This window comes from Muscardinus avellanarius (assembly GCF_963383645.1).
Source record: "Muscardinus avellanarius genome assembly, chromosome: 10".
Classification (NCBI taxonomy): domain Eukaryota; kingdom Metazoa; phylum Chordata; class Mammalia; order Rodentia; family Gliridae; genus Muscardinus; species Muscardinus avellanarius.
In genome coordinates, this window is record NC_137796.1 from 61,179,406 (window position 1) to 61,249,125 (window position 69,720).

The 69,720-nt window shown below is 49.4% G+C and overlaps 5 protein-coding genes across 9 annotated transcripts in view; 4 read left to right on the top strand and 1 right to left on the bottom strand.

The window, feature by feature from the left end:
• Positions 1-14,730: 14,730 nt before the first annotated feature.
• CD37 (CD37 molecule) lies at positions 14,731-21,383 on the top strand (the record flags this gene model as incomplete). Its single annotated transcript, XM_080703676.1, has 9 exons — positions 14,731-14,793; positions 15,042-15,116; positions 15,224-15,296; positions 16,484-16,608; positions 16,713-16,787; positions 17,898-18,002; positions 18,900-19,130; positions 20,399-20,482; positions 21,306-21,383. The coding sequence occupies 9 exons, from the start codon at positions 14,731-14,733 to the stop codon at positions 21,381-21,383; spliced, it is 909 nt and encodes a 302-aa protein (XP_080559802.1).
• A 1,448-nt stretch (positions 21,384-22,831) lies between these two features.
• TEAD2 (TEA domain transcription factor 2) lies at positions 22,832-43,233 on the bottom strand (the record flags this gene model as incomplete). Of its 4 annotated transcripts, XM_080702469.1 has the most annotated exons (12): positions 22,832-22,945; positions 24,019-24,171; positions 25,901-26,068; positions 28,928-29,101; positions 35,896-36,038; positions 37,240-37,304; positions 38,490-38,548; positions 38,645-38,752; positions 38,977-38,988; positions 40,193-40,255; positions 42,130-42,194; positions 43,002-43,233. In XM_080702469.1, 12 exons carry the CDS (start codon positions 43,231-43,233, stop codon positions 22,832-22,834), a joined length of 1,356 nt encoding a protein of 451 aa, XP_080558595.1. The 4 variants fall into 4 exon arrangements, with proteins under 4 accessions (XP_080558595.1, XP_080558598.1, XP_080558597.1 ...); XM_080702472.1 differs by lacking the exon at positions 38,977-38,988 and having other exon boundaries at positions 43,107-43,233; XM_080702471.1 differs by lacking the exon at positions 38,977-38,988.
• On the top strand, positions 30,842-31,096 carry LOC308267632 (NADH dehydrogenase [ubiquinone] 1 alpha subcomplex subunit 3-like; the record flags this gene model as incomplete). The annotated part of the gene is made up of 1 exon (XM_080702473.1): positions 30,842-31,096. One exon carries the CDS (start codon positions 30,842-30,844, stop codon positions 31,094-31,096), a length of 255 nt encoding a protein of 84 aa, XP_080558599.1.
• Positions 43,234-49,655: 6,422 nt separating the features above from the next.
• On the top strand, positions 49,656-54,714 carry DKKL1 (dickkopf like acrosomal protein 1; the record flags this gene model as incomplete). Of its 2 annotated transcripts, XM_080704064.1 has the most annotated exons (4): positions 49,656-49,808; positions 50,242-50,382; positions 50,508-50,597; positions 54,403-54,714. In XM_080704064.1, the coding sequence occupies 4 exons, from the start codon at positions 49,656-49,658 to the stop codon at positions 54,712-54,714; spliced, it is 696 nt and encodes a 231-aa protein (XP_080560190.1). The 2 variants fall into 2 exon arrangements, with proteins under 2 accessions (XP_080560190.1, XP_080560191.1); XM_080704065.1 differs by lacking the exon at positions 50,508-50,597.
• An 8,127-nt stretch (positions 54,715-62,841) lies between these two features.
• Positions 62,842-69,720, top strand: part of KASH5 (KASH domain containing 5) — a gene marked incomplete at its 3' end in the record, with an annotated part of 28,781 nt that continues 21,902 nt past the window's right edge. Inside the window, exons 1-5 of the mRNA XM_080703332.1 lie at positions 62,842-62,914; positions 66,443-66,544; positions 67,140-67,326; positions 67,781-67,845; positions 69,579-69,645. Of these exons, the coding sequence (XP_080559458.1) occupies positions 62,872-62,914; positions 66,443-66,544; positions 67,140-67,326; positions 67,781-67,845; positions 69,579-69,645 (464 nt within the window). The 5' untranslated portion in view covers positions 62,842-62,871. The remainder of the gene's footprint in view (positions 62,915-66,442; positions 66,545-67,139; positions 67,327-67,780; positions 67,846-69,578; positions 69,646-69,720) is intronic.

Consider the following 69,720-nt stretch of genomic DNA (forward strand, 5'->3'; position numbering starts at 1 on the left):
TCTGCAACTTAGTGAGACCCTGTTTCAAAAGAAAAAAAACAAAAAGGGCTGGAGGTATAGTTCAGAGGTAGAATGCCCCTGGGTTCAACCTCCAGTACCACAAAAGATAAATAAATAAAGGTGTACAGCTTTTTACACATCAATCATACATGTAGAATACTCTTTCTAAATACATCGTTTGGAAACAGTGTAATAACACATTTGAGCAAGAAACATCAGTGATTTTAAAACACAGGATGGTAAAAGTTTGATGGATATAATTACACAGTATTATTTTATCACCCTATAGTAACTCCCCCCATAAAATAGAAAAATAATAGCTTTATAGTGTTAAGCACTACCTTAACCAAGAGATGAAAGTCATGAACTGATTTTATGAGCCTCCTGATATTATGCATTAAGAACATAACACCATTTCTTTGGTATTTTTTGCCAAAAATGTATAAGAATGTAATCATGAGGAAATATCAAATAAACCCAAATTTAGGGACATTTTATAGAATAATGGAGCTGGGCATGATGGTGCATGCCTGCAATACTGAGACAGAAGGACTGCAAATTCATGGCCAGCCTCAGCTATTTAATGAGGCCTTCTGCCACTGAGACTCTTTTATTTTTATTTTTTATTTATTTTATTTTATTTTATTTTTTTGCAGCTCTGGAGATGGAACCCAGGGGCATTAGACCTCTGAGCTACAGCTCCTGCCCTATTTTTCATTATTTATTTTGAAACCGGGTCTCACTGAGTTGCAGAGGGCCTCACTAAGTAGCTGAGGCTGTCCGCGAACCGCGATCCTCTGGTCTCAGCCTCCCAAATGCTGGGATTACAGGCATGTGCCACCATGCCCGGCTGAGACTCTGTTTTAAAATAAAAAATATAAGCTGGGTGTGGTGTCACACACGCTTGTAATCCCAGCATTCGGGAAGCTGAGACCAGAGGATCGCGGTTCCTGGACAGCCTCACCTACTTAGGCTCTCTACAACATAGTGAGACCCTGTTTCAAAATGCAGAATAAAAATAGGGCAGGGGTATAGCTTGGAGGTAGAATGCCCCTAAGTTCCATCCCCAGACCCACAAAATAAGAAAGAAAAAAGAAAGAAAGAAAAAAAGAAAAGAAAGGAAGGAAAGAAGGATAAAACATAGGGCAGGGGGGGTAGCTCAGAGGTAGAATGCCCCTGGGTTCCATCTCCAGTACTGCAAACAAATAAATATATAAATAATAATAAGGACTGTGGGGAGTTGCAGTGCAGAGGTAGAACAACTCTCGGTTCAACCCCTAGTACCCTCTCCCAAAGGGGAAAAAAAAAGGCCTGTATTCACTAAAAATGTTAAAATCAAGCTGCATATATTGACACACACCTGTTAATTCCAGTACTTGGAAATCTGAGACAGGAAGATGGCAAATTCAAGGCCAATCTCAGCAACTTAGGCCCTCAGCAACTCAGTGAGACCCTGTTTCAAAATAAATAATAAAAAATAGGGGAGGGGGTGTAGCTCAGAGGTCGAATGCCCCTGGGTTCCATCCCCAGTACCACACACAAAAAAAATAATTAAAAATAGGGCTGAGGGTGTCACTTGGAGGTAGAATGCCCCTGGATTCCATCCCTAGTACCACACACACACAAAAAAAAAGACAAATATACTATGTTAATGTATCATAACATTAAGGGAAAGAAACTGCGTAAGGCCAGGCATGGTGGCACACGCTTGTAATCCCTGCGCTTGGGAGGCTGAGACAGGAGGATCGCGCAGATTTGAAGCCAGCCTCCACTACTTAGTGAGGCTCTCAGCAACTTAGTGAGACCCTGTGTCCAAATAAAGTATAAAATAAGTCTGGGAGTATAGCCCGGAGGTAGAAAGCCTCTGGGTTCCACCCCCAGGACCACCAAAATAAATGAATAAATAAAATAAAAAATAAAAAGACTAGCTGGGCATGGTGGCGCACACTTGTAATCCCGTGCTTTGGAGGCGGAGACAGGAGGATCGCACAGGGTCGAAGCCAGCCGCGCTGGCTTAAGAGACCCTGTTTCCAAATAAAAATATAAAAAAATAGGTCTGGGAGTGTAGCCCGGAAGTAGAAGGGTTTCAAGGAACCCCAGTACCACCAAAAAAAAATAATAATAAAAATAAAATAAAATAAAATAAAAATAAAAAGACTAAAAAATAGGGCTGGGGGTATAGCTTGGAGGTAGAATATTCCCAGATTCAATCCCCAGTACCACACACACACACACACACACAAAAAAAAAAAAAACTCTAAGCCAGCCAGGCATGGTGGTACATGCTTGTAATCCAACATTTGGGATGCTGAGACAGGAGACTCGCAGGTTCGAAGCCAGGCTCAACTACTTAGTGAAGCCCTCTACAACTATAGAAACCCTGTTTCAAAAATAAAGGATTAAAAAAGGGGGGACTGGAGGTGTAGGTTGGAGGCAAAATACAGCTGGGTTCCATCCTTAATAGTACAAAAAAAAAAAAGAAAAAGCTCTAAACTAGGCATGGTGGCACATACTTGTAATCCCAGTATTTGGGAGGCTGAGAAAGGAGGATCACAGGTTTGAGGACAGTCTCAGAAAGTTGTGAGACTCTCATTAACCTAGTGAGACCCTGTTTCAAATAAAAATAAAATGGGGCTTGGAGGCAGAAAGCCCCTGGGCTCAATTCCCAGTACCACAAAAAACAAACTCTGTTTCTCTGGGAGTGGTGGTTTGCTTGTAATCCCAATACTTTGGGAGGCTGAAAAGGAGAATTAAAGGTTTGAGGTCAGTCTCAGCAATTTAGCAAGACCCTCAGCAACTTAGTCAGATTCTGTCTCAAAGTTAAAAATTAAAAAGATTAAGTCGGGTATGGTGGTGCACGCTTATAATCCCAGCATTTGGGAGGCTGAAACAGGAGGATCAGGGTTCGCAGCCAGCCTACTTAGTGAGGTTCTCAGCAACTTACTGAGACCCTGTTTCCAAATAAAGTATAAAATAGGTCTGGGAGTATAGCCCAGAGGTAGAAAAGACCCTGGGTTCCACCCCCAATATCACAAAAAAAAATTAAAAAGATTAAACCGGGCTTAGTGGTGCATGCTTGTAATCCCAGTATTTGGGAGGCTGGGAGAGGAGGATCCGGGTTCGCAGCTAGCCTCAGCTACTTAGTGACTCTCTTTACAACTCAGTGAGACCCTGTTTTAAAATAAAGAATAAGCCAGGCGAGATGGCGCACGCTTGTAATCCCCACACTTGGGAGGCGGAGACAGGAGGATCTCGCAGGTTCGAAGCCAGCCTCGCTGGCTTAAGAGACCCTGTTTCCAAAAATAAAAATAAAAATAAATAGGTCTGGGAGTGTAGCCCAGAGGTAGAAGGGTTTCCAGGAACCCCAGTACCACCAGAAAACAATAAATAAATAAATAAATAAATAAATAAATAAATAAATAAAAATAGGGCTGGGGGTATAGCTCAGAGGTAGAATGCTCCTGGGTTCCATCCCTAGTATAAATAAATAAATAAATAAATAAATAAATAAATAAATAAATAAATAAATAAAATATTTAAAAGGCTGCGGGGTGTAACTTGATGGTAATATGCCCCTGAGTTCAATCCATAAACAAAAAAAACAAACTCTGTCCCATCACTCTTGGATACATACTGTTTCACAAGTTTAAATGTTAAAAATATCCAGTGCGGTGGCTCATGTTTGTAATCCCAGTACTTGAGAAGCTGAGACAGGAGGATCACAGTTCGAAGCCAGCCTTAGAAACTTAGCAAGGCCCTCCACAACTAAGTGAGACCCTGTTTCTAAATAAGAAATAACATCAGGGTAGGGGTATAATTTGAAGGTAGAATGCCTCTGGGTTAAATCCCAAGTACCAAATAAATAAATAAAGCTAAACATAAAATAGGATAAAACCACCAGAGAATTAGTAAAAATGTCTAGAAGAAAATGGCATCACAAGCTGGGTATGGCGCATGCCTATAATCCATGCCTATAATGCCTAAGGGTAGCCTTAGCCGGGCAGGTGCTCGCTTGTAATCCCAGCGCTTGGGAGGCTGAGACAGGAGGGTCACACAGGTTCGAAGCCAGCCTCAGCTACTTAGTGAGGCTCTCAAGTACTATAATCCCAGTACTTGAGAGGCTGAGAAAGGGGCATCACAGGTTTGAAGCCAGCCCCAGCAATGTAGGAAGACCCTCAACAACTTAGCAAGACCCTGTTTCAAAATAAAATAAAAAGGACTAGGAGCATAGCTTGAATTTAGAATGCTTCCAAATTCAATTCCCAGTACCCTCCCCCCAAAAAAATAAATGGTTTCACAAAGATTAAAAGCAGAGAAAATAACCAAGAATCTCAGAATCTCATATATCGTGTGTGTGTGTGTGTGTGTGTGTGTGTGTGTAGAGGGAGGGTTAACTAGGGATTGAACCTGATTCTACCTCTGAGCTATACCCGCAGCCCTATTTTATTTTTTTATTTTGAAACAGGGTTTCAATAAATTGCAGAGAGCTTCACAAGTTGCTGAGGCTGGCCCTGAACCTGTAATCCTCCTGTCTCAGCCTCCCAAGTACTGGGATTACAAGTGTGCATCACCATACCCAGCACCATTAGTTCTTTCATTTAGATTTTGTTTCTTTTTCTTTTCTTTTCTTTTTCTGTGTGTGTGTGTGTGTGTGTGTGTGTGTGTGTGTGTGAGAGAGAGAGAGAGACAGACAGACAGACAGACAGACAGACAGACCGACAGACACTAGGGGTTTTTCTACCTCCAGGCTACTCCCAGACCTATTTTATACTTTATTTGGAAACGGAGTCTCACTAAGTTGCTTGCTGAGAGCCTCACTAAGTTGTTGAGAGCCTCACTAAGTAGCTGAGGCTGGCTTTGAACCTGTGTGATCCTCCTGTCTCAGCCTCCCAAGCGTTGGGATTTACAAGCATGCTCCACCATGCCCGGATTTTCTTTTTCTTTTGAAGTAGAAAGTGAAGAGAAAAACAAAAACCTTCATTCAATTTGTACAAAAGTGAACCAAGTTGAGGATGCTGAAGTGTTAGTTATCAGCTTACCTAAGAAACACAAATCTTCACTGCTCCTGGATAATCTGCCAGTAGATGAAATGTAACAGACTTCGAAATAGAAAGGCGTACTTCTGATTCTTTGAATTAGTATTAACACTGACGCTGATTCTGTGTTCCACTAAAATAGGAAAGTTGTACAAGTGAAAAACAGATTCTCCTTTCTTGAACACATTCAAGAAGGGTAGCCTTAGCCGGGCAGGTGCACGCTTGTAATCCCAGAGCTTGGGAGGCTGAGACAGGAGGATCACACAGGATCGAAGCCAGCCTCAGCTACTTAGTGAGGCTCTCAGCAACTTACTGAGACCCTGTTTCCAAATAAAGTATAAAATAGATTTGGGAGTATTAGCCTGGAGTTCGAAAAGCCCCTGGGTTCCAGCCTCAGTAACACACACACACACATACACACACACAGAGTAGCCCTTAAAACCAGTTTTCTGGTAAATTCGCCAATTTGATTCTTCGGTGACAAAGTTTTGGTCAACTAGCCACTTTGGATGCCTTCGGACCCTGTCAAGTCTTTCTCCCACGCAGACTGGCCCTGGCAGTGGCCCTACGCCATCATCTCCAGCAACTCCTCTCACGGACGCATGTCCCCAAGAAAGTCCTCAGGGTCTTCCAGAAGCGCCCGCTCCCCTCAATTTACCTTCCCTAGAACTAAGACCTCCGAAAAGGCCAAGAGGGAGCTGCTGTTCAGGTTCCTCAACGAGCAGGAAACAATTCTTTGTCCCCAACAGGCCGATGATGGGACTGGACCGGGGTTTTAGACCATCTGGGCGCTTGTCCCCGAAGGTTGATGGCGGGTTCTGTGAAGAAGGGCCAAGGGGTTGGCTCAGACACAGATTATAAGAGCAAAAGGGGCTGCAGACAGCTTTCTGGGTCCAAAGGGGGATGGGAGAGAGGGCCCCTTGGACCCCCCGGCTCCACAGTCCTGCAGGCTCCCGCCTCACCGCCTGTTACCAATCCTCGAGAATGGCGCCCAGCCTCACACCCGCCCGAGAGCTCCGCAGGCCAAGACACCCTCGCCGTGACCTCGAGATCCCTGCCGGGCTCTTAAGTGGGGTCAGTAAGGTGAAAATACAGGACAAAAAGATTCAGCTTAGAGGCCTAGCAACCTCCTCTGCCCTTTGAGGCCTCAGATACGCTGGGGCGACGCCCCTCCCTGCCCACGCGCGGCCTTTCCCGCCTTTCTCTGCGCATGCGCCGCCGCTCCCCCTCGCGCGCCCCCTAGTGGCGGAGCGAACGACTTCGCCCGCTCGCGCTCCCAGGCCCCTCCCCCACGCGCAGGCGCACACGCCCTCTGGCCGCGCTTGCGCCACTGCTCCCTTCGCAGCCGCCCTCGAACGCTGTTCTGGACCCTGGTTATAGGTGAAGTAACTTGTGTGATACAGTGCTCTGCTTCCACTCTCTCTCAAGCAAGGTAGATATGGGAGCAAAGTGTGAGGCTTGGTCTTCCCACTGATGCTTTCTGGCCTTTAAGCTTTTGATACTTAGGCAAAGATCCCCTTCCTTAAATACCTGCCCAAGGCAGACAGGGACCTTGCACTGGAAGAGCACAGGAATCTGTTGGGGTCCCAGACAAAAATAAAAATCCCCAACATTTAGCCGGGCGTGATGATGCACGCTTGTAATCTCAATACTTGGAAGGCTGAGGCAGGAGGCTTACAGTTCAAAACCAGCCTCGGCCACTTTGCAAGGCTCTCAGCAACCTAGTGAGACCCTGTTTCCAAATAAGAGATGAAAAAGAAATTGATCTGGGGTGTGGCTTAGAGGTGGAATGTCTAGGTTCAATCACCAGAAAAAAAAAAAAAAAAAAAAAAAACCTTCAACATTTTTTTTTGGGGGGTGGTAATGGGATTGGAACCCCTCTAACTCCGGGCTTTGTATTTTTATTTGGAAACAGGGTCTCTTAAGCCATCAAGTCTGGCTTCAAATCTGCACGATCCTCCTGTCTTGGCCTCCCAAGCGCGGGAATTACAAGCGTGCGCCACCACACCCAGAAAACTCCCAACATTTAAATTGGATGGACTATTCTCAAATTATTTGGCCTCAATACCCCCTTTTGCACTCTTAAAATCTTGGGACCCGTATAATTTGTGTGGGTTATGTATATGGGTGGAGTTTATGTGCATTCTTATTATTAATCTGAGAAATTTCCGCTAGGTGTGGTGGCACACGCTTGTAATCCCAGTATTTAGCAGACTGAGCAGGAGGATCGCACAGGTTCGGAGCCAGCCTCAGCTACTTAGTGAGGCTCTCAGCAACTTAGTGAGACCCTGTTTCTAATAAAATATAAAAGAGGACTAGGAGTATAGCCTGGAGGTAGAAAGCCTCTGGGTTCCACCCCCAGTGCCACCAAAAAAAAAAAAAAATAGAGGCAGTTAATATAGCTCAGAGGTTTGAGACAGGAGGATTGAAGGTTTTGGGACAGACTCAGCAACGAAGACTCTCATGCACCTACTGAAATCCTGTCTCAAAATTTATTTATTTATTTATTTATTTATTTATTTATTTATTTTTGGGTGGTATTGGGGGTGAAACCCAGGGACTTTTCTACCTCCGGGCTATACTCCTAGACCTATTTTTATATCTTATTTGGAAACAGGGTCTCACTAAGTTGCTGAGAGCCTAAGTAGCTGAGGCTGGCTTCGAACCTGTGTGATCCTCCTGTCTCAGCCTTCCAAGTGCAGGGATTACAAGCATGTGCCACCATGCCTGGCTCTGTCTCAAAATTAAAAAAAAAAAAATAAGTCAAGCGTGGTGGTGCATGCTTGTACTTGGGAGGTTGAGATAGGAGGATGGAGGTTCACAGCCAGCCTCAGCAACTTAATGAGGCCCTCTGCAATTTAGTAATACCCTGTTTCAAATTAAAGAATAAAAATAGGACTTAAGGTGTAGCTTTGAGGTAAAATGCCTTTGGGTTTAATTCCCAGTACCATAAATAAGTAAACAAACAAACAAACAAACAAACAAATAGGTTTGGGGTATAGCTTAGAGGTAGAATGCCCCTAAATTCAGTCCCCAGTGCCACAAAGAATAACAATAAATAAATAAATATAAAAAATACTTATGTGTCAACATAAATAATTTTTTTTTTTTTTTGGTGGTACTGGGGTTCCTGGAAGCCCTTCTACCTCCGGGCTACGCTCCCAGACCTATTTTATTTTTGGAAACAGGGTCTCTTATGCGGCTGACTTTGCACCAGCATGATCCTCCTGTCTCCGCCTCCCAAGCGCGGGGATGACAAGCATGCGCCACCATGCCCGGCAAACATAAATAACATTTTTAAGAAAAATAATTATAATTGCCACACCAGAAGTAAATTTAGTGAGACCAATGGCTTTGTTTTATAATTTTGCAAATCTTTTTTTTTTTTTTCAGGTCTGGGGATGGAACCCAGAGGCATTTGACCTTCGAGCTACACCCCCTGCCCAATTTTTTATTCTTTATTTTGAAACAAGGTCTTACTGAGTTGCAGAGGGCCTCACTAAGTAGCTGAGGCTGTCTGCGAACCGCAGTCCTCCGCGGTCTCAGCCTCCCAAATACTGGGATTACAAGCGTGCGCCACCACACCTGGCTTGCAAATCTTTTTAATGTCTAGTTTAGTAGGAAACAGTTAGATTCTCATATTTGCTTCTGCATTGAGCCTGTCAAAATAAATCATTTAGCCGGGCGTGGTGGCACACGCTTGTAATCCCTACGCTTGGGAGGCAGAGACAGGAGGATCGCGCAGGTTCGAAGCCAGCTGCGCTGGTGTAAGAGACCCTGTTTCCAAAAATAAAATAGGTCTTGGAGTGTAGCCCGGAGGTAGAAGGGCTTCCAGGAACCCCAGTACCACCAAAAAAGAAAAAAGAAAAAGAAATCATTTATAGCCAGTTGTGGTCGCACACACCTGTGATCTCTGTACTTGGGCTAAGACAGGAGGATCACAGGTTTAAGACCAACCTTAGCAACCTCACCAGGCCCTCCACAACTTAGAGATACCCTGTTTCAAAAATTAAAAATAGGCCGGGCGTGGTGGCGCAAGCTTGTAATCCCCATGCTTGGGAGGCAGAAACAGGAGGATTGTGCTGGTTCGAAGCCAGCCTTGCTGGCTTAAGAGACCCTGTTTCCAAATAAAAATGTAAAATAGGTCTGGGAGTGTAGCCCGGAGAAAGAAGGGTTTCCAGGAACCCCAGTACCACCACCAAAAAAAAAAAAAAAACCTAAACATAAAAAAATAAAAAATAGCCAGGTGTGGTGGCACATGCTTGTAATCCCAGCATTTGGGAGGCTGAGACAGGAGGATCGGGTTCTTAGCCAGCCTCAGCTACTTAGTGAGGCCCTTTGCAACTCAGTGAGACCTTGTTTCAAAATAAAAAAGAGGGTTGAAGGTATATCTTAAAGGTAGAATGCTTCTGGGTTCAGTCCCCAGTGCCACCAAAAAAAAAAAAGTGTGGGGGGGGGATCAGGCCTGATGGCACATGCTTGTAATCCAAGTATTTGGAAGGCTGAGACAGGACGATCACATGTTCAGGATCACATGTTCAAGGCCAGCCTCAGAAGTTTAGCAAGACTCTCAGTCTTGCTAGTGAGACTTGTTTCCAAATAAAAAATAAAATGGGGCTGGGGATATAGCTCAGAGGTAGAATGCCTCTGAGTTCGATCCCCAGTAGGAAAAAGAAAATAGTTGTCGTTGGATTTAGGACCCACCTGGGTAATCTCATCGTGAGATCTTTATTTATTTTTATTTTTTTATTGGTGCACTGTATTCATACAGCATAATGGGATTTAAAAAAAACTTGTGTAGCTGGGCGTGGTGGTGCACCCTTGTAATCCCCGCGCTTGGGAGGCAGAGACAGGGGGATTGCGCAGGTTCGAAGCCAGCCCCGCGCACTGGCTTAGGAGACCCTGTTTCCAAATAAAAATGTAAAAATAGGTCTGAGAGTGTAGCCCGGAGGTAGAAGGGCTTCCAGGAACCCCAGTACCACCAAAAAAAAACTTGTGTAGACATACATGCACACATCGTCCAGTTAGCCCCTACCCAATCCCCACCCCATTCCCTCCCCATCCCTCCTCCCCATGCTTGGCTTAGTGGTTGACATCTAATATTATAGCAATTTATCCAAAATTAACAATGATAATCTCACATAACAGATTCATTTGTCTGATATCAAGCTTTTGATCACTTACAGATAACATTTCAATATTTCTTTTTGCTTTTTTTCTTACCAGAGGATTTTTTTTTTTTTTTTTTTTTTTTGTGGTACTGGGGTTCCTGGAAGCCCTTCTACTTCCGGGCTACACTCCCAGACCTATTTTTACATTTTTATTTGGAAACAGGGTCTCCTAAGCCAGCGCGCGCGGCTGGCTTCGAACCTGCGCGATCCTCCTGTCTCAGCCTCCCAAGCGCGGGGATTACAAGCGTGCGCCACCACGCCCGGCTTCTTTTTTTTTTTTAAGGTGAAACTATCATACATTTATTTATTTTTCAGAAAAAGTCTATCCTAACATGAAATATGAACTCTAAATACCCAAAACAATCTCGAAAAATAACAAAGCTAGAAGATGTACATTTTCTGATTTCAAACCTTATAAAAGCTACAATAATTGAAACAGTGTAGTACTGCTATAAAGGCAAATATATAAACCAGTGGAGTAAAATAAAAAGCCTAGAAATTCTTCCATAAGATCTTTAATTTAATTGCATCTGAAAAAAACCCTTTTTTTCCCAAATAAGATCACATTAACAGATTCTGGGATTCGGGGGCTGGATGTTCACACCTGTGATCCCAGTGTTTGGGAGGCTGAGACAGAAGAATCTCAGGTTTGACACCAGCCTCAGTTAACTTCACAAGACCCTCACTAATTTAGGAAGACTCTGTTTTGAAAGAAAAAATAAAAGGGCTGTGGGGAGAGGTGTAGTTCTGAGGTAGAATGCTCAATGGGTTCAAATCCCCAGTGCCACAAAAAAGAAAAAAAAGGGCTGAGGGTTCAGCTTAGAGGAAGAACACCCCTGGGTTCAAAATCTCCATTACCCAGCCGGGCATGGTGGTGCATGTTTGTAATCCCAGACAGGAGGATTGCAAAGGTTCAGAGCCAGCCTCAACTACTTAGTGAGGCTCTCAGCAATCTAGTGAGACCCTGTTTCCAAATAAAACATAAAAATAGGTCTGGGTGTGTAGCCTGGAGTTAGAAGGCCCCTGGGTTCCATACCAATACCACACACACACACACACGCACACACGCACACACGCACGCACGCACAATCTCCAGTACCCACAAAACAAAACAGAACCCTGTGGGGCCACATAAGGGATGGGTTGAAAGGGAGAGAATAGTGGTCCTGAGGCCCCTGGTGTCAGGGTCCAGGTGGGAAAGCAGGAGTCCTAAGCCAGCTTGAAACAAGGCCAGAGGGGAAGGCTGAAGTAGAGAACCAGGAGGATAGGTCTGGGTTCTGGTCAGGCAGGTGTGTGTGAGAAAGGACCATGGCGGCGGCCCTTGGGGAGGCTGCCCAGGGATTGGGTAGAGGGTGGGGCTTCCTGGGACTGGGAAACCAGGTGTAGGAGAGAAACCGGAGAAGCCCCTGAGCTCTGTGCCCAATGTGGTGAGGACGAAAGTCCCAAGAGACACACAAGAAAAGCTGGCTGGAGCCCAGAAGACATATTGAGAAGACAGCACATGATGTCTTATTAACCTCAGAAGGCAGCCAAGGGGGCCTTCAGGGGGAAGAGAGCAAACGCTGACCACAGGCCCCAAGGAGTCCCACCTGCTCTGTTACAACTTCAAGGACAAGTCCCGATCACAAGCCCAGCTGCATAACAAACAACATGATTTAACTTCATGTCCTTGAGGGCCCCAGACAAAAACTCAGGGGACATGCATGCAGGCTCCCCGCAAAAGGGGCTATGAAAACTCAGGGGACATGCATGCAGGCTCCCCGCAAAAGGGGCTATGAAAACTCAGGGGACATGCATGCAGGCTCCCAGCAAAAGGGGCTATAAAGAGGGTCCCTCCTTCTGCCCCATTGTAGACCTGTGGGAGCAGTGTCTGGGAGCAGTGGCATGATTCTCCCCAAGGCTTGCCACCTCCCTCAGGGCTGGCCACCCCAGTACTAATGCAAATGTAAATGTTTTCCTAATAATAAAATCTGTATGTGCCCTTGTGTGTGTGTGTGGGGGGGGGTTGTTTGTTTTGGTACAGGAGATTGAACCCAAGGACATTCTGCTTCCAAGCTATACCTCCAGCCCTATTTATTTTATTTTATTTTAGTGGTGCTGGGGATGGAACCCAGGGGCATTCTACCTCCGAGCTATACCCCCAGCCCTATTTTTTATTCTTTATTTTAAAATAGGGTCTCACTGAGTTACAACAGACCTCACTAAGTAGATGAGGCTGTCCATGAACCACAATCCTCCTGTCTCAGCCTCCTGAATGCTGGGATTACAAGCAATACGCGGCCACGGCTCGCTCCTATTTGTTTGTTTGTTTGTTTGTTTATTTATTTATTTGCAGTACTGGGGATGGAACCCAAGGGCATTCTACCTTTGAGCTACACCTCCAGCCCTATTTTGTGTGTGTGTGTGTGGGGGGGGGTCTGGGGATGGAACCCAGGGGCATTCTACCTTCAAGCTATACCCCCTGCCCTATTTTTTATTCTTTTTGTGTGTGTGTGTGTGGGGTCTGGGGATGGAACTCATGGGCATTCGACCTCCAAGCTACACCCCCTGACCTATTTTTTTTTTTCTTTATTTTGAAACCAGGTCTCACTGAGTTGCAGAGGGCCTCACTAAGTAGCTGAAGTTGTCCACGAACTGTGATCCTCAGGTCTCAGCCTCCCAAATGCTGGGATTATAAGCATGAGCCACCACGCCCAGCTTTATTCTTTATTTTGAAACAGGGTCTCACTAAGTTGCGGAGGGCCTCACTAAGTAGCTGAGGTTGTCCACAAACCATGATCCTCCGGTCTCAGCCTCCTGAATGCTGGGATTACAAGTGTGCGCTGCCACGCCCGGCTCTCCTTTTTATTTTTTATGTTAGTACTGGGGATTGAACCCAGGGGACTGCTACCTCTGAGCTCCACCCTAACCCTATTTTTTAAATTTATTTTGAGATAAGGTCTTGCTAAATTGTTGAGAATCTTGCAACATTGCTGAAGCTGGCCTTGAACCTGCAATCTTCCTGTCTCAGCCTCCCAAGTACTGGGATTATAAGTGTGGTCCACCACGCCCGGCTTGTGCCCTTACTTTTTGTTTTGGATTTTTTTTTTTTTCAACCTGTATCCTTGGCACCACCTATATGAGGCCTGAGGATGTAACTCAGAAGTAGAGTACCTGCCTCACATGTTTGAGACCTGGGTTCAATGCCCAGTGCAGCAAGCACAAAAAAAGAAAAGAGAAGGTGAAGAGAGGAGAGGAGAGGAGGCAAGATCTCCTCTTCTCAGGAGGCAGTAGTCTGGATCCTCAGAGGCTGGTTTCCAGAGTCCAGGTAGATGGCTAGGTTGCAGGAAACCCAGGAAATTGGAAATCTATCAGGGATCTGGACCTTAACAAGAGCCTCAGACTGGGCATGGTGGCACACACCTGTAATCCCAGGACTTGAGAGGCTGAGACAGGTGTATCACAGGTTCAGGGTCAGCCTCAGCAACTTAATAAGACCCTGTTTCAAAATATAAAATAGAGCTAGGGCTGGACATGGTGGTGCACACTTGTAATCCCGATATTTGGGAGGCCGAGACAAGAGGATCACAGGTTCATGGCCAGCCTCAGCAACTTAGTGAGACCATCTGCAATGTAGTGGGACTATGTTTCAAAATAAAAGAATAAAATAGGGCTAGAGGTGTAGCTCGGAGATAGAATGCCCCTGGGTTCCATCCCCAGTATCACAAAAAAATAATAAATAAATAAATATAGGGTCAGGGGTGTAGCTCAGAGGTAGAACGCCCCTGGGTTCAGTACCAAGTTAACACACACACACACACACACACACACACACACACACACACACACACACAGCCGGGAGACGCTAGGGACATCGGGGAAGATAACACAGGCTGTTGGATACGCTCCAGAGATCAGACACCACAAACCCTGGCTCCTCAGGGCCCCTCCTGTGGGCCTCACCACAGAGGCAGGAAGCAGGGCCTGAGGCCCACTTCCGGCTTCTGCCAGCGACTGTCCTGGCACTGCCTAGCTGCTCTCCCCGCTCCTCGGGGCCTTCCACCTCAGGCCTGCAGCACTTTCACTTCCCCAGAGTGCCCAGTCTCTGCCCCCAGCACGTCGGCGCACCCTTGTCAAGAACAAGATGCAAACTCCTCAAAGAGAGGGGCAAAGACAAGGGGAAGAGGAGAGACAGAAAAAGGAGAACAAGGACCCTGAGAGGAGCCAGAAAGCCAGAGGGAAGGAGAATAGAGACACGGGAGGGGGCCAGAGACCCAGGGAAAGACTCAGAGAGAGGGGTACAGAAACTCAAGGAGAGGGAGACAGACATCCAGAGAGGGAGAGGATCAGAGACCTAGACGGGGGCAAGAGACTCAGGCAGGGAAGGGGGGGACAGAGCAGGATGTAGAGATGGCAGAGCTTGGCAGGCCATGAGGTCAGAGTGTCTGTGAGGTCGGCCGCTGTCCAGGGACAGCCCTGGGGTCCCCATGCCCAAAGGCAGGTGCAAGTAGATCAGGAGGCCCTGTGGACCCCTAGCCTGAGCCATGGAGACCTGGGAGGGACCGCCTGCCATGTCCTTGGTACCCACTAATTCCAAGGCCCCTCAGGTATCCCTGTGTGTCCCGGTGGGGCGGGTGAGGGAGCGAGGGGCAGGGACAGAGACAGGCACCTAGTGTGAAGAGGCACGGGGAGGGGCCCCGCCCTGGAACTTCCTCTTTCTCTGTGTTGTGTTCTTCCTTTCTCTCTCCTCTCAGCCACTCTTTCTGTGTCCCTCTCGGCCTCTGTCCCGGCCTGTCTGCCCCACTGCCAACACCTCTTCTGTCGGGTCCATCGAGCCAGTCGCTGCCCCCTCTAGGTGAAGATGTCGGCCCAGGAGAGCTGCCTCAGCCTCATCAAGTACTTCCTCTTCGTTTTCAACCTCTTCTTCTTTGTGAGTTGTCTCATGGCTCCCCAGCCCGCCCCCACCCTCACCCCATCACAGCCCTGGGCCTCACGCCCCTGCTGTGTCCACTGCCGCACCCCATCTCCTTCCCACAGGTCCTAGGCAGCTTGATTTTCTGCTTCGGCATCTGGATTCTCGTTGACAAGACCAGCTTCGTGTCGTTTGTAGGTGAGGTGGGCTGGGGCTTCAGTCAGGGAGGGCCTCCATGGAGCAGACCCAGACCCAGCCTCCTGCCAGGCCTCCCTTGTCTTTGGGAGATGCATGGTGCCCAACTCCCCAGGCCGAGCCCAGACTCCGACCCTACCACTCACCGCTGTTGCTCTGCCTCTCTCAGCCTGTGTCTTCCTCTGGCAACTGGGGTTGTACGTGCCAATAATAATAATGATGACAGTCACAATGCCAGGTGTGGTGATACCCACCTGTAATCCCAGGACTTGGGAGGCTAAGGCAGGAGGTTTGAGGTTGGCCCCAGCAACTTAGTGAGGCATTGTTTGGTAATAATTAAAAAAAAAAATAGGGCTGAGGGTATAACGTGGAGGTATGATGGCCCTGGGTTCAACCCCCAGTACCACAAACATAACAGTGACAATAACAATAACCATTTCTCAAAACATTCCTGTGTCAATTCTTAGATTGGTGCTCAACAGACCCTCCAACAAGTCTTCCCCTTCCTTGAGGTTCAGAGGGGGGAAGTCACCTGCTGGGTGTCACTCAGCAAGAAAATAAAGGAGCAGAAATGATATTAACAAGTAAATAATAATGGGGTGATCGTCAGAATCATAATAGCTCATATTTAGTGTTTGTCCCACATTGGGGGCTGGGTTGAATCCACGCCCCCATGTGGCCGGATGCAGTGACTCACACTTGCAGTTCAGTACTCAGGAGGCTGAGGAAGGAGATGCATTGCTTGACCCCAGGGACTTGAGGCTAGCCTGGGCAACACAGAGAAAACGCTGTCTCGAAATAAACAAACCAGGCAGGGCGTGGTGGCATGCACTTGTAATCAGCATTTGGGGGGCTGAGACAAGAGGATCGTGGTTCGCAGACAGCCTCAGCTACTTAGTGAGGCCCTCCACAATAAAAGAATAAAAAAAAAATAGGGCAGGGGGTGTAGCTCGGAGGTCAAATGCACCTGGGTTCTATCCCCAGAAACCAGAAGAAAGTCTCAGCAGGAAAGAAACAGACTCAGAGTGGGGCAAAGACAGTCCCTGAAAAAGGCAAATAGATTCAGAGAAGGGGAGGCCAGGAGCCCAGAAGGAGGCCCCTAGGATGCTGCTGGGTCCCTGGGTGGGGCATGAGGCTGCTTGGAACTGTGTGGTGGGCCCACCCTCACTGTCTGTCACCACCCTGCCCAGGCTTGTCCTTTGTGGCCCTGCAGATCTGGTCCAAGGTCCTGGCCGTTTCAGGAATCCTCACCATGGGCCTCGCCCTCCTGGGTTGTGTGGGGGCTCTCAAGGAGCTACGGTGCCTCCTGGGCCTGGTGAGTGCCCCCCTAAAGGCCATCCTTACAGCCCCTCCTGCCCCTTCCCCACCAAAGGAGGCCTGGGAGCGAGGTCATCCTGACCTCTCCACTCTGCCCCCCAGTATTTTGGGATGCTGCTGCTCCTGTTTGCCACACAGATCACTCTGGGAATCCTCATCTCCACTCAGCGGGTCCGGGTGAGCTCCTGATGATACCTGCCCACCCCCCCATGACACCCCACTCCATTCAAGGAGAGCAGAGGGGTGGGCTTGTGGGAGGGGGTGGAGAGAGCCGCTGACATAGATAAAGAGAAATAACAGAAGCCAGGTATGGTGGTGCACGCCTGTAATCCCAGTACTTGGGAAGCTGAGGAGGACCACAGGTTCAGTTGCCTGCCTCAGCAACTTTAGTGAGAACTGTTTCAGAAATAATAATAATAATAATAATAATAATAATAACAACAACAACAACAACAACAACAACAGGGCTGGGGGTATAGCTCAGAGGTAGAACACCCCTGAGTTCAATCCCCAGTACAAAAAAAAAAAAAAAAAAAAGGAAGGAGCCGGGCATGGTGGCTCACGCTTGTAATCCTAGCATTCAGGAGGCTGAGACCTCAGCTACTTAGTGAGGCCCTTCTCAACTCAGTGAGACCCTGGTCAAAAATTAAAAGACTAAAAAATAGGGCTAGGAGTGTAGCTCGGAGGTACGATGCCCCTGGGTTCCATCCCCAGTACAGAAAGAAAGAAAGAAAGAAAAAAAGGAAGGAAGGAAGGAAGGCAGCGAGCAAGGGAACACATAGGGACTCAGAAATACAGCAAGTGACAGTCACATAGAGTCAGAGAAAGACACAAGAGGAAGACTGAGGGAAAGGGGCATATAGAGACCTAAAGGACAGGCGGGTGATCTCTTGAGCCGAGGAGGAGTTCGAGTGTGTGGTGGGCCCACCCTCACTGTCACAGCCCTCCCCCAGGCTTGTCCTTTGTGGCCCTACAGATCTGGTCCAAGGTCCTGGCCATTTCAGGACCATTTCGAGGCCAGCCTGGACGACATATCAAGAAGCGCACGTGAGAGAAAAACTGAAGTCCCCTAAGTGATAGACACTTGATGACCCCTAAAAATAGTGGGAGGCCAGCAGAAACACAGAGAGGTTCTGAGGAACAGAGACACAATTAGCCATTCAGGGAGGAGCCAAGCAGATGCAAGGAAGTGCCTAGGGACACCCCCCCCCCCTTCCGCAGCCAAACAGCCTGGGAGGGGCTGGAGCGGGAGGTCTGAAGGGCCCAGCCTCACCCACTGCCTCTCAGCTGGAACGAAGGGTGCGGGAAGTCGCGCTGGAAGCCATTCAAAACTACCGCACAGACCCTGAGGAGACAGCAGCCGAGGAGAGTTGGGACTATGTGCAGTTCCAGGTGTGTGAGATCCCGTCCCACCCTGTCCAGCACTTAGCGCTTTGAAGAGAGCCCGCCCCAACCTGGATCCAGCTCCCAGCTCTGGAGCGCTAGGGAAACCCTGCTCACTCCTCCCAAACCCAGCCAGGCTCCAGTGAACAAAAAGCCAGAAAAGCTGGGTGTGGTGGCTCACGCTTGTAATCCCAGCATTTGGGAGGCTGAGACAGGAGGATCCGGTTCGCAGATAGCCTCAGCTACTTGGCGAGGCCCTTTGCAACTCAGTGAGACCCTGTTTCAAAGTAAAAAATAAATAATAGGACTGGGGGTGTAACTAGGAGGTAGAATGCCCCTGGGTCTCATCCCCAATACAAAAAAAAAAAAAAAGCCGGATGATAACATAACTGGTCCCAATATAACCCAGCCCTCCAGTACCCAAACCCTAGCATGGCTACTCTTCTACCTCGAGACCCTCCCCCATCCTGATGCAGCGGGTCCCCAGCCCCAAAAACTTAGCGTGACTGGGCTCCTACCCCAACCCTGCTGTGACTCTGGCTGACTTCCAAAGAACTCGGCCTTAGATGAGACGTCAATCCCTAGACACTCATACAGCCCCCCCCACACCCATCACCCGTCCCCAAGGCCGAATTGCACTGCCCGCCCAACCTCAGGTCCACAGTGATGTTCCTCTCCCATCCCCAGGCCACCCTGTGAACTTGGGTCTCTCCCACCTCCTTGTCCCATTAATGTGCCCTTGGACCTACATCTCGACTCCACCCTTGCTCTCTTCCCTGCCCCACACCCACTACTCAGCCTCCAGTTCCCCAGCATGACCTCATATCTATCAACTACTCCCCCGACCCCCAACATCATCTTGCATCTCACCCCAGTCCCAGTCCCTGACTTGTATCTCTTGCTCAGCTGCGCTGCTGCGGCTGGTACTCTCCCCAAGACTGGTTCCCGGTCCTCATTCTGAGAAGCAATGAGTCCGAGGTGCATCATGTGCCCTGCTCCTGTTACAACTCCTCGGCAAACAACGACTCCACAATCTTCGATAAGATGCCCCAGCTCAGCCGGTTTGGACCCCGGGCGCGACCTAGACATAGTATGGACCTCTGCGTGGTCCCTGCAGATGACCACATCTACTCTGAGGTAGGTAAGGGTTTGGAGAAGTTTGGTCGTGCCAGGGCCTGGACAAGGGTGTGGCATAAGGAGGCGGGGTCGCGAATATGGGGAGGGCCTTCGAGAAGAGCAGGGCCAGGAGAAAAAGAATAGTTGCATTGGAGGGACCTCAGAGCCTTCTAAAAAAGGCTGGGTCATGCCAGGCGTGGTGACGCACGCACGTAAAGCCAGTTTGGGGGGAAGGCTGAGACTGGAGGAGCGCAGGTTTGAGGCTAGTCTCAGCAATTTAGTGAGGCCACCCACAACTTAATGAGACCCTGTTTCACAATAAAATAATAAAACAGAGCCGGGCATGGTGGCGCACACTTGTAATCCCAGCGCTTGTGAGGCAGAGACAGGAGGATCGCGCAGGTTCGAAGCCAGCCGCGCGCGCTGGCTTAGGAGACCCTGTTTCCAAATAAAAATGTAAAAATAGGTCTGGGAGTGTAGCCCGGGGGTAGAAGGGCTTCCAGGAACCCCAGTACCACCAAAAAATAATAATAATAATAAAACAGAGCTGGAGGTGTAACTCGGAGGTAGAATGCCTCTGTTTTCCACCCCTAGTACTACAAAAAATTAGAAGAAGTAGGCTTCACCGGGCAAAGTGGCACACTCAACATTTATGATCCCAGTACTTGGGACCCCGGTGTGGTGGCATGCGCTTGCAATCCTAGTACTTGGGAGGCTGAGACGAGGATCGAAGTAGGACTTCAAGGACAGCCTCAGCAATTTAGTGAGGCTCTCAGCAACCTAGTGAGTGAGATCCTGTTTCCAAATAAATAAAATTGATCTGGGGAGGTAGCTCGGAGGTAGAATGCCTCTGGGTTCAGTTCTCAGTACCTCAAGTAATCATCATCATCTCAGTACTTGGTAAGCTGAAACAGTAAGATTGTAGGTTTGAAGCCAGCCTTAGCAATTTGTGAAAACCTTAGCAACTCAGGGAGACACTGTTTCAAAAATGAATAGATAGATAAATAAATAAAAAGGACTGGGGTGTAGCTCAGAGGTAGAAGAATGACCCTGGGTTCAATTCCCAGTACCAAAAAAAAAAAAAAAAGTCAGGGCCTGAAACATTGACATCTAGGGAGGGACGTTTGGACGTTTGGAAAGGATGAGGCCGATGCACGAGCCAAGACTAGAAAACCCTGGTAACTGGGAGAAATAGTCGGTGCCTCAAAGAGCGAATTAGGCTGAGACTATTGGGCTTATGGACGAATCACAGAAACAATGCCACGTTTACCCTTTCCCTACACTCCCAGGGTTGCGCACAGGGCCTCCAGAAGTGGCTGCACAACAACCTTATCTCCATAGTGGGCATTTGTCTGGGCATCGGCCTACTCGAGGTAATTTGCCCTCCCCCCACCACTCGTGATTGGCCCGCCCCCTGCACTGCTGCCCCCTCCCACTAGAGGGGGCGGAGACCTAGCCTCTGTGAGCTCTGATTGGCTGCATACAGGAAAGCCTCCTGTTATGGGCTGCAACATCCCTTCCTTTCACAGGTGAGTGTGGTGGTGCTGAGCCTGCAACTACGGCGCAAAGCCTTCCGCCAGGAACCCAAGCCGCAAGTGCTGCCAGTGCCGGGCGCTGAGGGTTCGAGCCCCACGCCCGGCCTCAGTGCTGACGGCGGCGGCGGGCGCTGTGGAGTGCTCAGCAGCAGCATCGGGCGTAGCAGCACTCCATGGGGCAGCTGGAGCATGGCAGGTGCCTGTCCTAACTGGGGGGACAAGGCCCCGCAGGGCAAGCTGCCCATGGCTCTGGGGCCCTGGCCCTTATGGGATCAAGATGAAGAGCAGGCCGAGAGTGCAGAGGTGGAGGTCGAAGTGGAATTAGAGGCTGAAGTGGAGCGGGAGACAGATGAACCTCCAGAATAAAGGACCCTGGGCTTGCTTCTGACCTGCTTCTTCTCAGGATCGGCCCGCCCCCACCTCCCCACTCGTTGGAGAGGTGTCCCCCTCCCCACTGCGCCAGTGGCCACTGCAGACCACTCAGCCTGCCATCCTCAGGCCCTCTCAACTTCCCCAGTTCTTCCTCTGGCCCTGCCCATTTTCTTGAGTTCTAGGTGCCTTATTTTCTTCCCCTGGTCCCACCCCGGACTTTGAGGGGGAGGCATCACCTGTGTCACTGGCACTCCTCTATCAACTCTGACTGGGTCTCCTTTCTCCATAGCTCGGCTTCATGACGCTCTCCATATTCCTGTGCAGAAACCTGGACCACGTCTACGATCGGCTTTCTCGATACCACTAGGCCCTGCCAGGACCCCTTTGAGTGCTCCCCCACCCGGGCACTTCCCTGCAGCCTGTAAATATGTTTCATCCCAGGTTTCCCGGGCATTGGTTGAGCCCTCTACCTCCTCGCTCCCCTGGGGACCCAGTGTCAGCCTGCCTACTGCCACCACCTGCCCCCAAGGGAGCTGGGGCATGTTCACCCGCTGGCTTCAGGCCCCACACATACAAGTTTATTTTTTCACCCAAACCTCAAATAAATCCCCTGCATTTTGGTAAAATAGTTTTATCCTCTGTCAGAACACAAACCAATATGCTTTAGATGGGGAAGGGAGGCAGTGGGCTAGCCCCCAAGAGGCTCAATTATAAGAGGGATGAGCCAGGCACAGTGGTGCATGCCTGTAATGCCAGTGCTTGGGAGGCTAAGACAGGAGTATCACAGGTTGATGGCCAGCCTCAGCAACTTTGTGAGGCCCTCCGCAACTTAGTGAGACCTCTTTCTTTTCTTTCTTTCTTTTCTTTTCTTCTTTTCTTTTCTTTTTTTTTTTTTTTTTTTTTTTTGTGGGTCTGGGGATGGAACCCAGGGGCATTCAACCTCCGAGCTACAGCCCCTGCCCTATTTTTTATTCTTTGTTTTGAAACCAGGTCTCACTGAGTTGCAGAGGGCCTCACTAAGTAGCTGAGTCTGTCCGCGAACCGCAATCCTCCGGTCTCAGCCTCCCAAATGCTGGGATTACAAGCGTGCACCACCACGCCCGGCAGTAGTGAGACCTCTTTCAAAATAAGTATATAGGGCTGAGGATGTAGCTCAGAAGTAGAATGCCTCTGGGTTCAATCACCAGTTCAAAAAAAAAAAATAGAGAGAGATTGGGGATGATGAGATTGATTAGAAAGCCTCACCTCACTGCTTGTCCAGCTGAAATAAAGTCACAACCTAAGACCCATGTATAAATATCTCGTTATATTAAAAAAAATATCTGCAGGGCCCACCTGGCTCTGCTCCTGCACAGAGAGGGTTAATCTTCAATTTGTGACATCACAGATCAGAGAGGGGTGGGGGAGAGGCAGATATTTGGGGGAGGAGGCAGCTGGAAAACAGGAAGGGGGACAAGCCAATGTGTAACTAGGGCCCTCTAAAACATCCAGAAGAGCCTCAGGGGGTGAGGAGCCAGTGCCATGGCTGAAGGTGGTCTCACTCCTGTCCCCAATCCCTCATGCTCTGGAGGGAACTGTCCTTTAGACACCCCTGTGAGGTCCCGCTATCAGGGCCTATCCTCAGTCCCAGCCTGTTCAGCTCACCAACCAGGTTTTGGGGTCCCTTCTAACAGGAGACAGTCCCAGTTGCTCAGGCTTCCAAGGTCAGCCCCTTTTCCTCACAGCCCCCTCCCCAAATAAGAAGCATGAGGAGAATCGAAGGGTTCTTCCTGGGAGGAGGGTGTTCCAAGGGTGAGCCAATCGTGGGGCTCCTCTTCAGTCCCTGACCAGGCGGTAAATGTGGTGCTGGGCCCCGCGCTCACTGGTGGAAACCTCGAAGACATAGGCGGTGCATAGCAGCAGTTCTTGGGTATCTCTGTTTGTCACCACCTGCCAGGAAGCCAGAAGAACACACTTATGCTTCTCAGGGGACCCCCAACAGGTCTTTTACCCACCTCCCAGGGAAGGGGCGCTTACCGTGTTTTGTTCCCATGTAAAAGGGATGCCCAATAGGTCAGGCTCCCTGAGCAATGGAGACTGCCCCTAGGCTGAGGGTCAGCAGTGGGGAACTCAGTGTCAGACGGTGCACCCACCACATCACATTCCTCGGGTGAAAGGGGCCCGCACCATGTCACAAGTAAAGGAGTATCAGCACTTCAATCAATGGATCTTTTGTGTGTGTGTGTGTGTGTGTGGTATTGGGGGTGGAACCCAGGGGCATTCTACCTCCAAGCGAAACCCCCAGCCTTATTTTTTTTATTCTTTGTTTTGAAACAGGGTCACACTGAGTTGCAAAGGGCCTCACTAAGTAGCTGAGGCTGTCCACAAACTGCGATCCTCCTGTTTCAGCTTCCCAAATGCTGGGATTACATGGATCTCTCCATTTATTTATTTATTTATTTATTTATTTATTTATTTATTTATTTTAGTGGTGGGAATTGAACCCAGGGACAGTCTACCTCTAAGCTACACTCCTAGCCCTTCCCTCCTCTTTGAAACAGGGTCTTGCTATATTGATGAGGGGCTCCCTAAGAAGTTAGTGAGGTTGGCCTCAAACCTGTGATCCTCCCATCTTGGCCTCTCAAGTACTGGGATTATAGGTGTACACTACCATGCCCAGTTCAGTCAATGGGTCTCTAAGTCAGCATGTTCCCTTCCTTATCTCATGATCCCTGAGCCAGGCTAGATGGCTTGAGAAGCTCAAGATCTGCCTTGAGGTTATCTCCAGTGACGGAGGGATTCTCACTATGTAACAGTGCTATGAAGTCCCCATATATCAGTGTCCTTAGCTAAGGATCATCTTTGGGGTCCCTACTCCCATAGTTTCCCGGTTACAAGGCCCTCAGGCTGAGGACTCCCTGTGGAGTCCCCTCTGGATCAGTCCCCTGGGCTTAAGGGTCTGTGGAAGGCACTCCCCTCTACAATAGGCCCCCTGTTCCAGCCAGATCCATCCCCCATGTCACCTGGAGGATGGTGAAGTTCTCCAGGACGCTGTTCATCATGTATCGCTCAGGCAGCTGCCGCAGCTTGTGCAGAAAATTCACCAGGTACTCACACATGGGAGAGCGCAGCAGCCGGTAAACGAAGCGCCCGTCCTCTAGCTGGGCCCGCTCCGTCTGAATGGGGGTAGGGAGTGGGGAGGACAGTGGCTGAGAGACACATGGGTCACTCCAGGAACCAGGCTCCACTCCACATGCCACCATCATGTCCACTGCCAGCTCCCCTCCAGCTCCTGCTGTGCTCAGAAACCAGGCTCTGAACCCTTAGGATCTGAGCCTCCAAACCAGGAACCCCTCCAGCTGTTCAAGCATCTGGATGCTCCGAACCTGCAATGACCTTATCAATCTTCCAAAGCCTACAAAGATTCCCCCCATGACATCCACAAACTGTACCTAGGGCCCTAAGTCCCCAGCAACCCCTAAGTGTGACTTAATTTTTTTTTGGGGGGGGGGGAGCTGGTGATGGAACCCAGGGGCATTCTACCTCTGAGCTACACTCCCAGCTCTATTTATTTTTTTATTTTGAAACAAGTTCTCACTAGGTTGCTGAGGCAGATCTGGAACCTGAGATCCTGTGGTCTCAGCCTCCCAAGTACTGGGATTACAAATGTGTGCCAACGTGCCCAACTCCTAAGTGTGACTTCTGAGCTTCTTTGCCCTGCAAACTCCTCCGTAGCTATAAGACATTTCCGAATCTTACTGACTGAATCTCTGTACTTTTCAATCCTCCAAATACACCCTACCTGTGATTTTTTTTTTTTTTTTTTTTTTTTTTTTTTTTTTTTTTTGTACTGGGGATTGAATCCAGAAACATTCTACCACTAAGCTATACCCCAAGTCCTTTTTAGTTTTATTTCATGGTGCTGGGGATTGAACCCAGGGGCACTCTACCCCCAAGCTACACTCCCAGCCCTATTTTTTTCTTTATTTTGAAACAGAGTCTCACTGAGTTGCAAAGAGCCTCACTAAGTAGCTGAGGCCTTCTGCAAACTGCGATCCTCCTGTCTCAGCCTCCTGAATGCTGGGATATAAGCATGCGCCACCATGCCCGGTTCTTATTCGTTATTTTGAAACAGGATCTTACTAAGTAGCTGAGGCTGGCCAGGAACCCAGATCTTCCTGTTTCAGCCTCCCAAGTACTAGAATTACAAGTGTGTACCACCACACCCAGCTTATTTATTTATTTATTTTATTTTGAAACAGGGTTTCACTAGGTTGCTAGGTTGCTGAGCCTGTCCTGGAACCTATGATCCTCGTGTCTCTGCCTCCCAGATACTGGGATTACAGGAATGCACCACCACACCTGTCTTTATTTTTATTTTGTTATTTTGTTTGTTTGTTTGTTTGTTTGGTGGTACTGGGGTTCCTGGAAGCCCTTCTACCTCCGGGCTCCACTCCCAGACCTATTTTATATTTTTGAAACAGGGTCTCTTAAACCAGCGCGGCTGGCTACGAACCTGCGCGAGCCTCCTGTCTCCGCCTCCCAAGCGCGGGGATTACAAGCGTGCGCCACCACGCCCGGCCTTTATTTTTATTTTGAAACAGGTGATCGTCACTGTGTTGCTGAGGATCTCACTAAATTGATGAAGCTAAACTCAAACTTGCTATTTTCCTGTCTCAGCCTCTTAAGTACTAGGATTACAAGTGCATGACACCATGCCTGACTTATCTGTGACCTTTCAACTCCATATTAGCTCCAAGCACTAAACCCCCAGAGAAGCTGGCCTGCTCCCCACCATACACACCCACAAATGCCTGCACCATCATGGCTCCCAGTCCACGTGGTACCCCCAGAAGGATGGTGGCTAGGCACTTGCCAGCCCAGAGCCCAGCCCTCCAGCCTCACCTCCACCTTCTCCACCACTTGCTTGCCAAAGGAGCAGACCTTGGAGGAGCAGGTGAGGGTCATGTGCTCCAGGCTCTCGTACTGGCTGCTCACTCCGTAGAAGCCGCCGCTGCTGCCACTGCCACCAGCCCCCGCCTCCTCACCACTTGGGCCCCAGTTCAGGTCCGCCTGGGAGAGGGGGAGGCACAGGCAAATGGGAAGGGACATCTTTAAACTTGGCCCCAAAGCCTGGTTCCCCCCCATTGCCTCTGCAGTTGCCCACCCCTCTTTCTCAGTTTTTACAGTCCCCATCTCTCCATGAGCTGGTCTCTGAAGACTGTGAGATCCCTCCACAGCTCTATTATTCCCATGGTACACCTTAACATTCACTCAACATGGATTAAGCTCCCACAGTGTCAGTTGTTGTACTGGACACCAAACCAAGTAGACCTGTGGAAAACCAAAGATGGACCATCTTAGTTAATTATACAGTCATCTCTTGGTTTCCATGAGGTACTGGTTTTAGGATTCCTCACAATTTCCAAGTCCTTGATTTAAACTACACACACCCCTTCCTACCTCCCTCCATCCATTCATCCCTCTCTCCCTCCCTTGCTTCATTTATGGTACTGGGAATTGAATCCAAAGGCATTTGACCTCCAAGCTACCACCCCCAAGCCCTTTTATTTTTATTTTTCTGCAGTATTGGTGCTTGAACCCAGGGGCATTCGACCTCCAAGCTACACCCCAGCCCTATTTTTTTTTTTTTTTTTTGGTGATACTGGGGTTCCTGGAAGCCCTTCTACCTCCGGGATACACTCCCACGGGCTACACTCCCAGACCTATTTTTTAACTTTATGTGGAAACAGGGTCTCTTAAGCCAGCGAGGCTGGCTCCGAACCAGCACGATCCTCCTGTCTCCGCCTCCCAAGCGCAGGGATTACGAGAGTGCGCCACCACGCTCGGCCCAGCCCTATTTTTTATTCTTTATTTGGAAACAGGGTCTCACTGATTTGCAAAGGGCCTCACTAAGTAGCTGAGGCTGTCCTCGAACCGTGATCCTCCTGTCTCAGCCTCCCGAATGCTGGGATTACAAGCATGTGCCACCATGCCCGGCTTTATTTTTATTTTTGAAATAGGGTTTCACTAGGTTTAGTGTCTCACTATTTGCTGAGGCTATCCTCGAACTTGCTATCCTCCTGTCTCAGCTTCTCAAGTAATGGCATTTTACCTGAACCATACCTCCAGCCCCTATTTAATTTTTTATTGTTTTATTTTATTTTTAGTACTAGGGTATTAAACCTAGAGAATTTGTACCCCTAAGTTCTGCCCCCAGCCCTATTTTGTTTTATTTCTTATTTGGAAACAGGGTCTCACTAGGTTGTTGAGAACCTTACTAAATTGCTACGGCTGTGTGTGTGTGTGTGTGTGTGTGTGTGTGTGTGTGTGTGTGTGCTTGTGATACTGGGGATTGAACTGAGGGATATTCTACCTCTGAGCTACACCCCAGCCTGATTTTATTTCTTATTTGAAAACAGAGTCTCACTAAGTTGCGAGGGCCTCATTAATTTGCTGAGACTGAATTCAAACCTGCGATCCTCCTGTCTAAGTCTTCAAAGTACTAGAATTACAAACGTGTGCCACCATACCCAGTTGCTGAGCCTGGCTTGGAACCTGTGATCCTCCTTTCTCAGCCTCTCAAGGACTGGGATTACAAGTGTATACTACCATGCCCAGCTTTATTTTTTATTTTATTTTGTTTTGTTTTATTTTTGGTGGTACTGGGGTTCCTGGAAGCCCTTCTACCTCCGGGCTACACTCCCAGACCTATTTTTTACATTTTTATTTGGAAACAGGGTCTCCTTAGCCAGCCCGTGCGGCTGGCTTCGAACCTGCGCGATCCTCCTGTCTCTGCCTTCCAAGCGCGGGGATTACAAGCGTGCGCCACCACGCCCGGCCTTTATTTTTTATTTTGAAAAAGGGTCTCACTAAGTTGCAGAGGGCTTTACTAAGTTGCTGAGACTGGCTTTGAACCTGTAATCCTCTTGTCTTAGCCTCCCAAGTACTGGGATTATAAACATGTGCTACCATACCCGACTCCTATATACTTTAAATTATCTGTAGATGACTAGAATACCTAATACAATTTAAATGTGATAAAAATGTTACAATGTCTTGTTTAGGGAATAATGACAAGAAAAAACCCTGCATGTGTTCAATACAAACACCACCATTATAGGCCTAATATATTTTCTACCTGCAGTTGGGTAAATCAGCATATATGAAATCCTTGGAGCCGGGCATGGTGGTACACATTTGTAGTCCCAGCACTTGGGAGGCTGAGACAGGAGGATCACAGGTTCAAAGCCAACGTCAGCAAGTAGTGAGACTCTCATCAACCTAGCAAGACCCTGTTTCCAAAGATATTAAATCAGGGTGGGGGGGTGCAGCTCAAAGATAGAATGCCTCTGGGTTCAATACCACACACACACACACACACACACACACACACACACACACACAAATGGACCTGTGTATATAGTAAATGCTCAATGAGCGATCATTGAGTATGGGAATTAACAAAGCTATTCCCCAACTCTTTGAATCACTTCCTCAGGGTAAAACATTCTCTAGCAAGAGAGTCTGGTCGAAATTAGCAAAGCCTCAGTCCCCTCTTTAGAGATCAGAACCTTCCGTTCGTCCAGTGGCTAAGGTAGGAACCTGTGTGTTAGTAAAAGGGTTTGACTTGGTCAAGTGGGGCCTGGGGACACCTGAAACATGGCAAACCAATCCCAGGGCCATATTAGTCATATGCCTGTGGGTTGCAAAGTCTGGTGTGATGAGGACAAAGCTCAAGTACCTCCATCCCACCCCAGAGGATGGTCTCCTTGCAAAGGAGACTAAAACTTCGAACCATGAGGACTGACACTCGAAGCCACGAGGACTGACCTGGAAGGCCTAGGCTGATCTACGCGCCTTCTAGCCAGAAGCCAGAGCTGGAATGCTACGTAATTTGTGAGTGCTTTTGGTTTCATTGCCAGAACTTACCCAGAACTTAACCAGGAAGAAGGCATGGGGCGGCCCGCGATCGTACAGCTCCCTCAGACCGCCTTTTTTCTCAGGAAATTTGTCGTAGATCTGCCGGACATCCACACTCTCCAGAGGGGGCGCTCCAGGGCTGGGACAGTGCTGGCTGATGTGTACAAACAGGTGCCTCTGGTACTGTGGGGTCAACCATGGGTGAGTGGTGTGTGAGCGGGACCACTAGTCCTCGATGCATGAGCTCTCCCCACACATCTCCATCCCTACTGCTCCAGTGGGCCACAACCCCTGCTCCCCCACAGCCTCTTGGCCTCCAGCTCTCCACTCATCCCTTTTTTTCTGTCCCTACTACCCCAGCCTCGCCTCATGCCTCATTCTCCCACATCTTTGCCCCAGACTTTTCCTTGACATCAGTGTCCAGTCTCCTCTCTCCACCTCAGCCCTCAAGGGCTCTCCAGAGCTGACCCTGGTCCTCTCCTGTTATAATCCCCCCACAGTTACCCAGTGCCCCCAGGAGAACGCTTATGCATCCTCTACCTGGCCTGTATAGAATAGGTACTCATGAATATTCAGTGGATGGATGGATGGATGGATGGATGGGAATTCACAAAGCCTCGCTAAGTAGCTGAGGCTGTCTGTGAACCATGATCCTCTGGTCTTTGCCTCTCAAATGCTGGGATTACAAGTACGTGCCACCATGCCCGGCTCCTATTCTTTTTTTCTTTTTTCTGGTGGTACTGGGGTTCCAGGAAGCCCTTCTACCTCCGGGCTACACTCCCAGACCTATTTTATATTTTTTTATTTGGAAACAGGGTCTCTTAAGCCAGTGAGGCTGGCTCGAAACCAGCGCGATCCTCCTGTCTCTGCCTCCCAACTGCGGGGATTACAAGCGTGCGCCACCACGCCCGGCGCCTCCTATTTTTTATTCTTTATTTGGAAACAGAATCTTAATGAGTTGCAAAGGGCCTCACTAAGTATAGCTGAGGCTGTCCTCGAACCACAATCCTCCTGTTTCAGCCTCCCAAATGCTGAGATTACAAGCTTGCGCCACCAAACCCGGCCTTATTCTTTTGTTTTTGAAACAGGGTCTCACGGAGTTGCAAAGGGCCTTACTAAGTAACTGAGGCTGTCCGCGAACCGCAGTCCTCCTGTCTCAGCCTACCGAATGCTGGGTGTGCACCACCACACCCGGCTCAGCACTAAGGATTCCACCTCTGAGTTATACCCCTAGCCCTTTTTCTTTTTTTAATTTGAAACAGGGACTTGCTAATTTGATGAGGCTGACGTTGAAACTGAGATCCTCCTGTCTTGAACTCCCAAGTACTAGATTAGAGGACTATGCCACCACACAGCTCTTCTTTTCAACTTTAAAGGCCCAAGTTCATCCAAATATGCCCTTTTCTGGACGTCTCCCTCTGGACCTCTCTACCCCTATCCTTTCAATGGTTCCCCATCTGCCCTCAAGTGAAGGTCTAGGGCCCGCGACTTGACAAGGCCAGCTCCTCCAGATGCCAGCAATGCCAGCACCTGCCTGCCAACCTGTAGCTTCATCAGCTCCCACCATCATCTACTAGTTTCCCTGAAAATTATATGCTCTGCCTATCTCTATACCCAGAACATAAAATTCTGCGCATGGCAACCCCCCATGAAACTCTGAAAGCCCAAGTCAACTATTATCATCTCAGGGAAGTCTACGCACACTCCCCAGGAGAACTTCTCTAAAGTACAGCCACAAAAACTTGAACTTTCCTGATGTCAGCACATATTCATTATTGAACAGACAGGCAAGGAGAGGCCCACTGTGTGCAAGCACTGAGTCCTAGGTTACAAGACAAAGTTCCTGACCTCATGGAGTTCACCGTCTACTGGCAGAGAAAGAAAACTTAAAATCAGTCTTTGAGGCCACTGCCTCAGGAGCGGATGGCTGCATCAATTGCAGCGTACCTCAAGAACACCTGGGTCCAGTATCCGATGCTGGTCGCATCTTTCATCATCACAGGCCTCTTTATAATTCTGCCCCCAATCAGCCCTTCCACCAAGTATGCCATCATGACCAACAAAGCCACACCCTACAACTACCCAGTGCCTGTCCGAGACGATGGGAACATCCCCGACGTGCCCAGCCACCCTCAGGACCCTAAGGGCCCCTGCCTGGAGTGGTTGAAGAACCTGTGAACACTTCCATTGACAGAAGGAAGCCCCTTCCCCTAATAAAAATATGAAACAAACAAAAAAGCAGCCTTTGAGCCAGGCATGGTGGTGCACGCTTGCAATCCCAGTACTTGGAAGGCTGAGACAGGAGGATCATGGGTTCCTGGATGGCCTTAGCTACTTAGTGAGGCCCTCTGCAACTTAGCAAGACACTGTTTCAAAGTAAGAAAAAGAATAAAATGGGGCTGAGGGTAGAGTTTGGGTGTAGAATGCCACTGGGTTCAATCCTCATACCACACACACAAAAAAATACATACATATATATAATATGGTTGGTACAATGTACCAACCTTTGGAAGCCACTCATGGTGACACATGCCTGTAATTCCAGTACTTGGGAGGCTGAGAAAGAAGGATTGCAGGTTCAAGGACAGCCTCAGGCAAGTAGTGAGACTCTCATCAACCTGGTAAAACCTTGTTTCCAAATAAGAAATAAAATTGGGCTGGGGGTGTAACACCAAGATAGAATACCTCTGGGTTCCAACCCCAGTACCACCAAAAAAAAAAAAAAAAAAAGAACAAGCCAGGGTGGCTGGAGGAGAGAGCCAGGGTAGACAGACAGGAGGACAGGAGGTAAAGGCAGAGCAGGAGTTGGGGTCAGAGCAGGAGTGGGGGTCAGAGGGCACAGATCTTTGTGAGCAACTGAAAGGACTTTAGCTTTTGCTCCAAGTAGGATACCAGTGAGGCAGGGCAGAGGGCCTGGGAAGAGGAGCCATTTAAAAAGGCCAACTGCATCACCTTCTGTGAGGTAGGAGGAGGTGGACAGGAAAGTGAGAGACCAGTAGGTGGCAGGCAAGAGAGCAGGGCTCACCAGCCCACAAAATAGCAATTCAAATTAAGGATTAAAATTCTGTAAAAGAGCCGGGCATGGTGGCGCACGCTTGTAATCCCAGCATTCGGGAGGCTGAGACAGGAGGATCAGAGTTCGCGGCCAGCCTCGGCTACTTAGTGAGGCCCTCTGCAACTTAGTGAGACCTGGTTTCAAATTAAAGAATAAAAAACAAGGGCAGGGGGTATAGCTTGGAGGTCAAATGCTCCCGGGTTCCATCCCCAGACCCGGAAAAAAAAAAAAAAAAAAATCTGTAAGAGAGCTGGGCATGGGCACGCTTATAATCCCAGCATTTGGGAGGCTGAGACAGGAGGATCAGAGTTCGCGGCCAGCCTCAACTACTTAGTGCCCTTTGCAACTCAGTGAGACCCTGTTTCAAAATAAAGATTAAAAACTGGGGTTGGGAGCCAGGCATATGACACACGCTTGTAATCCCAGCATTCGGGAGGTTGAGACTGGAGGATCACAGTTCACAGACAGCCTCAGCTACTTAGTGAGGCCCTCTGCAACTTAGTAAGGCCCTGTTTCAAAATAATGAATAAAAATAGGGCAGGGGGTATAGCTCAGAGGTCAAATACCCCTGGGTTCCATCCCCAAACCCGCAAAAATAATGGGGTTGGGGGTATAGCACAGAGGTAGAATGCCCCTGGGTTCCATCCCCAGTACTGAAAAAAAAAATCTTCAAAAGACATTGGTTCCCCAAAACCCAAATCTGACCAATCATAAATGAGCAGATAGGAAACCTGAGTTTTTATTCTTTCTTCTATTTTCTTCCTTTCTTTCTTTCTTTTTTTTTTTTTTTTTTCGGTACTGGGGATGGAACCCAGGGGCATTCTAACTCTGAGCTACACCCTGAGCCCTATTTTTTATTCTTTATATTGAGACAGGGTCTCACTAAGTTGCAGAGGGCCTCACTAAGTAGTTGAGGCTGGCCACGAACCTGCGATCTTGTAATCCTGGGATTACAAGCGTGCGCCACCACGCCTGGCCTTAGTAAGATTTAAAAGCCTACCTCCTAAGAATTTTGGTTGTTAATTCTCTTTCTGATACACTCCCCCTTGTGTGTGTGGAGGGCCTACTTTTGTCTTCAATCTTTTCTGACTTAAAATAAATTTCTATATTTCTACACCCTTCACTAATCCTTGGACTTCATTCATCAAAATACATTGGACAAGAACCCTATAAGAAACATCCCTGTTTCACCAGGATCACCATTTACAGTGGTGTGTGTGTGTGTGTGTGTGTGTGTGTGTGTGTGTGTATGTGTGTGTGAGTAAGAATTAAATCCAAGGGTATTCTACCTCTGAGTTACACCTCAGCATGATTTTATTTATTCATTTATTTATTCATTTATTGGTACTGGGAATTAAACCCAGGCCATCCTACCTCCAAACAATACCTCCAGCTCTATTTATTTTCCCTTCTTAAACAGGGTCTTACTACGTTTCAGAGACCTCACTAAGTTGATGAGGCTGGCAGAAAACCTGGAATAATCCTCCTGTCTCAGCCACCCAAGTACTGGGATTACGGGCGTGTGCCACCGCGCCTGGCTTATTTTGAAACAGGGTCTCAGTAAGTTGGTGAGGTTCTTTCTAAGTGACTAAGGCTGGCCTCGACCTTGTGATCTTCCTTTCTTGCCTCCCACAGGCTGAGATTACACAGGCATGTTTACTGATTTGATGGGTGTTTATTTGACATGGCAGACATTGCTATGTGTTTACAAACCCCCAGGCCATTTACACAGCACTGAACTACATTCCCCAGGCTCCTTTGCACTTAGTCATGCCCACATGACTATGTTCTGACCAATGGGGTGTGAGCAGACCTGACAGAGCCATATCCAAGCCAGACCCATAAAACTTCCTGCACAATCTTGCCTCTCTCCTCTTCCTCCATCTGCTGGCCAGATGCAGAGGATCTAGCAGCAGATTCCAAAGCCCTATAAAATGGCAGAGCCACAAAATGGAAGGAGCCTGGATCCCTGAATCACTATGTGGAAGGCTCCTGCTGAACACCCACACTGAAATGTTACTTGAGAGCCCAGAGTGGAGGTGCATGACTGTAATCCCAGTATTTGAGAGGCCAAAACAGTAGGATATCACTTTGGAGGCCAGCCTCAGCAATTTAGCAAAGCTTGCCTTACTTCCTTTTCTCTCTTTCTTTCTTTTTTTCTTTCTTCCTTTCTTTCTTTTGTGGCACTGGGGACGGAACCCACTGACCTTCTACAACCAGGCTAAACCCCAATCTTATTTTATTTGGAAACGGAGTCTCACTAAGTTGCTGAGAGCCTAACTGGCTGAGGTTGGTTTTGAACCTGTGATCCTCCCATCTCAGCCTCCCAAGTATTGAGATGACAGATGTGAGCCACCACGCGCAGCTAGCAAGGCCCTGTTTTAAAATAAAAAAGTGCTGGTAGTGTAGCTCAGAGGTAAAATGTCCCTGCGTTCAATCTCCAACATCAAAAAAGGAAAAAGAAGCCGGGCGTGGTGGCGCACGCTTGTAATCCCAGCATTTGGGAGGCTGAGACCAGAGGATCGAGGTTCACGGACGGCCTCAGCTACTTAGTGAGGCCCTCTGCAACTCAGTGAGACCCTGTTTCAAAACAAAAAAAAATAAAATATAAGACAGGGGGTGTAACTTGGAGGCCGAATGCCCCTGGATTCCATCCCCAGACTCACCCTCACAAAAAAAAGGAAAAAGAAAAAAAAATTACACAAGTGAGAAACTTTTATGGTGTTCAATTCCTGGGAGCTGGGAGTGGTTTTGTTTCTTCTAACAGTCAGCCCATCCTGACTAGAAATAAGATCTGCTTCTTCAGGTTCCTCATGTGTATCACAAAGGCTATTAAACAGTAGGAACTCAAACTTATTTGATGGGTGAATGAATGAGTGAAAGAATGATGTCTTGAGGAGAAGGTTCCCTGATCTGACAGACCTTCGACCCCATAACCTTCCAGTTCCTTTATGCTCTGGTTCTCAACATGTGGTCTCCTGCTGCATCAGCATCACCTGGAGCTGCTGGGAAATGCAAATTCTCAAAGCCCTTACCCCATCAGATCTAGTGAATCAGAAATTTTAGAAATTGGGTCCAGGAGTCTGTCTCTTTGTTAGTTGGTTGCCTGGTCCTGGGAACTGAATCCAGGAATATTCTGCCTCCGAGCTTCACCTCCAGCCCTATTTAATTTTTATTTTGAAAAAGGATCTGGGCAAGTTTCTGAGGGTCTCACTAAGTTGCTGAGGCTGGCCTCAAACCTGTGACCCTCCTGTCTCAGCCTTTCAAGTACTGGGATTCTAGGTGTGTTCACCATGCCAGGCTTGGCAGTTTGTTTTCACAAGCCCTGCAGATGATTCTGACCTTCTGACCCATATTGAAATCTGTGAAGCACTTTTCTTTCTTTCTTTCTTTCTTCTTTCTTTTTCTTTTTCTTTTTTTTTTTTTTTTTTTTTTTTTTGGCATACTGGGGATTGAATTCAGCCCTCCAAGCCCTACTTTTTATTCTTTTTTGTGTGTGTGCGGGTTTGGGGATGGAACCCAGGGGCATTTGACCTCCACGCTACACCCTCTGCCCTATTTTTTATTCTTTATTTCTGAAACAGGGTCTCACTAAGTTGTGGAGGGCCTAAGGAGCTGAGGCTGTCCATGAACCACGATCCTCTGGTCTCAGCCTCCCGAATGCTGGGATTACAAGCGTGCGCCACCACGCCCAACTTTTTATTGTTTAATTTGAAATAAGGTCTCATGAAGTTGCAGAGGGCCTCACTAAGTAGCTGAGGCTGGCCTCGAACTTTTAGTCCTACCCGAGACTCCATGTATTGGGATTAAAAGCGTGCGCCACCATGCCCAGCTTTGGGGAGCACTGTTCTTCTATGCCTTCCCTCCCAATCACCCTGGACATTCCAAAACCTCCCAGTGACAATCCCAAAATTTCACTCACAGAGTCAACTGCATCTGGCGGTTCCACAAAGGCTGAAAATTCCACCAGCTGCAACCGGGCAGTACCCAGAGCCCGAGCCTGCCAGGCTGGGGGTGACGGGGCAGGTGGAGGCAGGGGTGAGAGGGCTTGGGGAGGCTCGTACCCTAGAAAGAAGAACAAAAATTGCTAGCATTTATTGGCCACATCAGGCACTGTTCTCTCTTGCCTGCCTCCACTTAGAAGCTGAAAAAGCTAAATACTCACTTTCCCAGCCTCCCATGCAGCTAGAGGTGGCCATGTGACACAGTCCTAGCCAATGAGACGTTAGGGGAAATCTGCTGGGGGGCGTCTGGGAAGGAGTTTCTTCCTGAATGAAAAAGACAGAACTTTGGGAGGAGAAAGCTTTTGGCCCTGGCCATGTCCTGCTTGGGATGTGATGCCTGGAGTCGCAGCAGCCATCTTGACACAATAAGACAGAGGCCAAGGAAACCACAGAGATGCCAGTCCTGACATTGCTGAGCTGCTGAGCCGCACAGGAGCAGCCCACCTCCAGCTGTGTGTTACATAGACTCACAAAGGCCTGTTGTATATAAGATGCTGTTAAATGGCTATTATGTTACTGGTAGCCACTGGCACTCCTAGGTGATCAGTCTGTGGAAACTGAGGGAGCTAGGGACTCACGGATTCACTAATGTTAGTGTTCAGGGTCACATCAGCATGGACTTCTGGAAACCATCTTGGCTGCCAGCAGGGCAGAGCCTGCCTGGGAATGAAGCCACCATGGATGAAAATAGACACACGCCGGCTCGGTGCTATGTTAGGGGCCCTGGATCCAGCTGTGCCCAGTCATAATTCTAGACTATGTTAATTGACCCCAAAAATTCTTCTTCCTCTTCCTCTTCTTTTTCCTTAATCTAGCTTGATTTGAGTTTATCTCACTTGCAACTGAAAGTCTTGACAAATACACTTTCTAGTATCTTATAAGCTAGCAAGTAGCAGAATATGCGCCCACAATATCTAGCTCCAGAAGTCATCATTTTTTTCTTTTCCAGAGATTTTTTTTTCCCCCTCTCAGGACTCAGGATTGAACTCAGCAGTGTTCTCCCTCCAAGCTACACTCCCAGCCTCATTTTGTTTTATTTTGAAATAAGGCCTCACTAAGTTGCTGAGGCTGGTCTCAAACTTGCGATCCCCCCGTCTCAGCCCCCCACCATGCCCAGCTTCAGAAGCCATATTATTAAACCATTGTACATTCTGCCACTAACCTGCACATACACACACCCTGCCCCAGTAAGATGGGACTCCTGATTCATGAGGTTGAAGGAAACAGTTGAGGAGACAGAAGGGCAGAGAGTGGGCCCTTACCTGGGAGGTCAGCGGATGGGGGAGTCGGTGACAAGGAGAACGGCGTCTGTGAGAATGGCTTCACACTGAGGGATAAAGGAAGCCAGGGTCAGGACGGTGGAGTGACGCTAACCGTACGAGCGCATGTTGGCAGGGGCCCCCTGTGCTAGCACACTTCGTGCACGCATATTGAAGCCTCACAGCTGATAAAGTAAATGCAGTTTACAAATGAGCAAACAAGCACAGAGCGGAAAACCGACCCACCCAAAGTCACAGAGTTGAGGTGCAAGGGAGCTGAACCCAGATCAGAACAACCAGGAAGCCCACACTCTTGATGGTGGCATTTCGATGCCTCTCACAAATGGCAGAAAGAGAAGAGAAAGCAGGTCTGGGAATGTGGGGAGAAGAAAGGAAAGCATAAAGAGTCACAGGGTGGGAAGGAAATGACCAGCAGTCAAGAGACGAGACATCAGGCCCAAGGTTGTAGTGGAGAGGCAGTAACATTCAACAGAACTTTCTATTTCATAGAAATGTTCCATATCTACCCTATCCAACGTGGTAGCCACTGGCCATTTGTGGCTATTATATCTGAAGAACTAAATTTTTACTTTGTTTTTTTTTTTTTTTTTTCAGGTCTGGGGATGGAACCCAGGGGCATTCGACCTCTGAGCTACACTCCCTGCCCTATTTTTTTTTTTTAATTCTTTATTTTGAGACAGGATCTCACTAAATTGTGGAGGGCCTCACTAAGTAGCTAAGGCTGTCCGCGAACCGCGATCCTCCAGTCTCAGCCTACCGAATGCTGGGATTACAAGCGTGCGCCACCACACCCAGCTATTTTTACATCATTTAATTTGAATACATATATATATATATATTTTTTTTTTTTTTTGGTGGTAGTGGGGATCGAACCTAGGTTCGACCTCCAAGCTACACCCCAAGCCCTTTTTATTTTTCATTTTGAAATGGGGTCTTTCCAAGCTGCTGAGGGTCTTGTTGCTAGCCTCTAACCTGTGATCCTCTGGTCTCAGCCTCCCAAAGACTGGGTTATAGATGTGTGCCAACACACCTGGAACTACCTCCACTTCAGAGATGAGAAAACTGAGGCTCTGAGCATTGAAATCACCTACCCAAAGGTCCACACGCAGTAAAGAGCAGGACTGTGATTCAAATCAAACCATCTGGCCCCAGAACCAGCACTCAAAATGGAGCTGGGGGGTGTGAAAGGAAAGGAGGGCAGGTGCTGAGCCAGGACAAAGAAAAGTACTCACTCTGGAACATTCCAGGGGGAACCAGAGCCCCCTGACCAAAACTGGAAAAGCTCAGTGGCCTAGAGAGGAGACAAAGAAAGAGGGGCCCGTCAGTTGGTCCTGTTCTGGCCACCGCAGCCCCATCCCTCCGGCCCGCGACCCCCAACCCGGGCCACCTGAGGACCCGCAGGACCCAGTTTGGCCTGCAGGGAGGGTGCTGAGATGAGCTGGGCAGAGGACATGGTAGCCATCGTCTGGAAAGCCTTGTCCTTGGAAACCTGGTCCTGGGGGGAAGTCCACGTTAATTAGGCAGCTCCAGTCAACTCGGCAAGGGTGGGGCAGTGAGGGGGCCAGGCAAGAATGGGGAGAGGGAGGCCTGGGGAGTCAGGCAAAGGTCAGGGAGGGTTGAGCGCTCTTCCCTGGAGCCCTCTGCCCCTCATGGTCTCCCCCAGGGACGGGGCAGTTGTCTGGGGTAAAAGTGGGTGGGAGGATGGGCAGGGGGACTTACCACATTCAGGGCCTGCCCAAGGGGGTGGGGGAAGGTGCCAAAGAAGGAAAGAAAACATGACTTAGGAAATGAAACCAGGACTCTCCACCTCCCTGTCCCAAAGCCCGCACAGCCCCGCCACCCTGCGCTGAGCAATGGGGCCCCAGAGACCAAGAGATGCATATGGAACAGGAAGCAGAGGTGGCCATCCTAGAGGGAGAAGGGCATCTAAGGCCAGAATAAAAGACTATAATGAGGCTTTGTAGGTCAAGAAAGAGCCGGAAGTAGAGGTTTCTGGGTGCCCAGGCGACAGGAAATGAGAATGCCAGATGTGGAGGGAGTAAGAGGTGAATGTTTTTTAATCCAGACAGAACAGAGAGGAAATGGGGAAGGTACAGAAAATGCCGGAAACAAAGGATTTTAGACCCAGAGAGAAAGGAAAGGAAGGTTTCCGGGAACAAAAAAAAAAAGAACAGGAAGTGATTATTCCCAAGTCCAAAGGAAGAGGCAGCAAAGACCTCACACCCCAACAAGGGGACAAAATGAGTGTCTCAGGCCAAGAGGGAATAGGAAATCCAGAAGATGAAGAAAAGTAAATGGATGTGAAAATCTCCGACAGGAAATTAAGCTCTGTGAACAGAAAAAGAGCAAGCAGGGCACTTGGGGCCTGGGAAATGGGAAGGTGGACAGAAGAGAGAAAGAGGGTGTCCTCTCTCTAGGTCTCGGTTTCCCCGTGTGTCTGTCTGTCTGTCTGTCTGTCTCTCTCTCTCTCTCTTGCTGACTCTGTCTCCCTTTCCCTCTGGGTCTCTGTCCCCTTTTTCTGAGTCTGTCTCCTCTCTCCCCCTCTCTATAGATCTGTTTTCTTTTCTTTCTCCCTTTCTCTCACTCTGTCCATCCTCTCTCTCTCTCTCTGCATCTCTGCCTCCTCTCTCTTTGAATTTCTGTATGCTCTCCCTTCCCTCCATATATATATATATATATATATATATATATATATATATATATATATATATCTGTCCCCATCTCTCTCTGGATCTCTATTCCCGCCCCAGGATTCTGTGCTCCTTCTCTCTCTGGATCTGTTCTCCATCTCTGAATCAATCAATCAGTCAATCAATCAATCTCTCTCTCCCTGGCACATCTCTCTTTCTCTCTGGCCCTCTTTCTCTGGATATCTCTCTACTCCCCAGATCTTTGCACCCCGAATCCTACCTAGGGTGTGTGCCTTGGTCCTTACCTTCAGCTTGGACTGGATTTCCCTCGATTTCCTTCGAGCCAAAACCTGGATGTGACTAGAGACCTGAAGAGATTGATGGAGAAGCAGATTGAGGCCACAGCTACCAGCTCCTGCATATACACTAACCCAGAACTCCCCAGGTAACCCACAGAGCTGCTAGAACACAGAAGATAACAGACACACAGAATGCTCGGGGCCTCTGCAGCACACAAGCACACCTATGCCCAGGACCTCACTGATACCACTCAACTTTCCAGACCCAGCAAACTCAAGCCTCCTGCCCTTATGCTTCCTTCTCTCTTTGGCTCTTTTCTTTTTCTTTTTTTCTTTTTTGGGTGGGAGTCAGGGTTGAACCCAGGGGCATTGTACCTTCAAGCTACACCCCAAGCCCTTTTTTGGTTTGTTGGTTTGGTTTTTGGTGGTCCTGGGGATTGAACTCAGGGGCATTCTACTGCTGAGATACATCCCCAGACATGTTTCTTTTTCTTTTTTTTTTTAAATAGGACCTAAGTGCCGGGCGTGGTGGCGCACGCTTGTAATCCCCGTGCTTGGGAGGCGGAGACAGGAGGATCGCGCAGGTTCGAAGCCAGCCGCGCTGGCGTAAGAGAACCTGTTTCAAAAATATAAAATAGGTCTGGGAGTGTAGCCCGGAGGAAGAAGGGCTTCCAGGAACCCCAGTACCACCAAAAAATAAATAAATAAATAAATAAATAAATAAATAAATAAATAGGACCTAAGTTGCTGAAGTTGGTTGCAAACCTGAGATCCTCCTGTCTTAGCCTCTCAAGTATTGGGCTTACAAGTGTGCACCATCACACCTAGCTCCCCTAGCGCTTTTTATTTTTGTTTGGAAATAGGTCTCACCAAGTTGCTCAAGCTAGCCTCAAACTTACGATCCTCCTGTCTTCAGCCTCCCGTGTATTGCAATTACAAGCGTGGATCAGACCACACCATGTTACCCTCTTTGGTCCTTTTTGGTCCCTCAAATTGACTCTCTGCTTCTAACACAACTGCTAGGGAAACTACCCCCAGAGCCAGGGGTGGTGGCACACACTTGTAATCCCAGTATTTGGGAGGCTGAGACAGGAGGATCCAGTTCCCAGCCAGCCTCAGCTACATAGTGAGGTACTCTTCAACTCAGTGAAACCCTGTTTCAAAATAAAGAATAAGAGCCGGAGTGGTGGTGGATGCTTGTAATCCCAGCATTCAGGAGGCTCGGACCAGAGGATTGCGGTTCCCGGACAGCCTCAGCTACTTAGTGAGGCCCTCTGCAACTTAGTGAGACCCTGTTTCAAAATAAAGAATACAAAATATGGCAGGAGGTGTAGCCCAGAGGTCAAATGCCCCTGGGCTCCATCACCAGACCCACAAAAAAATAAAAATAAAAAATAAGACTGGGGGTATAGCTTGGGGGTAGAATGCCACTGGGTTCCATCTCCAGTACCACAAATAAATAAATTAATAAATAGGGCTGGGGGAAGTAGAATGCCCTTAGGTTCCATCCAAGGCAAAGGAAGGAAGGAAGGAAGGAAGGAGAGAAAGAAAGAAAGAAAGAAAGAAAGAAAGAAAGAAAGAAAGAAAGAAAGAAACTACCCCCCAAATAGGTAGACACCAGACATGCTGAGTAAGCAATCAAAAACACATGAACCAGCTGGGCGTGGTGGTACACGCTTGTAATCCCAGCATTTGGGAGGCTGAGACAGGAGGATCACAGTTTAGGGACAGCCTCAGCTTCTTAGTGAGGCCCTGTTTCAAAATAAAAAATAAAAATAGGGTTGGAGGTATAGCTCAGAGGTAGAATGCCCCTGAGTTCCATCCCCAGTACCACAAAAAAAAAAAACACATGAACCAGATCATTAAGGCGAAATCAGCTCAAGCAGGGACAGCCCTAAAGAGAAGCCGGCTGCAGACCGAAGCTCATGAGTCAGCCCTGAGACCTGTTTTCGAGTCCGGGTCTTCCCTGTTCGCAACTTGATGTATCGAGCAATCAGTTCATTCCGACCTGAAGAGTCAAGAGAGAACACAGTTAGGCTGTTAGTGGAACTTCCTGACTGAAGAGGACACCCGGGAAGGAGAGAACAGGAACAGACCAAAGGACTGCAGCATGCTCGGCTACAGGACTCCTCAAAAAAGTACACGGGGCCAGGCTGCTGGGAACAAGTCCTGGCTCTTATTTTATTTTATTTTATTTGCGGGTCTGGGGATGGAATCCAGGGGCATTCTACCTCTGAGCTACACCCTCTGCCCTATTTTTTTTTTTTAATTCTTTATTTTGAAACCGGGTCTCACTGAGTTGCAGAGGGCCTCACTAAGGAGCTGAGGCTGTCCGTGAACCGCGATCCTCCGGTCTCAGCCTCCCGAATGCTGGGGTTACAAGCGTGCGCCAGCATGCCCAGCTAAGTCCCAGCTCTTATACTCACTCATTCCGTGAGTTTAGACAAATTGCTTGTCCTACCCTGGGCTGTTTTCACATCTGGGAGGATACAGTACATTTTATTTATTTGTTTGTTTACTTTTATTTATTTATTTTTGTGGTTCTGGGGATGAAACCCAGGGGCTTCTGCCTCTGAGCTATGCCCCAGCCCTATTTTATTTTTTATTTGGAAACAGGGTCTTACTAAGTTGCTGAGGCTGGTTTAGAACCTGTGATCCTCCTGTCTCAGCCTCTCAAGTACTGGGATTACAGGCATGCGGCCACCATGCCCAGCTAACAGTGCATTTTTATATGGCAAAACTCAGAGCTCCACTAATGTTGATTACTGTTGTTATGACTCAGCGGGGGCCAGGCCAATAGGCAGGGTGAACTCACCATACATCTTGCCTTCATCAGACAGAATGATTTTCCGGCGGCCACAGGGCGGGTAGATGGCCAAGGCCTCCTGGAAGCTCTGCTCAATGTCCGGGCTCCAGACGCCCTCTGCATCGGGGCCCCCATCTCCCCCAGCCCCCTCGCTGCCACCGGTGCCCTCCTCGCTGCCCTCCTCACTGCCTGTCCAGCCGCTGCCATCGTCCAGGGGGGCCCCAGCTCGGGGTTCCCCCATCTGGGCCTGGAGGAACACAGAATTCAGCAAGCTTGCTCGAGTCCACTCAAGGGACTTAGCTCTGAGCGCTGAGAGTTGAACTCCTGGGTCTGAGATAGAAGGGATCTGGCCTGGACCCCTGGGTCTGAGGGAGGAGGTCTGGGAGTCGGACTCATGAGTCAGGGAAGAGGAATAGGGCTTGGACCCCTGGGTCTGAGGGAGGAGGTCTGGGAGTCAGACTCCTGAGTCAGGGAAGAGGAATAGGGCTTGGACCCCTGAGTCTGAGGGAAGAGGAATAGGGCTTGGACCCCTGGGTCTGAAGGAGGAGGGCTGGTGTCCTGGAACCCTAGGTTTGAGGGAGGAGGGCTGCGGGCTGCAATCCCAAGTCTGAGGGAAGAGGTCTGGGGCCTGGACCCCTGGGCCTGAGGGAGGAGGACTGGGGCCTGGACCCCTGAGTCTGAAGAAGGAAGGCTGGGAGTCAGACTCCTTGGTTTGAGGGAGGAGGGCAGGGCCTGGACACCTGGGTCTGAGGGAGGAGGGCTGAGCCTGGACCCCTGGATCCTAGAGACAGAGAATGGATTTCTGGGGCAGCTTAGGGAAGCTGTTCTCATGCTGCTGAGTCTCCAGAGGAACTTGGATTATGATGAAGTCCTGAATACCCCAGAGTAATGCCTGGGGCCATGAGGGCTGAAACTTTGAACATGGATTACTGGTTTTAAAGACAAGTCAGTTTGCTTTTAGTTGCCCAGAGGGAGAATGCGGTTGAAACCTTCCAGTCCCACCCCGTGAACAGGTGCTAGGATGCCCAGAGCAGCTGCTAGAAAAGTAGGGGGAGGGGGACAGGCCGAACACAGGCTGAGCTGAGACCCAGAGACACACAGACTCAAGAGAGAGGGGGCAGAGGTACAGAGAGAGATTCAGAGACCCGGTGAGAGGGCGAGAGACATCCAGAGAGTGAGGGGGCGGCAGAGGGACAGAGAGAGAGGGAGAGTGACCCGTGGGGCAGGAAACGAGACTCAGGGTCGAAACCGATGCGGATACCAGGAAAGAGCCACAGAACCACAGGCTGGGTGGGGGACAGGGGCACCCACAGAACCACAGGTTGGAGGACAGGGGGGCCCACAGAACCACAGGCTGGGGGACAGGGGCGCCCAGCCATCTGGAAAGCCAGAACAAAGGGCCCAGGCGTCCCCTCCCCCAGCTTCCCACAACCCCCACCGGGGAGGGGCTGGTTGGCGAGGGCCCCGCCCCTGACCATAGGCCCCGCCCCTCCCTCCCCTCCCCCCCTCTCCCCCTGCTCCGTGGGCTCAGATCCAACCCAAGTTCCCAGTGACTTTCCGGAGGCCGGGAACGGGGAAAACTTTTTCCAATACACTCCGCTCCCGCCTCCCTGGAGGCCTCATGTCTTCCACAGCTCTCCCAGGACCCCAGAGTCCAGATCCCCATCCCCCTCTTCTCTCGGACCCTGGACCCGGGTCGGAGGCAGACAAAGACCCCAGGCCCAACCCAGTGGCCCAGCGGCGTTCAAGACCCCCGTAGGCCAAAATCCCAGCCCTCCCCCATGTGGCCAGACAAAGGGACGGAGGAACGGGGGAAGAAAGATAGACCCCAATTTCCCGCCCCAGGTCCCAAACCTCCAAAGAGACCACAAAGAACATCCTGGATGCCCAGTGGCCCTCGCTCTGCGCCCCCCTTCTCGGCAAGGGCGACCCGACGCCCGCAAGTCACACACGCACGCCACTCGGCTCGCAAACGCGCCTGGGCTCCTTCTCCCTGCAAGGTGACATCGCGGACACGCACGCAGCCCCGCGCGGGCCAGGGGTCCGCAGCCCCCGGCCGCTCCCGCGCGCACACGCAGGGCTCGCCCCGGCAGCAACACCCAACTCCCGCGAAAGTTCCAACTCCGCACTCGGGCTCGGGCCCCCCGGCAAGGAGAGGGCGGCCAGCTCCCCACGGGGCCCCCCAGCACGCCTCACCTCATCGCGCCTCACTTCCCACCCCAACTCACACACCCCGGCGCAGGATCCCGACTCCCGCCGGCGCCTTCCTACCTCCCGGCCTGGGGCTGGGGAGCCGCGGGCGGGCGGGGCGCAGCGAGGGAGAAAGTTGCCGGGAGCTTTGTTTGGGAAAAGTGGGAGGGACCGGAGGGGGGGCGGGCCCCGGAGGCCGATGCGAGAAGGGGATCCGACCGTGACAGTTTAGGGGAAGGGTTTTTGCTTCGGGAGGAATACAGTCCACTGGGAGGAAATCTGGATTCCGATGCTTGGGACCCTAGGAGAGGGGGGAGACTGAAGGCTCGGGAGGGAAGAGGTCGATAGGAACCAGAAAACCTGTGTCTGCAGAAGGGAGCTGGGGCCTGGACCCCAGGGTCTGAGGGAGGAGAGTTGGAGCCTGGACCCCTGGGTCTGAGGGAGGAGCTCAAGGAGCCAGTACTCCTGGGTCCAACAAAGGAGGACTGGGGCCTGGACCCTGGGTCTGAGGGAGGGTGGTTAGGAGGCTGACCCCCTAGGTGTGAGGGAGGAGGGCTGGGCCTGGACTGAAGGAGGAGGACTGGAGTCTGGACTCCTGGGTGTGAGGGAAGAAAGCTGCGGCCTGACCCCCTAGGTGTGAGGGAGGAGGGCTGGGCCTGGACCCCTGGGTCTGAGGAAGGAGGCTGGAGTCTGGAGTCCTGGGTTTAAGGGAGGAAGCCTGGAGTCTGGACCCCTGGGTCTGAGGGAGGAGGGTCCTGAGTCTGAGTTAGGAGTGGCTGGGATCCAGACCTCTGGGTCTGAGGGAGTAGTCCTGGTGTCCAGATTTCTGGGTCTGAGGGAGGAGGGGCTATGTTCTGGGCTGCCCTCTATTGTGTTTGTGTTTAAGCAATATGGAAACACAAATATGTATTTGTGTTTAAGAAATATGGAAGTTTGTGTTTAAGAAATATACAGGCGTGGTGGCGCACGCTTGTAATTCCCCGCGCTTGGGAAGCGGAGACAGGAGGATCTCGCAGGTTCAAAGACAGCCGCTCTGGCTTAAGAGACTGTTTCCAAATAAAAAAAGTATAAAATAGGTCTGGGAGTGTAGCCCGGAGGTAGAAGGGTTTCCAGGAACCCCAGTACCACCAAAAAGAAAAAAGAAAAAGAAAGAAATATGGAAGTAATATGAACACGAAAGAACTTTTACTATTATTGTCAAGTTTACTTTTGAGAATTAAGCTATTGGAGTGGGTTTGATCAATTCCTATGACAACATGGCTTCCTTGTAACCTTTCCAGAATTAAGTGTAGCTAGCAAGACCTCATGATTTATTGGAGGTCCACCAAGTGCAGACTCTGGTATCCATACACACTAATGGACTGGAGGTGGCAATGTCTCAGGATGACAGAGAGCCCCAGAGCCTGAGATTATGTTCCTGATTCCTGCATCCTTAAAGATGAAGGGCTGAGTGTTCAAATTTACCAGACTTCAGGGGGCTGGCCTCCAGACTCTGAAGACTTTAGGGAGAAGGAGCCTGGATTTGGGGCTCCTTCAAGATGGAGTATGGGACTGGTTTTAGGGTTCCAGGAGAAAGAAGGACGTTTTAGGTGGAACCGAGAGAAAAAAAAAAAAAACAAGAAGGGACATGGAGAAAGGTTCAGAGATAGATATAAAAGCTAATAAACCAGGTATGGTGGTGCACGCTTGTAATCCCAGTACTTGAGAGGCTGAGACATGAGGATCGCAGGTTCACAGCCAGCCTCGCCTACTTAGTGAGGGCCTCCACAACTTAATGAGACCCTGTTTCAAAGAAAAGAATAAAAAATAGGACTGGGGCCAGGTGTGGTGGTGAATGCTTGTAATCCCAGTACTTGAGAGGCTGAGAGAGGAGGATCATGGTTCATGGCCAGCCTCAACTACTTAGTGAGGCCCTCTGCAACTTAGAGAGACCCTGTTGCAAAATAAAAAAATAAAACTGGACTGGGAATGTAGCTCAGAGGTAATATGCCCCTGGGTTCAATCCCCAGTACTGCAAAAAAAAAAAAAAATTATATATGTTGGACTGGGGGTATAGCCTCTGGGTTCAATCCCCAGTTCTGCAAAAAGAAAAAAAGAGTTAATAATCCAGGCATAGTGGCTCATTCTTATAATGCCTCTAAATTCAATCCCCCCCCCCACACACACACACACAAAACAGAAACAAAAGCCTGGCACAGTGGCACACATCAGTAATCCCAGCACTTGGGAGGCTGAGACAAGAGGATTGCAGTTTGAGGACAACCTTAATTATTTAGTGAGAACCTCATAACTGAGTGAGACCCTATTTCAAAATAAAGAATAAAAAATAGGATCCAGATCTGGGCGTGGTGGTGCATGCTTGTAATCCCAGCATTCAGGAGGCTGAGACCAGAGGATCCTCAGCTACTTAGTGAGGCCCTCTGCAACTCAGTGAGACCTGGTTTCAAAATAAAGAATAAAAAATAGGGCAGGGGGTGTAGCTTGGAGGTCAAATGCCCCTGGGTTCCATTCCCAAACCCGCAAAAAATTAAAATAAAATAAAAAATAGGGGCCTGGGGTGGAGGCGCATGCTCGTAATCCCAGCATTTAGGAGGCTGAGACAGCCTCAGCTACTTAGTGAGCTACTTAGTGAGGCCTTCTGCAATTTGGTGAGAACTTGTTTCATTCTTTTTTTTTGGGGGGGGGAACCCAGAGGTTTTCTACCTATGAGCTACACTCCCAGACCTTTTTTTTTTTTTTTTTTGGTGGTACTGGAGGTAGAACCCAGGGGCTTTCTACCTCCAACCTATTTTTCATACTTTATTTGGAAACAGTGTCTCACTAAGTTGCTGAGAGCCTCACTAAGTAGCTGAGGCTGGCTTCGAACCTGTGGGATACTCCTGTCTCAGCCTCCCAAGCACAGGGATTACAAGCGTGTGTCACCACGCCCGGCTCCCAGACCTATTTTTATATTTTATTTGGAAACAGGGTCTCACTGAGAGCCTCACTAAGTAGCTGAGGCTGGCTTCGAACCTGCTCAATCCTCCTGTCTCAGCCTTCCAAGTGCAGGGATTACAAGCGTGCACCACCACGCCCGACTTTGAGAACTTGTTTCAAAATAAAGAATAAAAAAATAGGACTTGGGGTGCAGCTCAGAGGTAGAATGCCCCTGGATACAACCCCCCACTACTGCAAAAAAAAAAGATAAAAATAAAATAGGGCTGAGGGGTAGTTCGGAGGTAGAATGCCCTTGGGTTCAATCCCCAGTGCCACAAAAAATTAAAAAATAAACCTAGAAGCTGAACATGGTACACACTTATAATCCCAGGGCTTGGTAGGCTGAGACAGGAAGATTGCAGGTTTTTGCCCAGCCTCAGCAATTTAGTGAGACTGTGTTTCCAAAATTAAAAATTAAAAATAATGCTGGGCGTGGTGGTGCAAAGCTTTTAATCTCAGCGCTTGGGAGACTGAGACGGGAGGATTGCACAGGTTCGAGCCAGCCTCAGTTACTTAGTGAGGCTCTCAGCAACTTAGTGAGACCTTGTTTCCAAATAAAATATAATAGATCTGGGAGTATAGCCCAGAGGTAGAAAAGCCCCTGAGTTCCACCCCGTATACCACACACACACAAAATAAATAAATAAATAAATAAATAAAAACAGTGACACACAAAAAGGAAAAGAAAAAGAGAGAGTTAAACAGAAGAATGAGTGAACTAGTACTGCTCAAAATCTGGTGTTTCCAAGAGTGCATGAGAATCAAGCTAGGAGCGCTGGAGCCGTCTCGGCGCCACGGAGGCGTGACCTGGGAGCTAGGGCGTGGCCCTCGGGAAGGGGGCGTGGTCTTCTGCTATTGGTGCGGGTCCCGGACCAGAATGCCAGGATCGGAGAACAGCGTCAGGGCTGAAGTCAACCTAGAGGGGCGTGGCCAAGGGGAGTGGCCAGGGAAATGAACGCAGGGCTCCAGGTAATGATGTGGGCGTGGCTCTGTCCTCAGGGCGTGGCCACAGAGGCCTGGGCTCTCTGGTGAGGTCAGCAGACGGGGCGTGGCCAGACAATGGGGGTGTGGCTATGGCTCGCGGAGCACATTTAACGCTTCAGGTATTCTGCCTGGGCTCGTGACCAGAACTGTTAGGATTTTAACAGTCCGAAGACGGCCGGAGTGTGGGAGTCCGGTGACCAGGCTGTTGTCTAGCATAAAGGCGGGGCCCCGAGAAGGGGCGGGGCGTGGGCAAAGGTGAAGTATAAAATTGGTGTATGAGCCAAAACCCCCAAAGATCCGGGCCTGGGAGAAGAGCAGACTAGGTATGATGGAAGGGGTGGGAACAGAAGAAAAGAGGAGTGGGAGAAACAGTCGTAGTGTGGGGGAGTTGCCTGGACGGGGGCGGAGCCTGACCAGGGGCTGGAGAGAGATGTGTTGGGCGGACAGTGCGCGGCCACCGCGGGGGCGGGTAGAGACTCCTTCCCTTGCCACAGCCTCCCTGCCTGCCCTGCAATGGGGCATCCGCTAGTCCTGCTGCTGCTCCTGCCCGCCCTGGTGCCCCCCTCCTCCGCTGCCCCTATCCGGGATGGTGACTCCCAGGAGATCTCCTCGGGTTTTCTGGGCCTCCAGAGCCTACTCCAAGGCTTCAGTCGACTTTTCCTGAAAGTAAGTGATGGCAGGGGTTGCGGGGACGAAGAAGAGAGAAGGGTTTAGAGAAACAGAATGGGAGACAGATCGGGGCTGCACAGGGGGACAGACGACAGGGAGATAGGGAACTAAAGGGGCAGACAGGACTGCAAAACTAGGATGAGAGGGAAGACAACAGGCAAGGAGAGAGGAAGATGAGCCAGGAAGGAGAGACGGAAAAGAGAGGAGCATAAATAACGAGGAGGCTCAGGAACAAGAAGGCAATGGGATAGAGAGTAGAAACAGGACAGATGGAGATTGGGAATGAAAGGTTGGGCCCTAAAGATCAGAGGACCCAGAGAGAAAAAGATGGGAGGGACTTGGGGAAAGGCCGCGAGAGCATCTCCCCAGGGCTGCAGATGCAGAGGGACGATCCAGCCTCGCAGCTCACTGGTCACCGCTCTGGACATAGGAGGACCTGTTACGGGGTCTGGACAGCTTCTTCTCTGCCCCCATGGATTTCCGGGGCCTCCCCAGGAACTACCACCAAGAGGAGAACCAGGAACATCGGCTGGGGAACAACACCTTGTCCAGCCACCTCCAGATCGACAAGGTGCCTGTCCGTGAAAACCCCTCCTGGAGTGTCCCCGCCACGCCTCCTGCTGCAGTACCGGTCCAGAGGGGAGGAAGGCTGAGGAGGAAGCGGATTGCTCTCACTCTCTCATTCCGTCCTCACAGATGACCGACAACAAGACAGGAGAAGTGCTCATCTCTGAGAAGGTGGTGGCATCCATTGAGCCGGAAGGGAACCCGGAAGGTGACTGGAAGGTTAGAACTTGCCCTGTCCCCAAGGTGCCCAGGCCCCAGCAGGGCAGAGGAACTCACCATACCACTGCCTCTCTGTGGAACTTTTCTTTGTCTGAGCTTAGTCCACTGTCAAAAGGGACAGACCAACTCAGAAATGAGGTTTACCACCTTAGAATCCATCCCACCTGCTAATTAACTCCAAAGAGCTCCAAATATGTTGTAAGCCCAGTGCTTTTAGTTTCAAGGCTTGGTATGATGTACCCTTAAAGCTCAAAGAAATTTTTTTGGTGTGATATTGGGGGTTGAATCTCCCTCTGAATTACAACCCTAGCCCTATTTTATTTTCATTTTGAAACAGGGTCTTAATAGATTGATGAGAGTCTCACTACGTGCTGAGGCTGTCCTCGAACCTGTGATCCTTCTCTCAGCCTCCCAAGTACTGCGATTACAGGAATGCACCAGCACACCTGGCTTCCCAAATGATGTGTTGTAAATCAAAACAAGTGCTCAGCCAGGCACCGTGGCACAGCCAGGCACCGTGGCACACACTTTTAATCCCAGCATTCTGGAGGCTGAGACAGGAGGATCGCAGATTGCAGACAGCCTCAGCTACTTAGGCCCTTTGCAACTCAGTGTGAGACCCTGTTTCAAAATAAAGAATAAAAAATAGGGCTGGGGGTATAGCTCGGAGGTAGAAGGTACCTGGTTTTCATCCCCAGTACAAAAAAAAAAAAAAAAAAAGTGCTCAGAGTTTTGTTTGTGTCTGTGTTGGGGTTTTTCTTTGTTTGGTGGTAGGGATTGAATCCAGGGACATTCTACCTCCAAGCTACACCTCTGGCCCTATTTTTTATTTATTTTTATATATTTATTTGCTTAATTTTTGCGGTACTGGGGATGGAACCCAGGGGCATTCTAACTTCGAGCTATACCTCCAGCCCTAATTTTTGCTCGATTTATTTATTTATTTATTTATTTATTTATTTATTTATTTATTGGTGGTACTGGGGTTCCTGGAAACCCTTCTACCTCCGGGCTACACTCCCAGACCTATTTTTTATATTTTTATTTGGAAACAGGGTCTCTTAAGCCAGAGAGGCTGGCTTCGAACCTGCGCAATCCTCCTGTCTCCGCCTCCCAAGCGTGGGGATTACAAGCGTGTGCCAGTATGCCCGGCTAGTCGTTTTATTTTTGAAACAGGGTCTCACTAGTTGTGAAGGGCCTTGGTAAGTAGGCGGTCTGTGAACCATGATCCTTCTGTCTCAGCCTTCCAAAAGTTGTGCACCACCACACCCTGCTATTTTTTATTTTGAAACAGTGTCTCACTATACTTCTAAGGGTATTACTAAGTTACTGAGACTGGTCTCACTATACTGCTGAGGGTCTTACTAAGCTCCAGAGGCTGGCCTGGAACCTGTGATCCTCCTGTGTCAGCCTTCAAAGTACTGGTATAACAAGGGCCACCACACCATATCTATCCCAAAGTGCTTGGTAAACCTCTCTCCTGTAAGCTTCAAAATGTGTTTTTTAATCCAGCATGATTTATGAACTCTAAATGCTTTGTGTTTCTAACCTTTCGTAAACCTCTCATGTTATTCTAATCCCAAAGTGCTTTGTAAATATCCAAAGTATATTTAGCTGGGCACAGAGGCACACACCTATAATCCCAACACTTGGGAGGCTGAGACAAGAGGATTGCAGTTTTGAGACCAGCTTTAGAAATTTAGCAAGGCCCTCAGCAATTTAGTGAGACCCTATTTCAAAATTTGAAAATAAAGTCAGGTGTGGTGGTGCACGCTTGTAATCCCAGCATTTGGATGGTTGAGACTGAAAGATCATGATTCGCAGACAACCTTAGCTACTTAGGCCCTGTTTTAAAATGAAGAATATGCCAAGCCAGACGGGGTGGCGCATGCTTGTAATCCCCGTGTTTGGGAGGCTGAGACAGGAGGAACCAGGTACCAGCCTCAGCTACTTAGTGAGGCTTTCAGCAACTTAGTGAGACCCTGTTTCCAAATAAAATATAAAATAGGGCTGGTAGTATAGCCCGGAGGTAGAAAGCTCCTGGGTTCCACCCCTAGTACCACCAAAAAAAAAAAAAAAAAAAAAAATATGCTGGGCCTGGTGGCACACACTTGTAATCCCCATGCTTGGGAGGCGGAGACGGGAGGATGGCACAGGTTCAAAAGCAGCCTCATTGGCTTAAGAGACCCTGTTTCCAAATAAAAGTATAATATATGTCCGGGAGTATAGCCCGGAGGTAGAAGGGTTTCCAGGAATCCCAGTACCACCAAAAAATAAAATAAAATGAATAAATACAGAATAAAAAATTGGGCAGGGGGTGTAGCTTGGAGGTAGAATGTCCCTGGGTTCCATTCCCAGACCCAAAAAAAAAAAAAAAGGAAAGAAAGAAAAGAAAAAAAAAAAGCCAGGTGTGGTGGCACACACTTGTAATCCCAGTACTTGTGAGGCTGAGACAGGAGGATCACAGATTTGAAGCCAGCCTCAGCTACTTAGTGAGGCCCTTTACAACTCAGTGAGACCCTGTTTCAAAAATAAACTGGGTGTGGTGGCACATGCTTGTCATCCCAGCATTTGGGAGGCTGAGACAGGAGAATCATGGTTTGCAGACAGCCTCAACTACTTAGGCCTTCTGCAACTCAGTGGGATGTTGTTTCAAAATAATAAAAAGAGCCAGGCATGGTGGCGCACGCTTGTAATTCCCACTCTTGGGAGGCGGAGACAGGAGGATCACGCAGGTTCGAATGAAGCCAGTCTCTCTGGTTTAAGAGACCCCGTTTCCAAATAAATATATAAAATAGGTCTGGGAGTGTAGCCCAAAGGTAGAAGGGTTTCCAGGAAACCCAGTACCATGAAACAAAAATAGCAAGTGGAGGAGAGTATTTTTGGGGGGACGGACAGTAAAGGAAATTGAACCCATGGGCATTCTACTTTGGAGCTGAACCTCCAGTCTTAATTTTTATTTATTTTCAGCGACAAAGAGGTTTATTTAGGAAAGTGAGAACACACATCCAAGCTGGGCGTGGTGGTGCACACTTGTAATCCCAGCATTTGGGAGGCTGAGACAGAGGACCAAGGATCGCCAGCCTCAGCTATTACTTAGGCTCTTTGCAACTCAGTGAGACCCTGTTTCAAAATAAAGAATAAAAAAAAAATATGGCTAGGGATGTAGCGAGGAGGTAGAATGCCCCTGGGTTCCATCCCAAGTACCACACACACACACACAAATGCAGACCCTGCTTCTGTGGGTCTGGGTGACTGGGTGAGTTGGCTTGCTAATTTGCATGTCTCACAACAGCACACACTTTGAGTAGCAAAGACCAAATAGACAGTCTTCCCATATTCACTTTTCCCCACTTGACCCAAAGCTGTCCTTGAAAACTAGTTTAATTTTTGATCCAGGATTCGATCGAGGATCACACATTGCATTTATGGTCATGATTGTTTGGTAAGCCCAAAAGCTTTTAATCCCACAGTGCTTTGTACATTTCAAACTGCTTTTTAAACCCCAGAGAGTGTTTAATACTAAAGTGTTTGGTAATCCCAACAGGCATTATAGACCCTATTATACCTCCCTTTTGAAACCCACCCCAAAATGTATTTTCAGTCCCAAAGTACAATATAAACCTCAGAATATGTTTAATCCTCGAGTATCTGCAAATCTTAGCACATCGTAAACCTCAAAGGGCTTTTCTAACCTCCAAGCACCCTGTCAGCTGCAAAAGGGTGTTGAAGGACCCCACAGGAACTGAGCACCCCAGGTGCCTGGTTTGGAGTGTAAGATGGTCTCCTTGTTCCTCCTCCCCAGGTGCCCCCCATGGAAGAGAAAGAAGCCCTGGTTCCCAGCCAGAAAGCCACAGACAACCTCCACCCAGAGCCTCATCCCCGAGTGTCCTTCTGGATTATGAAGCTGCCACGAAGGAGGTCCCACCAGGACGTTCAGGAGGGCGGCCACTGGCTCAGCGAGAAGCGGCACCGCCTGCAGGCCATCAGGGATGGGCTCCGAGAGGGGACCCGTGAGGATGCCCTGGAAGATGGGGCCCAGGGCTCCTCCCACTCCAAGCTGCCTGCCCGCAAGACCCACTTCCTGTATATCCTCAGGCCCTCCCAACAGTTATAGGGGTGGGGACCAGGAGCCCCTGCACAGATCCCCCACTCCATCCCAGCACCATATGGAAATAAAGCTTTTCTTACATGCACTATCTCCTTTCGAGTTCTGACCCCAATCGCCCCCAGCCCCCCAACAACCAGACCACAATAGTTCCCCAACTCTAGCCCTGAATGAAGAGTCTGGCTGCGCTGAATCTTGCCTGTGTCACCAAGCTCGGTTTTCTCATTCAGACACTGTCTCTAATTGAGCAACTCTGTCTCATCCAGCACCATCCTTCTACTCTGTCCCCAAGCCTGTCACTTCCAGCCCTGTCTGCCCTCCCGGACCCTAACTCCTTTAATCCTGTCACAAATGACCACCAATTCAATGACCCAAAGCAACACAATGAGTGTGTGTATATACTGGGGATTGAACCCGGGGGCACTCTACCTCTGAGCTAAACTTCCCCCATTTTATTTTGAAACAGTCTCACAAGTTGCTGAGGGCCACTAAATTGCTGAGGCTCCAGTCTTCAAACCTGAGATTCTCCTGTCTCAACCTCCCAATTACTGAGGGCTACAGGTATGGACCACCATGCCTGGCTCTACTTGTTTTTTGGGTTTTTTTGTTTTTGTTTTTGTACTGAGGATTATAACCAGTGGCATTCTACCTCTGAGCTATAATCCTAGTTCTTTTTTTTTTTTTTTTTTTTTTAGAACCCAGGGGCTTTCTACATCTAGGCTGTACTCCCAGACCTATTTTATACTTTATTTGGAAACAGGGTCTCACTAAGTTGCCGAGAGCCTCATTAAGTAGCTGAGGCTGACTTCGAACCTGTGTGATCCCCGTGTCTCAGCCTCCCAAGTGCAGGGATTACAAGCGTGAGCCACCACGCCCGGCTTATAACCCTAGTTCTATTTTATTTTTTATTTTGAAATGGGAAGCTGGGCATGATGGCACACACTTGTAATCCCAGAATTTGGGAGACTGAGACAGGAGGATCGTGGTTTGTGGACAGCCTCAGCTACTACTTAGTGAGGCCCTTTGCAACTCAGTGAGACCCTGCTTAAAAATAAAGAATAAAAAATAGGGTTGGGGGTGTAGCTTGGAGGTTATAATGCCCTGGGTTCCATCCCCAGTACCACAAAAAATGAAATGAAATAAAATAGAAGCCTGCCAGTTTCTATGCTTGTAACTTCCATAGAAAAGGCTGCTTTCCTTTATTACAAGATAGCCAGGAGGAGGAGGAGTTTCAGTGTCAGTTTGAAGTGGCCCTCAAGTCATCGTCACAGGCAAGAGAAACCCCATGGAACTGAACTCTGGGGACAGAGTGCGGAGGTTCATCACTCAGGCGACTTTCCTAGGCAAGGCTTGTGACAAGGGGGCAGGGTGAATATGCTGCCACATCCACTCCTAGGATGCTCCTCCTATGATGGGTAGGTGAGCAGACTGGCGAGGTTGATAATCTGCTGCGTCTGCTCTTTGTAAGGTGGTGTGAGATGCCCACAGGCCCAGGTGCTCCTGATTTAGTTTGTTAAGTTGGCACAAATAAGTTATTTATCAACTTGTGCCTTATGGCTGTGCTGGCCAGATGGTAGTTGTTTACTTGTACAAACAAGGTGTGTGGGAGGCTAAGACGGGAGGATTGCAAGTTTGAGATCATCTACAGTAACTCAGCCCCTGTTTCAAAGTAAATGAAATAAGGCTGGGCATGGTGGCACACACTGTAATCCTAGTACTTGGGAGACTGACACAGGAAGATCACAGGTTGAGGACAGCCTCAGTGAGATCCTTAGCAACTTAGCAAGACCCTGTTTCTAAACAAAAAAAAAAACTAAATAAAAGGCTAGGGGTGCCGGGGATGGTGGCTCACACTTGTAATCCCAGTAGTTGGGAGGCTGAAACAGGAGGATTGCAGGTTCATGGCCAGCCTCAACTACTTAGGCCCTCCACAACTTGGTGAGACACTGTTTCAAAAGAAAGAATAAAAAATAGGACTGGGGATGTATGTCTGTCAGAGGTCAAATGCCCCTGGGTTTCATCCCAGTACCATGCGCACACACACACACACACACACACAAAAAAAAAAAAAAATTAAAAGGTTGGGAAAAGCTGGTATGGGTATGAGGGCGCATGCAATCCTCCTGTCTGAGCCTCCCAAGTACCAAGATTACAAGCATGTGCCACCATGCCCAGCTATATTTTATCTTTCTTAATTTTTTAATTTTTAATATATTTTTATTGGTGCATTGTAGTCAAACATCTCAATGGAATACAAGACTTGTGAGGATATCCAAGCACACATCATCCAATTAGCCTTTATCCAATCCCCATCCCATACCCTCCCCCTCCCTCAATCCCATGCTTGATTTAGTGACTGATATATTTGTTTAAGTACATAATGTGCTTTAAAGAGATTCCATTTTCCCCCATTCCATCCCCTCTGATAGGTCACCTTAACTGTTCCTCCCTAGGGCCCTTTCTTTAACTAGATTTCCTCCTATTACCCATTTCTTCCTAGTTTTTGCATATTAGGGAAAGCATCTGATTTTTTATTTTCTGCGATATTTCTCTGTCGATGCCGCACTGCAGGCTCCGATCCCACTCCTGAAGGCACCGACACCGGCCTGGCCACCCGGCAGACTCTGATCCCAGCCTCACTGACTCCAGCACTGGCCTTGCCTTAAGGCAGGCTCCTATCCCGGCCTTGGAGGCCCCAGCACAGACCTTGCCTCAAGGCAGGCTCTGATCCCAGCCTTGCTGGCCCCGAAACCAGCCTCACCCCTCAGCAGGCTATATTTATTTTGAAACAAGATCTTGCTTAGTTGCTGAAGGGCTTGATAATTTGCTGAGACTGGCCTTGAACCTGTAGTTCTCCTGTGTCAGCCTTCCAAGTACTGGATTACAGTTGTGCACCACCATGCCCAGCTCATCTCACACATTTTTTTTTTTTTTTTGCAGTACTAGGGATGGAACCCAGGGGCATTTCCCTCCTAGCTATACCCCCAGCCCTATTTTTTATTCTTTATTTTGAAACAGGGTCTTACTGAGTTGCAGAGGGCCTCACTAAGTAGCTGAGGCTGCCCATGAACCGTGATCCTCCAGTCTCAGCCTCCCAAATGCTGAGATTACAAGCATGTGTCACCACATCCAGCTCCTCTCACACTTTTAAACAACTCTACATTCCACCTGCCCAAACAGGTTCCTTCCCAGGCCTTATAACAAGCCACTGTTTAATATTCAAAATAATAACTACCAATTAACAAAGACCTTCTTCTGTAAACCTTGGAGTAGAGCCTTAAGTCTTCAAGGCTAAGAAAACACTATCATCTCCATTTCTAGTAGAAAAACTGAGGCTAAGAGCAGGTAAGTCATTTTGCTAAGGTAACAGCTTAGGAAGTAAAGGAGCCAAAATTGAAACATAAGCATATTTGAAGCTGGGCATGGTGACACATGCCTATAATCCCAAATGCTTAGGAAAGCGAGACAGGAGGATCACAGGTTCAATGCCCATTTCAGCAACTCAGTGAAACTCCGCAATTTAGTGAGACCCTATTTCAAAATTAAAAAAAAAAATAAAATAGGGCTGGGCTGTGGCTAGCATTCTGCTCCCTGGGTTCAATCCCCAATACCAAAACATATATTTATTTATTTTTGGTGGTACTGGGGTTCCTGGAAACCCTTTTACCTCCGGGCTACACTCCCAGACCTATTTTATACTTTTTTTTATTTGGAAACAGGGTCTCTTAAGCCAGCAAGGCTGGCTTCGAACCTGCCAGATCCTGTTTCCGACTCCCAAGCTGGGATTACAAGCGTGCGTCACCACGCCCGGCAATACCAAAATATTTAAAAAGGCCTTTCCCTGCTTGCTGCACTGACCACACTGCCCCTATTGTTTTACTGTTTTGGCAGTCCTCCTGGCATGTTGTATATATTTGTGTACTATCTGTTACCCTCAGACACTATCACCCTAGTTCTACAAGACTATTTAAGAACTAGAATAGGTCTGGTTTAGTGTGGATGTTAAAATAGTTTTGTTGAGCCGAGCGTGGTGGCGCACGCTTGTAATCCCTGCTTGGGAGGCGGAGACAGGAGGATCGTGCAGGTTTGAAGCCAGCTGCGCTGGTTTAAGAGACCCTGTTTCCAAATTTAAAAAAATATAAAATAGGTCTGGGAGTGTAGCCCAGAGGTAGAAGGGCTTCCAGGAACCCCAGTACCACCAAAAAAAAAAAAAAAGTTTTGTTGAAATAAATGAATGAACCATGCAAGATGGTGCATGCCTGTAATCCCAGTACTTGGGAGTCTGAGACAGGAGGACCACAGGTTAAAGGCCAGCCTCAGCAACTTAGTGAGGCCTTCAGGAATTTAGGGAGATCCTATTTCAAAATATAAATAAAATAGGACTGCGGGTGTAGCTCATAGGTAGAATGCCCCTGGGTTCTATCTCCAGTACCACATGGAAGGAAGGAAGGAAAAGAAAGGAATCTATGCCTATTTATATGCAGTATTGGGGACAGAACCCAGGGGCATTCTACCTCCAAGTGACACGCCCAGCCCTATTTTTTATTATTTATTTTTGAAACAAGGTCTCACTGAGTTGTAAAGGGACTAAGTATTTGAGGTTGTCCCCGAACCAGGATCCTCCTGTCTCAGCCTCCCAAATGCTGGGATTACAAACAAGCATGCACCACCACGCCCGGCTTCTATGCCTCTTTAAAAATACTGGGCAAAGCCGGGCGTGGTGGCTCACACTTGTAATCCCAGCATTCTGGAGGCTGAGACCGGGAGGATCACGGTTCGTGGACAGCCTCAGCTACTTAGTGAGGCCCTCTGCAACTCAGTGAGACCCGGTTTCAAAATAAAGAAGAGCAGGGGATGTAGCTCAGAGGTCGAATGCCCCTGGGTTCCATCCCCAGACCCACACACAAAAAAACTTAATTAAAAAAATTAAAATACTGGGCAGTATAGAGTAATGACAAGGCAGTGGGTGGGAAGTGAGGTATTTGTTGCTGTTGTTAGCTTTGCTAGGTTGCTCAAGCTGTCTTTGACCCTGTGATCCTCCTCCCAAATACTGGGATTACAGGTGTGCACCACCACACCTGGCTCAAATACTGCTTTTTTCTTTGTGGTACTGAGGATTGAACCCCAGGGGCTTTCTATCTCTGAGCTACTCCCCTCACCAGCCCTATTTTATGTTTTATTTGGTCTCACTAAGTTGTGAAGGGAATATGATGGCCAGATGAACAAGAGGACGCCTTCTGTGGGTCTGGACAGTTTGAGGGGTACTGGGGATCAAACTTGGGTCTTAGGAATGCTAGGAAAACGCTCTACCACCGAGCCACATCCCCGGTCCTTGGCCAGTATATTTTTTTAATCCCAATTATCCTTCTTTGAATGTAAACCTCTTCCTCTCTGAAGCCATAAAAGCCAAGGTTCCTACCCTAACTCTCTTGTAAAAGGTATAAACGAAATAGTTTGGAAAAGAGGCCTGTGGGGACCTATTAATACAGCGAGAGTGGAGCCACAAAAGGCACAGGAGTGGCCCAGGCTGGACATCATTGTGACGGTACTGGGCCCCTTGGCGCAGAACAGAGCATAGAGGCCAAGGGCTTGGTGGCTGCTAAGAAGGGATGGACACAGATGTCCTCAGTTCAAATCGCCCTTGCTCCACCGAATTTCACCAATGCTTACGGCTGAAGGGAATACCCCAACACCACGGACTCCACGGACCTAGTCACCTCTCCCTTGGACGCCAGCGGGCTGCAAAACTTGCTTGTGCCACGTGCTCCGCTAGTGCGCATGCGTTGGTTCCGCAGGGCCGGATGCACGTGCGGGGCAGATGTACGCATGCGCGTCCACGGCAGCACAGGTAACCGACCAGAGCGGCACGCGCCTGCCCGCGGTGTGCGCCTGCGCCGTGGGAGGAGTCCAAGGGGGCGGGGCTTGGGCGCTGTGCTTCCTAGGAAAGGCTCCTCCCCATTCACCTTTCTGGAGGGAAAGCTTTGCACACGCGCCTGTACCCTCTCCAAAAGCAACTGCCGTCCGTCGTTCGTGACCCTCAGCCGTGTTCCGAAAGTGAGAGACAACTCCAGGTACGCCCTGCCTGTAGCAGACTTAGCCAGAGTAGCCCTGTCAGAGATTTCATGGAAATCCCGACAAAGCCCCCCCACCCATCATGCTAGAGACCACCCAATATGCCAGGGCCTCTGAACCCTGTTGAAAGACCTCTTGAAATCTTGAACACATCTCAAATGCAAGAATGAACCCACTAGGAAATATTGCTGGTGATCCCTGAAATCCTATTATTAGAATCTTCTAGAACTTCTGTCACACTTATCCCTCAGAGCCTGTCAGAAAGTTTCCCTGAAAGCTTGTAGAGATTTCCTACGCAAAGCTTGTCAGAGACCTCTAAAATTTCATCAGACCTCCCAGAAGCCCAAAGACTCCAAAATATGATGACCCCCAAAGTCCAGAGCCCCCAAAAGAACCAGAGACCCCCTTGAGTCTCCATGTACAAGTCCCAAGCATGTGATGTCTAAAGCGTCAGGGACTTCCCTGGCCCCTCAGGAGTTTGTCCCCCCAAACTTTATCAGAGCTCTAGAAACTGTCCTTACAAGGGACCTTTATCCACTCAGGCTTACAGCCATCATCCCCTCTGCCCCCTCCAGAGTTCCTGCAAGGGTCTTTCTGCAAAGCAAGACTTCTTTTTCTAGAACCTTCTAAAAGCAACAGAGGAATGAAAGGGGGGGTCGTGTCTGGCACGAGAAGAGCAGGGTATTAGAAGCACTTGGTGAGGAAAGGAGGGACAAGCAGCTTCAGGGAGTATAGACAGGCCCTGGCCACTCTCTTTGGTCCTGGCCTAGGTGCCTCCTTCAGTCCCAGCAGTGCAGAGGCCTGATATAACTATTTAGAAGACCTCCTTCTCTCCTCAAAGTGTCCTGGAGTTCAAACACTAAGTGATATGGTCAACCTGGTTATAATGGAGGTAGGACAGAGCACAGGAGAAGTCGTCCCTGACTCTCTAAGAACCCCAAAAGGCTCCCAGAAACCTGTGAACCAGGACTGGGGCATGAACAAGAAGAGGCATGGGATGGGGCTGGGCCTGGGGCACCCAGGGAGTTGCAGGTTTAGGGGACAATGTTGAACTCCTATGGACCATGGAGGGCAAGGGACCTAGGGGTGCTGGTGGAGAGAAAGGTAGCAAAAAGAGACAAGGAGCTTGAGAGTCCCCTGTGTGTCACTCCAATCCTGAGGGGCTAGGACTCAGACCAGCGTCACTAGGGAGCCATGGGAGAGCTAGGAGACAGAGAGGGAGAGGGAGAGGGAGAGGGAGAGGGAGAGGGAGAAACTGGCCTGAGAAGCCGACAGTTCAAATATAGGATAGGATGGCAAGAATGTCAGCTGCTGGGGCCTTATGGGAGCCCATACACAGCCCCTCATTCAGCCTGGGGTGGAGATTTTTAAAAAATGTTTTCCAGAGGTACAAAGACAGGAAATCAAGGAAAGTGTCCCAGGGAAAGACCAGAGGTAGAAACAGCTAGGCCAGTTTGGACAACGGTATGCAGTTCAGAGTTGCTGGAGAATCATGTGTGATTTGAGGAAGGGAAGCAGGTACCACCGAGATTTGTCCCTGGGGTGCTAGGCAGCCATGGAAGGACATTGATCAGGGATTGGGACAAGTTAGCTCTGGGGACGCATAGGGATGGAATGAAGGCCAGGAGGCTGGGACTAATGCTCAGGAAGAAGGTAAAGCAGGCCTGAGACAGGGCTGTGGGGAAGAAGAGGAAGGCACAGGGTAGAGTCATTGAGTAGAGGTCCAGGGCTAGGGACTCAACAAGCTGTGGAAAGGAGGAGAGGCCATCCTGTCTCCTAGAGGGAGCAGTGACCCTCACTAACTCCCCTTTGATCTCTGCCACCCACCTCATAGGCCCCCATTTTACCAGTCATACCTCCAATCCATAAAACAGGTCAGAGCGGAGCTGTCGGGTTGAGACAGGGTGGCAAACAGGTTCTGAGAACCCAGAGGGCCTGGGCGGGTCCTCACCTGAGGGTGGCTAGTCTGAGCGAGCCATTCCCTGACTTGTCCTTCCGAGAGCTCTCTGGACAGCTGGTCCCTTTCCTGTCTCTTCCAGTGACAGAGGGAGGCTAGTAGCTTCACTGGCCGCTGTGGAGTGGCAGGAGCAGCTCATGGACCTGCCAGAGGGCCGGGTTGGTGGCCCCACCACAGAAAGTAGGTGCCTGGGCCCCTTTTTGCTCCAGAGGAGAAAGGAACTGGGGGGAGGTGAATGTCATCGGGCTGTAACCTGGAAACTTGGGAGAAGTGGGTTGGGTGGCTGTGCATGCCGGGTGGGCAGTAGGGAGCAATGACGAATTAAATGCCTACTCTGTGCAACCCCACCCGCCTGTGCCCCTTATCGCATCTGCTCTGGGGAGGCACCTGTGAAGGCAGGCTTTATCACTTGCCTGGAGAGCACCCTTCCCCAGTTACCCACATGCTCACCCCTCCCTCCACGCAGATGGCTACCAGGGCAGCACCTCTTAGTTTAAGTAAAGCAGCTTCCCTGTCACACTCTCTCCCCATCCCTGCTTCAGTTCTCTTCACAACACTATGTCATTTGTTTAGTCTCTGTCTGTCCCCCAGACAGTGAGGTCTACAAGGTAGTACGCCTTACTCACTCTGGTATCATCAGGTCTTATCGCTGTCCCACAGAAGTATAATTAAAATCACATATGTAATTTCAAAATATTTTAAAAGGAAAAGAAACAGGTAAAATGAATAGTAATGATAGATTTTACTTAACTTTTTGTATCTAAATTAATATCATCTCTGCATACAACTAGTATAAAAATGTACTGAGATATTCTTTTTTTTTTCAAACTAAGTCTTTAAGCTGCAGTGTGTACTTTACACAAACTGAGCATCTCAAATTGCACTCCACCTGGCTCAAGTGCTCAAAACCCTCATCTAATGAGTAGCTGCTCTATGCTTCGGCATTGCTTAGAGCAATGCCTGACACGTAGTAGGAACTCAGTTACGACTGTCAAGTGAATAGAAGAATGTAGACCTCATGGGTATGAGAACCTGCCTTGGGAGGAAGGTGCTGGGTTCTTCTCTGGAACTCCATCTGCTTAAGAGGAAGAGCCCAGTCTGATGGAGGAGGAAGCTCCCACCCTTAGGAGAGTCCAGTCTGATGGGAAGAGCAGGGCCTCTTTCTTAGAGGCCCAAGACATCTCAAATGACTGCCTGCAGCTTTTCTCAAAGCCCCAGGCCTGGATTCTGGTGTCAGGAGGCTTTCTAGATGGAAGGGACTTAGACACCAGGGTGTGAGAACCAGAAAGTTGGCTGACCAGTTAATTACCGCCATCTAAACTTTATCTGCACCAGCAGAGGGCGTACGGCCACCAGGAACCATGGGCAAGGGCAGAGCCAGCTCTGGGAAGCTGTGGAAGGGAAAGGAGGGACACACCCAGAAGGAGATGGAGACAGATACGACAGAAGGAAAGGGAAGGCTCAGGGGACAGAGAGTCACCAAGATTTGGGAAGAGAGGCATAGAGAGAGGGAAGGAAATGGGGGCAAGGAACATGGGGAGACTGGAAAAAAGATGAAGAAAAAGATTCAGAGAGGAAACTAGAGCAGAGGCAGGGACACAGAGATGGAGACACTGAGGAAGGACATAAAGGGGAGGGACGCGGTGACATCTTCCTTCAGGGCCCTGGGAAGGAGCTGCAGACGCGTGCTTATCCTCAGAGCCTGCACAGTCTACCCAGCTGGGCTTTCCCTGGGCAGCAGCCTGGGGCAGGTGACCACCTGGGCCACAGAAGCCTTATCTGTACCGTGGGGAGGAGCATAAGACTGCCACTAAAGCTACACTTCCCCTAGCCCCAGGTTCCAGCTCCCCTTCCCGAGGGCTGAACCCAGAAGCATGGGTTCGAGTGAGGTGGGAGATGGGGTTGCTCACAATGACGAACCCTGGAAGAAGTCCAAAGAATGAGAAAGGGGACTCCGATGTTGGACAGGTGACTTTGGATAGGTTCCTAACTTTTCTGTGCCTCAGTTTTCTCATCTGTAAAGAGGAGCTAAAAGTAGCAGTCTGCTATAGTTCATGTGAAGCCTTCAGAAGAGGCCTGGCACCTACTAAATGCTCAGTTCTATTATTGAGTCTCCACTGCGTGCCAGGTCTTCTGCCAGGCAGGGCCTTTCCAAGTTTTTATTTTGTGTTTATTTTTGCATACTGGGAATTGAACCCAGGGGCATTCTACCTCTGAACTATACCCTCAACCTTATTTTTATTCTTTATTTTGAAACAGAGTCTCACTAAGTTGCAGAGGCCCTCACTAAGTACCTGAGGCTGGCCACAAACCTGTGATCCTCCTGCCTCAGACTCCCAGATACTGGGATGACAAGGGTGCGCCACCACACCTGGCTTCCAGGTTTTCTTTCTTTCCTAAAAGGGAGGAAACACACCCCACCCCCATTCTCCAGAGGAAGCAACTGAAGCTCAGAGAGTCCCTGCCCCAGGTGCCACCACCCGTTCAAACTGAGTCTGGGTACCTGACTGCATTCTGTGCTCAGCTGCCCACCCCAGTTGTCCAAGGCCCAGCAGGGATCTAGAAGGTCACTTCCAGCCCTAGGAGAGAGGCGTCCTGGAGTAGAGAATCATCTCCTGTGTCATGGAGCATTTATTGAGCACCTGCTATGCACAGGCACTGTGAACACTCAATGGAGAAACAGATGCAGGAAATAAGTACATGGTTCGTCATGTACCCAGAATTGACCACCCCAGCCCTGGTAAGGGGGTTCACTCAGCCTGTCCCTGTATAATTGGTATGGAGACTCAGACTGAAAATGGAGAAGCAATTTTCCTGAAGACATGCAGTGAGGCTCTGAGTCCAGATCACTGGACACCCGATCCAGCTCCTAACCACTCCCCCACTGCCCACCCTACTTGGATCATGCCACCTCTCAGTGTCTTGAGACCCCCTGGGCTCCATAGACTCTGATGACACCAGCCTCTCCTGGAGATGCAGAGAGAAAAGAGACCCGGTCCCTGGGGCAGGCTGAGACCGGAGATGCTGCGGGCGGGATCGATGTGGGCTGCCCGCACTTTATTGGATTGTTCCTGGCTTCTGGGCCCCCTTCACACTTGGCTCTTCCCAGAATCCTCTATTCTTTGCCCTCCCCCACGCCTCTCCCTCTCTGAGCCCAGCCTGGGAGGGCAGAGAAGAGAAGAGGCAAGGGTGATCTCAGAGCTCCTTATTTGGGCTTCTGAGACTGGGCAAAAAGTGTTAGATAGCGGGCCGGGCATGGTGGCGCTTGCTTGTAATCCCTGCGCTCAGGAGGCGGAGACAGGAGGATCACGCAGGTTTGAAGCCAGCCTTGCTGGCTTAAGAGACCCTGTTTCCAAATAAAAATATAAAAATAGGTCTGGGAGTGTAGCCCGGAGGTAGAAGGGCTTCCAGGAACCCCAGTACCACCAAAAAAAAAAAGAAAGAAAGAAAGAAAAAAAAGGGTTAGATAGCAGGGGAACTTCCTGCCCTGCCCTGAAAAATCCAGTCTACCTGGGGAGGGGGGGATACTCAAGGACCATCATTTTGCTTGCTACCCTACTCAAAGCTTCCTGATGTTCCCCACCAGCCCCAACCTGAGACAGCTCCAAGTCAGTTACCTTCCTCTGCTGAGCCCAGGGACCCAGGACTTGTCCACCCTCTTCTCTCCTTGCTCTTCTCACTGGGGGGCTGGGCCTCTTGTCTCCTCAGCGTACCTGTGGGAGCAACCTGAGGAGGTGAGCCCAGGGCTGCTCACTGTAGAGGAGCAAATACTCAACTCCACATTTGAAGCCTGTGACCCTCAAAGGACAGGTGTGAGGGGCAGGTCAGCGGGTGGGGGAATAGAGGGAACAAGATGGAAGTCTGGAGGTTGGGGGCTACAGAGAAAGAGGAATGGGCTAGAGCCTCTTCTTGGGGGTCCTGTAAGAGCAAAGGGTGGTTGTGGGAAGCTCCAGGGTAGAAGGAGATAAAAGAATGGAAGCTTTTGAGGATGAGAAGAACTTGGGGTCCTTGATAGAAAATGGCAGGGCATTGGGGACCTGGGAGGAGAAGAAGTCAGCCACAATCCCCCTGGTGGGCCACACACATAATGTCCCTCAACTTTTTTTTTTTTTTTTTAACTGTAGATCAAACCCAGGGAGGGCATTGTGTTTGCAAGACAAGCACTTTACCACTGAGCTACATCCCCGCCCTGGTTCTTTCCTCTTTGGTTCACTCTGTGAGGGGGGATGATTGGGCTCCATTTCCAGGTGTAAGAGTTGACTCAAAGGAGAGGAAGGGGCTTGGCCAAGGTGTTCCCACCAAGCTATGGGGCAGAGATGCCACCAACCTAACCAAAGACATCCTGTTCCCAAGCCACTGCCTGGCCCCACCCACTCAGCCCCCCTCAAGGTGTGCTCTGTCCCAGGCTCTGTGGCTGTGACCCATGTGCTGGCCTACCTGGAGGCTGTGACAGGCCAGGGCTCCCAGGACATACGTCTCCAAACATTGGCCCGAAGCCTGGACCCCAACGGGGAGGGTCCAGGGGCCACTGTGGACTTGGATACCTTCCTGGTCGTCATGCGGGATTGGATCGCTGCCTGTCAGCTGCCTGGGTGAGTCCCTGCACCTCCAGCCTCCTCCTCTGGGAAGTCCTTCCTAAAAGCTGACCTCATACCTGCTTACTGCACCCATACCTTTAGGCCTAGGGGCTTCCTGTGGTTGGAATGAGGCTGAGAGAACAGTGAAGAGATGGGAGTTGAGGGACCAGATGCCTTGGATGAGGAGGCGTAGAGGGTCTGGGAGGCAGAAATAAAAGGGAGCTGGACCAGACCGCTGGGGGCGGGGTCTGACAGTGTCCCCTCCCCATCCCTTCACCAAGCGCAGTCCCTGCCCTTTCTGCTTTTCCATCTGGCCCTGGGTACTCGCCATCTGGCCACACCTTCCTCCCCACAGCGCTTGCTCTCACCTGACCTGGTCCCCTCCTCCCACCCGCAACCCCCCTGCATTGGCAGGTCAGGATTGTGGGGTGGCTGCAGGGGGGCCGTAAGCCTCATCCCTTTGATACAGGGGATTAGAGCTGGGAGAGGAGACCGCCTTCGAGGGAGCCCTGACCTCCCAGCAACTGCCATCTGGTGAGATTGCTATATATAGAATGAAGCAGGCAGGCACAGGGTCAGCCAGTGGGGGGACTTCCCATGGGGGAAGAGCAAGAGATAAGGTGCAACCAAGAGCCTTTGCTCTAGCTGGGCATGGTGGCACATGCCTATAATTCTAGTATTTGGGAGGCTGAGACAGGAGGATCATGGGTTCAAGACCAGCCTTGGGAATTTAAGACTGTCAGCAACCTAGCAAGACCTTATTTTGAAATAAAAAATAAAATAGGTTGAAGGTATAGCTTGCAAGTAGAATGTCTGTGGGTTCAATCCCTGGTTAAAAAAAAAGAAGAAGAAGCCAAGTGTGGTGGCACACACAGTTCGCAGACAGCCTCAGCTACTTGATGAGGCCCTTTGCAACTCATTGAGACCCAGTTTCAAAATAAAGTTAAAAAAATACAGCTGGGGTGTAGCTCGGAGGTAGAATGCCCCTGGGTTTCATCCCCAGTACTGCAAAGAAAAAAAAAAAAGAACTTTGCTCTAGTCCAGAGCTGTGATTTTGGGTGTCTCTCTGACTCCCCCCATCCTTCCTTGAGCTTTTTTCCCCCTGAGGGAGTTGTTTCTACCCACCTCCTCCTGACCCACCTACCCCTTGCTCTCTAGTACCTTCCAGCCCTCTGTTCTTGTTGCTCCCTCCACCTCGCAGCAAGCCTGCCCACCAGGGGCCTTGCTCTAGCTGTTTCAGCCTATACTCTCCCCACCTTCCTCATACCTTGCATCTCAGGCAAAGAAGCAGCCCTGGGATGCCCCTGGCCAGCATCCCTGCTCTCTGCTTGCTCGCAGACCTGCATGCCTTTCCCTCCAGACACTGTCTGCTCAGCTGGTTAGTGTCTGCCCTGGTGTCAGTTGGTTGGTTTGCTCACCACCTGTGCCCAGGCAGGGCTTCATACCTGGGCAGTGCTCCACAAAAAACTGGCTGTGTTAGGTTTTTCCAGCAATACAAAGGCAAAAATGCAGTTTTCTTAGCCAAGTGTGGTGGCACACGCGTGTAATCCCAGCATTTGGGAGGCTGAGACAGGAGGATCATGGTTCGAGGACAGCCTCAGCTACTTAGTGAGGCCCTTTGCAACTCAGTGAGACCCTGCTTCAAAAATAAAAGAATAAAAAATAGAGCTGGGGGTGTACCTTGGAGGTTATAATGCCTCTGGGTTCCATCACTAGTACTGAAAAAAAAAAAATGCTGTTTCCTTGTCATTCTCTTGACCCTCTTTAATCATCCTGGGGGCCACAGGAGGGCTGTGATAAGAGAGACTGGAGGCCAGGAGGTTGGAGAGGAGCTGGGGTGAGAGTCCAGAAGAGAGTGAGAGGCCTGGTCAGGGCAAGGGGCAGCATGGGGACAGGGAGTGGGTGTGGAGCAGAGTTGGGATGGGGGCAGGCCTGGGCTCAGGCCATTGGGTAAAAAGGAGGAGGGGGCCAAGTAAGCCTAGTGGCTGCTGGATGGTGGAGAACTGGGGAAAGTTAACTGATTTGGGGACTGAGGTGCTACCCAGTGTGGGCATAAGGAACAGAGAGGGAGGCTGTCAGGAAGATGCAGCCTGAGTTGAAGGCAGAGAGGAACAGGAGGCCCTCGGGATGGGAGTAATGAGCCCTGGGAGTCCAGGAGGCCACCCAGAGCACAAGGAAGGGGAGAAGCCAGGGGAAGAGCAAACACATGTTGGCACCCCGACACTTAAGGTCACCATGGAGCCTAACACCTATCTGTCTCCTCCCAGAATGCCCAGAAGCTGAGGAACCAGCCAACCTGGAGACGTTTGGAGGCGAAGACCCCAGGCCTGAACTGTACCTATTCTCGGACCCCTCTCTGCCTCTCCCACCCTAACCCTGTTTTCTCCACCCTGCCCAGGCCCGGGTAGG